We start from the raw sequence: 72089 nt of genomic DNA on the forward strand, positions 1-72089 counted from the left end.
TCTCAAATCTTCTCATCGGTATTGGCATAAATTGAACACCCATATCCATCAATACTGATGCAGCTCTATGCCTTTCAACAAACCTCTCCGCAATATGTTTGAATGTTATCCGGACCATGGCAGTGACAGGCAATCCATGTGCAGACTTCAACAAGTCGTTGAATGACTCCGACATATTTGTAGTCAGGGCTCCCATCATCTTCCACCATCAGCATGCAATATCCACATGTGAAGCTCATGTCCCATCAGCCAAGTATCGGGCAAAGAGGGGCAGCTGTAAGCACGTGATTTTTGCCCAATATGATAATTACTCCCAAAAATTCAAAAATAAAATAATTTTCCTTGGTGTGGAATTTCTGTGATATTTTGTGATATTTTGAATAATTATTTGTATTTGTCTGTGTGTGTTTATTTGCTAAATTAATAAAAAATACAAAAATATGTCGCATTTTGCATGTAAGATTTAATTCTACAATTGTTAGTAATTAAATTTGTTTTACAAAAATTAAAAAATTATAAAAATAGGCATCGTTTGCATTTTTAGCATTTAATGTCCAAATATACAATTTTATGCTTAATTATTACTTAATTGTGCGTTAATTGTTATTGGAAGTTAATTTGCACTTTTATAACTTAATTTAGTTCTTAATAATAGTTTAAGTATTTTTATAATTTAGTTTTAGAGAAATAACGGAAGAAAAGAGAGCGAAAATATAAAGAAAGTCAGAATTGGGCCTCTTCTTCGATTTCAAGCCACAGGCCCAAAAAATGGCCCAATCTTCCCTACGACCCAGTCCATTTCGAACTGGGTCGACCCAGTCCATAACCCAAAAGACCCAAACCCCTTTGTCTTACATTTTACAAAACAAAACAAAACAAAAAGAAGACAAAAACCCTAAAAGTCTAAACCATCCCCCCCTCCTATCTTCTTCTTCTTCCTCAAGCTCACCTCCCTCCCAACCATGGCTGCCCGGCAACCATCCTCCAAATGATCAGTCCAAGCGCCGGAAAACCAGACCCCTCCACCGTCCGCCATTGACGAGCAACGTTGTTGCTGCGTTTTGCTCGTCGACCAGCTCAAACCTTACGTCCAAACACCCCTCGACGGATAGCTGCTTCATCGTCAACCTCCCCATCGCTGTTCTGCCGATGTTGCTTCTTCTCCCCGTCGTCCCCGTCGTCGGACAGCTGCTGCCATGGTCGCCGCTGTTGCTGCCGCGATGTTGATGCTGCCGCGACGCTGCTTCTTCCCCTCCATCTTCACGTCGAGCTGCTCGTCACCGCTGCTCACGTTTCTGCCATGGACGAGCAAGCTTGATGCTGCCATGGCCAGCTGCGGGCTGCTGCTCCTTTCCCTCCGTCTTCTTCGTTTGGTCGAGGGTTTTTCGTCGAGTCAAGATCCTGTACGTCGTGAGTTCATCGTCAAGTTCGTTGTTTGTTTGGTCGTTATTCGTCGTTTCAATCCGGTTAGTAGTTTTTTGAATTTTACTTTGTCCGTATTTTGTTTTGATATTTTTTCGAATCTAAAATCGGCGAATGTTTGTTTTGTTCATGTCTATGGTTAGATATTTGATTTTTGGTTTTGTTCATGTTCATGTTGTTTGTTAAATTAATTTTCAGATTTCAAAATAGAAGTTTAATTAGTTGTTTTCATATTCATTTCATGTTTGTATTATTGTTTAAGTGAATATTTGTTAGTTTGATGTTTGTTAGATTCAAATTGAAATTTAATTAACTATTTCTTCAATTTGTTTCATGAGTTTATGTATTGTTAGAAATTGTTAATATTGTTAAGTTCAAGCTTAAGTTCATAATTGTTTATTCGTCGATCTTGTTATTTGTCTAAAAAGAATTTAGTTGTGTTAAAGGAATATATTGATTTAATCGTTTAATCTGTCATGTTTGTTGTGTTAAAATAGATTCATTCATGTTCATACTTTATTTGGATGATCTTGAATCCGAATTTTGTATAGTTTGATTTCTTGTTTACCATTTATGATTATTTCTTGAATTGTTCTCGTAATCTTGTTTAAAGTTTAATATAAGAATTGTTTGTTGTAATGTTGTTAGAATTGATTTTAAGTTCAATATGATTGAATTTAGAAATCTTCATACTTTGTTTGTTGTTGTTGTTGAATCCGAAAATAGGATTGTTTGTTGCTAAAATATTGTTCAATCAAATTTTAGTTGTTCTTTGTTGTTCAATTTGTGTTCATGTGATTTGTTGTTGAAATGTTGTTGAAATCATGTTCATGTGCTTTGTTGTTGAAATGTTGAAGAATTCATGTTCATGAAATTTGTTGTTTGAACAGAAATTAATCATATTGTCTATATTTTGGTTAAGTTTGATTAATTGATGTGTTATAGCTGATGGGTAGTTTGGTAATTTATAGTACTTTCGGGGGTAAAATAGTAATTTGTAATAGGGTCGGAGGGGTAGTTTAGGAATTGTACATTTTGTAATTATTTATTTGAAGCATGGGGGGACAAAATGAAATGGGGTGGGTTGTGATATGGTTATTTAATATAAAGGGGGGACAAGACAAAATTTAGTGTGGGGAATCTTGCATTATTTTATGTTAGGCATGGGGGACAAAATATAATGGGGTGGTGTGATATGTTTATTTAATGTAATGGGGATGAGTGGGAAGATAATGGGTTTGGTAGAGAAAATGGGTTGATTTTAATTGATTAAAAGATTTATGGGATGAGATATAAATAGAAGTCTTGAATACAGATAAAGGAGAGGAGACAAGAAAAAATACACAGACAGATACGAAAAAACGGGAGAGAGAAACAAATCTGAAAATAAGAGAGAGAAAAGGGCTGAACATTTAAGAGATAGAAAATTCCGAAAATTATTGAAGCTTTCAAATAAAAAAAAACTAAAAAAAATATTCTGTTTTCTTTTGTTGTTTGAAATCAGAATTGATTGTTGTTTCATAAAAGCTGAAGCTTTTGTTTTTTGGATTACTACTCCACCGGTCTGTTACTGGGTTGTTACTGTTGCTGGGCTATTGTTGCTGTGTTGTACTGATTTTAGTGCTGCTGCTGATTCTCATCTTCATTTTCTTTTGCTTCCAATATCAGGTACACAACTGAAAATCTGGTTATTGTAATCCGAATATGAAGCATGAATACAAAAATGAAGAGTTGAAATTCTGAATTAGCTTTAATTATATTCTGATTTTTATTTGTATGTACAAATTATTTAGTTTGCAAAAAATCAGAATCATGTAGCTATTTAATACACATAGTGGAACATTTGACGATAGCTTAACAGTTGAACTATCTGCATATATTGCCTAAATAAATAAATGGTGTATTAACTTCGTCGAGTCAAAAATCAAACGAATAGGCCATCTAGTAGGAACTTGGTAAAAATATTGTTTAGAGTAAATATTATTGGTTAATTTCAGCATGTAAATAAATTAAGATTTTTTATTTTATTTTATTTTGTAGAGACAGATTTAATAGAAAATAATGTAGGCATTTTAGGATTGTCTTTTAAAAATAAATGAGATGAGCCTCGCGTAATAAAATGTATAGATTGCGGGGCCCTCAATAAATGTACATTTAATTGCTTAGAATTCGGGATGAGTCGTTTAGTAAATTTCTCGGCCCTACCCAAAATAATGATACGCTAGTCGCTTTAGGCGCGTATTTAATAATATTATCTTCTTAAACTCGGGTGTGTATTTCATACGATCCAAATCCCAAAACATTGAATAAAATGTGTTCCGGATTGCGGGTGCATTTCATGTGACGTAATCCAAAGACATGTTTTAAACAATGTTCACACTTTTGTAAAAATAAAAATAAATAATGATAAAAGCGGTAAAAAGATAAAACTTGCACATAAGTTCATATTTGTATAAAAATCAGATAATCAAGCCGAATATAACAGTTGAGCGACCGTGCTAGAACCACGGAACTCGGGAATGCCTAACACCTTCTCCCGGGTTAACAGAATTCCTTATCCGAATTTCTGGTGCGCAGACTGTTAAACAGAGTCATTCTCTTCCTCGATTCGGGATTAATATTGGTGACTTGGGACACCCTAAATCTCCCAAGTGGCGACTCTGAAATAAATAAACAAATCCCGTTTCGATTGTCCTTTAATTGGAAAAAACTCCTTTGCACCCTCGCGGGGGCGGAAAAAGGAGGTGTGACAGCTCTGGCGACTCTGCTGGGGACAAACACCCAGAACCACTGGTTCAGGGTTAGAAATTCGAGCTTAGATAAATTGTTATATTTGGCTTTATCTGATTTTTACATGTGTTTGAGCCTAATGTGCTAAATGATGCTTTTACCGCTTTGATATTATGTGAACTGTATATAAATTGTGCCGAAACCCATCTTCTCTCTGAGTCTTCTGAATCATGAAGAAGGGTGTACTTCGTACGACTTCTTTTCTGTATAGTGTCAAGTCCCAATTTAGAACGAGGTTTGGATAAGTCGCAAAGCCGGTGAAGCTTCTGTATTCCCGGACTGCCGCCTCCTCCTCGGCTCGAGCTGTCCGCTTGGGTAAGCCAGGTCTAGAACAAACACCCAGGTTCTGAACCTAGTATAACAAAGCCACATGTCGGATCCCTAGTAGGAACGTTTGTTTGCATCACGTGCTTTTGACTTTGGAGGCCCAACACAGGGGTTGGGTCTGCCTAGGACAGGTGTACCAAAACTGAAAATGATCATCCTGATGCATCTTACTTGCTACTACTTGCGCATTTATTTGATTCGGACTTGTGTGCTGACTGACTTGTGAATATCAGGAATATTATTTTGAAATTGAAAAAAAAACGAAATAGCGGTTAGGGAATTGATTGTTTATTTTTGAAAAGAAACAAATGCCCAAATATTGTCAAAACTCTACCGAAATTTTAAGAAAATGAAAAAAATGTCTTATTAGTTTGTTTTATTAAAAGCTAAGAAAAGAAAAAAAAAGTCGTTGTTCTGTTTTTGTTTTTCAAAAATAAAAAATAGAAAAAATATATAGTTTGTCTTGCCATGAAAATGAAAATAAAAAAGAGTCTTATTTTTAAAATGGTTTTTTTTAATTATTTATTTGCTTATGAAAATGCAAAAAATAAAAAAAAATAAAAAAAAGTCTTTCATTATTTGTCGCAAATATATATATATAAATTCGAAAAGTTTTTTTTATTTCCAAAAGATATATATATCTTTATTTGTTGCAAAGAGTATTTGTCTTGTATTTCCAAAAGATATATATATCTTTATTTGTTGCAAAGAGTATTTGTCTTGCCAAGAAAATTCAAAATAAAATTCCAAAAAGATATGTCTTGCAAAAAATAATATAAATATCTTTATTTTTCATTGTTGATAAAACAAAAATAATAAAAATGTTTTCTTTTAAAAAAAAAATATTAGTTCATTTACTTATTCACGAGGCTCGAACTACACGGGTTTGATTCTCACCGGATGTGAGATACGTAGGCAACCCTCATCGGGTCCAACCCCACATTTTGCTAAAAAAGCCAAAAACGAATAAGTAATAAAAAAAATATGTCATAAATAAGTCGGGTGATGTCCAACCCACCTTTTGCTAAAATAGCCAAAAACAAATAATAATAATAAAAAATGTGTGTCAAAGTTTAATTTTATCATAAAGAAGTCAGGTGATGCTGTTTTGTCATAAATAGCCGAATGTTTCCGAAGGGAACGCCGGAAGGCTGACTTTGTGTAAACAGCCACCTTCGGGTCATTTTTAAGATTTGATCCAGTTGAACCACACAGCCTTAAAAATCCTCGTCCCCGAGACAAGGAGAGGCCGTGTTTGAAATATTGACTTTTCTAAATTCGAAAAATGATAAAAAGAGTCATAAAGAAGTCGGGTGATGATGTTTTGTCATAAATAGCCGAATGTCCCCAAAAGGGACGCTGGAAGGCTGACTTTGCATAAATAGCCACCATCGGGTCATTTTTTAAGATTTGGTCCAGTTGACCCTCACAGCCTTAAAAATCTTCGTCCCCGAGGCGCTGAAGGGCCGTGTTTGCAACGCCAGGTTTTTATTGTAATTTGGAAAAAAAAAAAAAGGAGTCAGCGGTCAGGTGAATACCGTCTTTTGTCATAATAAGCCGAGCCAGCTTCGGCCGCGTCTTAAAACCGTTCTTGCCGAAATAGCCTTAGAGTATCTTTCAGTTGTCGAAAGGTTATTTTCGTAAAAGAGCGGACAAGTTTGTAAAGTGTCATAAAATAATCATCCCCAGCCTCAAAATTCATGGGGGCTACATTTGCAAAAATAGCCGTTTGGTTGCATTTGTCAAACGGGGAAAGGAAGCTGGCCTTTTTGTTTTTGAGTTTGTAAAACTTTTGATTAGAATATGTGGGTCGTTTGATTTTCAAGTTTGTAGGTCATCTTTAAACTTTTGAAACCCAGTTGTTTTTATTATGAAAATTGATAATTCAAAAAAAAATGTTTCATTGTTGTTACCTTTCATTGGTCCGAACTACGCAAGGTCTGATTCATGCGGGGTCATGATACGTAGGCAATCTCCATAAGATTCGACCACAACAAAAAAAAAATGAAAAAAAAGAAAAATGAAAAAAAGATAGAAAAATGAAAAAAGAGATAAGAAAAAATCGGAAAAAAGAAAGAAAAAAAAGAAAATCGAAAAAAAGATGTTGTTAATAATGAGGACCGACTGAGTCCATTCTAACCTGTTTGTTTCGCAAAGAATGTTAAGGTGGTTGGTTTGTGGTAAGCCGGATAAGACACCCAGAACATCGCGCAGAATCTTATTGGGAACTTGTTGACGGAGGTTGATGATATTGAAGTTGGTAATGGTCTTGGCAGTATTGATGCAAAGCTCAGTGGCTAAGATGCCAGTTTTTGATGAAATGGGAGGCCGCTCCGTTCCTTGGTTAGCAAGAAAGAAACTGTTGGTGGCTTATTTTGTTGCCATTTCTGTTGTCCGGATTATTCTTAGGGTTGTAATCCGAATATTGTCTTGTGTCAAATGCAAAATCTGGTCCCTTTTATTTCCAGTTTTCTTTTGTTTAGTCCTTTTATCATTTTATTCAATGCCGATTCTAGTGATATGACATGCGCACACAGTTTGGGCCTAATCTTAAAAGTTAATCATAAAACTCTGGAAAGGCGAACAGACCATTTAAAGGAAATAAGGACGGTTGAGATTATTCAGAGCTCGAGTCATATGGAACTGGGGCAAGTAAAACCGTTAAAAGTAAGATTCGCCAAATTGGCATGAGGGTCGGTCATGATAATGAGAGTGTCGCCCAACGGTGCTTTAGAAATGACAAAGGAAAAATAAAACGTTTAACATAATTGTCAAGTCCAGCACCATCAGAAGAGACTACAAGTTTAAATTGTGTTGTTTGCACTTGGCATGTTTTGAAGACTGGAATGACGAAGGCATTTTGTTCTGCTACCCAAACACTTTATCCTCCGTTACCCCTTTTGAGCCTTATTTATTTTCTTTCATACCCCTCGTTCGGAATTAGTAGCAACGAATAGAATACGCAAGCATGGCAAGTAAGAGAAAAGAAAGAAAAGAAAACAACAAAACGGAAAAAGAAGAATAAAAGAAAAAAAAAGAGAAAGAAAAAAAAACGACAAAAAGAAAGGAGAAATGAGAAAAGAAAAAGAGAAAAGAAAACTGATAACAAAGAAAAAAAAAGAAAGTCAAATGAAACAGAGGAATTGGGAACTACGTTTGACCTGATTCCTCAAAGAGGATACGTAGGCGCTTCACGGCTCGGTCATAGTTTTGAAAAAATATAAATCAATCAAGTACAATATCCCCAAGCAAGAAACTGGGGCAAAAGTTGCGTTTGTGGTAAATAAATCTAGTTCCGAAAGTTGTAACTAATAACCCAGAATTAATGCATTTTTGAGCCTTTAATACCCTTTTTTTCTAGCCCTATCCAAAACCCACATTACGGTCCAAAGAAAGACCTTCTGACCAGTCTTCAAAAGATGCCAAGTCAGACAAATGAGAGTCTTACCGGCGAACATAACATTCTGTTCCACAGCAGAAAAGACTCTAATCTCCAGCCGAGAGAGTCATACCGGCAACACTCCAAATCCCCAGCTGGAAAGTGATACAAATGAGAGAGTCTTATCGGTGAAAACCTTCACAGGCACCATAAGGCGATGAAAGCTGAGAGAAGAACCCAAAAATGAGAGAGACTTGATAGTGAAATCCCTTCGGGCACTACAAGTCGAATAAGATTCAGAATTAGATGGGGAATCGCCAATTGAAGATCTTGAAAGATGATTGACGGTAGAGGATAGGCCACATACGCATGTCATGGCCATTAGAGTCGGTATCTGAGTTTGATAGATTTTTATTTATAGTTTCTTTTGTAAAAGAGTCATCGTTTCCTTTGTCTTTTATTCTGTTTCTTTTATCTTTCTCCTTTCATAGAAAAATTCCCCAATAGAGTCTGTCGGGCCAGAACAAGTATGAAATGACTTCAAATATGCCATCAGCTTTTCAAGATAAGATCTGACTAGTACATCCAAATGGTATAGTCAGCAAGGAACAAGCGCGAGGCCAGTGTCAATAAAGATATCCCCAGCAAAAGGGGATTGACAAAAGGATTGACGAGCGTTAGGAGGGATATCCTTGCCAAAACCAAGGTTATAAACCTAGGCCCGTGAACAAAGCAAGGAGAGCAGTGAGCATGATTTGGCGAAATCCATACTAGACTAAAAGATCGGGGAAATGCCAGTTTCCAAGCTATGCCACAAAAGAAGAAGGATATCCCCAGCAGGAAGGGATTATCCCCAGCACATAATATCATCCCCAACAAGTCGTGGAACACAGCGCAATGAAGGAGAAAGGGAAAGCCATCCCAATAGGAGTATCACAGCCAACCACCATGTTTTAAACTAACAAATTTTGTTTGATTTGAAACAGGTAAAGGAAATGACATTGATGCAGAAACGCATGCCACAAGGGATATTATCAAACTGGGGCAGAAAATTTTCCTTCCATTTAGAAAATTTTCTGGAAGTCAGGTACCCCCAGCTGATAACATTTTACCCCCCAACAGGTAAGTAAATAATCCCCACCAAGTTTTCCAGGTAAGACATTTTCAAGTCTTAAGGATATTTTGGGTTCAGCCGCCCTCGAATAGGATATTTTGGGTTCATCCGCCCTCGAATAGGATATTTTGGGTTCATCTGCCCTCGAATAGGATATTTTGGGTTCATCCGCCCTCGAATAGGATATTTTGGGTTCATCCACCCTCGAATAGGATATTTTGGGTTCATCCGCCCTCGAATAGGATATTTTGGGTTCATCCGCCCTCAAATAGGATATGTTGGGTTCATCCGCCCTCAAATAGGATATGTTGGGTTCATCCGCCCTCGAATAGGATATTTTGGGTTCATCCGCCCTCGAATAGGATTTTATTTTCTAAGTTGTTGTTAAAACCAGACACCCACCTGAATAACGAGAGGAATACTTTCCAGTCTTAGTTGAGACAGGCGCCCACCTGAATAACGAGAGGAATACTTTTTGTCTGTTCATTTCACATTTCAGGCACCCACCTGTATAACAAGGGAATACATCTCATGTTTTTACCATCAGGCGCCCACCTGTATAACAAGGGAATACATTCCATGCCTTTGCCAATAGGAGATACACTTCCTAGGTCTAGTTTTGCCAATAGGAGACGCACTTCCTAAGTTTTTAACCATAGGAGAGGCATTTCCTCCTAAGTTTAGTTTTATCCATAGGAGACGCATTTCCTCCTAAGTCTAGTTCTACCCATAGGAGATGCATTTCCTCCTAAGTTTGTTTTAGTTTTACCCATAGGAGAGGCATTTCCTCCTAAGTTGTTGTTAAAATCAGGAGCCCGCCTGAAGAGAGGAATGGTGTTTATTTTAAAAGTTGTTGTTGAAGTTGGGAGCCCGCCCATAATAACGAGAGGAATACATTCAGTCTTTACTTTTCAAGTGTTGAAGTTGGGAGCCCGCCCAGATAACAGAGGCATACATTCAGTCTTTACTTTTCAAGTGTTGAAGTTGGGAGCCCGCCCAGATAACAGAGGCATACATTCAGTCTTTTACTTTCAAGTGTTGAAGTTGGGAGCCCGCCCATAATAACAGAGGAATACATTCAGTCTTTACTTTCAAGTGTTGAAATTGGGAGCCCGCCCATAATAACAGAGGCATACATTTCAGTCTTTACATTTCAAGCATTGAAGTTGGGAGCCCGCCCAGATAACAGAGGCATACATTTCAGTCTTTATATTTCGAGCATTGAAGTTGGGAGCCCGCCCAGATAACAGAGGCATACATTTCAGTCTTTATATTTCGAGCATTGAAGTTGGGATCCCGCCCATATAACAGAGGAATACATTCAGTCTTTATTTTTCAAATGTTGAAGTTGGGAGCCCGCCCATAATAACAGAGGCATACATTTCAGTCTTGAATTTTCAAGTATTGAAGTTGGGAGCCCGCCCATACAACAGAGGCATACATTTCAAGATCAAGGCAGAGGACAATAAAACAAAGGGTTACAATAGAAATCTCCAGCAGGAAACAATAAAAATCTCCAGCACCGGAAAGCAGAAGGTTGCAACAAGAGGTCTCAGCACAAACTCAAGTGCATGTGTCAAAAGGAAGAAAAGCACCGAAAAAAATGCAAGCAGACAAGAAAGCAAGGCAACAAGAACAAATTGCAGTCTAGCCTAGCTTCTTGTTTTCTTTTAAGCACGGTGTAACAAGGAGATCGGTAAGCAGTAGTAATAGCATGCAACAACAGTAACATTGCAGTCCCACGGTAGTCCCAGCTACCAAAACTTCCCGAACTACATTGACCTGATTCCTGTTTAGCCCAGGATATGTAGGAAACTTTTGAAGCAAAGGTTCGGTCAAATCTTTTTCAAAAAATGCTTCATACGGAGTACTCGGATGGGCAAAAATCGCTCGCTTTATCTTTGCACGAAAACCCTTCGTGTCTTCGGGCAAAGAGGGGCAGCTGTAAGCACGTGATTTTTGCCCAATATGATAATTACTCCCAAAAATTCAAAAATAAAATAATTTTCCTTGGTGTGGAATTTCTGTGATATTTTGTGATATTTTGAATAATTATTTGTATTTGTCTGTGTGTGTTTATTTGCTAAATTAATAAAAAATACAAAAATATGTCGCATTTTGCATGTAGGATTAAATTCTACAATTGTTAGTAATGAAATTTGTTTTACAAAAATTAAAAAATTACAAAAATAGGCATCGTTTGCATTTTTAGCATTTAATGTCCAAATATACAATTTTATGCTTAATTATTACTTAATTGTGCGTTAATTGTTATTGGAAGTTAATTTGCACTTTTATAACTTAATTTAGTTCTTAATAATAGTTTAAGTATTTTTATAATTTAGTTTTAGAGAAATAACGGAAGAAAAGAGAGCGAAAATATAAAGAAAGTCAGAATTGGGCCTCTTCTTCGATTTCAAGCCACAGGCCCAAAAAATGGCCCAATCTTCCCTACGACCCAGTCCATTTCGAACTGGGTCGACCCAGTCCATAACCCAAAAGACCCAAACCCCTTTGTCTTACATTTTACAAAACAAAACAAAACAAAAAGAAGACAAAAACCCTAAAAGACCTAAACCATTCTAATCCGCCCCCCCCTCTCCTATCTTCTTCTTCTTCCTCAAGCTCACCTCCCTCCCAACCATGGCTGCCCGGCAACCATCCTCCAAATGATCAGTCCAAGCGCCGGAAAACCAGACCCCTCCACCGTCCGCCATTGACGAGCAACGTTGTTGCTGCGTTTTGCTCGTCGACCAGCTCAAACCTTACGTCCAAACACCCCTCGACGGATAGCTGCTTCATCTTCAACCTCCCCATCGCTGTTCTGCCGATGTTGCTTCTTTTCCCCGTCGTCCCCGTCGTCGGACAGCTGCTGCCATGGTCGCCGTTGTTGCTGCCGCGATGTTGATGCTGCCGCGACGCTGCTTCTTCCCCTCCATCTTCACGTCATCGCTGCTCGTCATCGCTGCTCACGTTTCTGCCATGGACGAGCAAGCTTGATGCTGCCATGGCCAGCTGCGGGCTACTGCTCCTTTCCCTCCGTCTTCTTCGTTTGGTCGAGGGTTTTTCGTCGAGTCAAGATCCTGTACGTCGTGAGTTCATCGTCAAGTTCGTTGTTTGTTTGGTCGTTATTCGTCGTTTCAATCCGGTTAGTAGTTTTTTGAATTTTACTTTGTCCGTATTTTGTTTTGATATTTTTTCGAATCTAAAATCGGCGAATGTTTGTTTTGTTCATGTCTATAGTTAGATATTTGATTTTTGGTTTTGTTCATGTTCATGTTGTTTGTTAAATTAATTTTCAGATTTCAAAATAGAAGTTTAATTAGTTGTTTTCATATTCATTTCATGTTTGTATTATTGTTTAAGTGAATATTTGTTAGTTTGATGTTTGTTAGATTCAAATTGAAATTTAATTAACTATTTCTTCAATTTGTTTCATGAGTTTATGTATTGTTAGAAATTGTTAATATTGTTAAGTTCAAGCTTAAGTTCATAATTGTTTATTCGTCGATCTTGTTATTTGTCTAAAAAGAATTTAGTTGTGTTAAAGGAATATATTGATTTAATCGTTTAATCCGTCATGTTTGTTGTGTTAAAATAGATTCATTCATGTTCATACTTTATTTGGATGATCTTGAATCCGAATTTTGTATAGTTTGATTTCTTGTTTACCATTTATGATTATTTCTTGAATTGTTCTCGTAATCTTGTTTAAAGTTTAATATAAGAATTGTTTGTTGTAATGTTGTTAGAATTGATTTTAAGTTCAATATGATTGAATTTAGAAATCTTCATACTTTGTTTGTTGTTGTTGTTGAATCCGAAAATAGGATTGTTTGTTGCTAAAATATTGTTCAATCAAATTTTAGTTGTTCTTTGTTGTTCAATTTGTGTTCATGTGATTTGTTGTTGAAATGTTGTTGAAATCATGTTCATGTGCTTTGTTGTTGAAATGTTGAAGAATTCATGTTCATGAAATTTGTTGTTTGAACAGAAATTAATCATATTGTCTATATTTTGGTTAAGTTTGATTAATTGATGTGTTATAGCTGATGGGTAGTTTGGTAATTTATAGTACTTTCGGGGGTAAAATAGTAATTTGTAATAGGGTCGGAGGGGTAGTTTAGGAATTGTACATTTTGTAATTATTTATTTGAAGCATGGGGGGACAAAATGAAATGGGGTGGGTTGTGATATGGTTATTTAATATAAAGGGGGGACAAGACAAAATTTAGTGGGGGGAATCTTGCATTATTTTATGTTAGGCATGGAGGACAAAATATAATGGGGTGGTGTGATATGTTTATTTAATGTAATGGGGATGAGTGAGAAGATAATGGGTTTGGTAGAGAAAATGGGTTGATTTTAATTGATTAAAAGATTTATGGGATGGGATATAAATAGAAGTCTTGAATACAGATAAAGGAGAGGAGACAAGAAAAAATACACAGACAGATACGAAAAAACGGGAGAGAGAAACAAATCTGAAAATAAGAGAGAGAAAAGGGCTGAACATTTAAGAGATAGAAAATTCCGAAAATTATTGAAGCTTTCAAATAAAAAAAAACTAAAAAAAAATATTATGTTTTCTTTTGTTGTTTGAAATCAGAATTGATTGTTGTTTCATAAAAGCTGAAGCTTTTGTTTTTTGGATTACTACTCCACCGGTCTGTTACTGGGTTGTTACTGTTGCTGGGCTATTGTTGCTGTGTTGTACTGATTTTAGTGCTGCTGCTGATTCTCATCTTCATTTTCTTTTGCTTCCAATATCAGGTACACAACTGAAAAGTTGGTTATTGTAATCCGAATATGAAGCATGAATACAAAAATGAAGAGTTGAAATTCTGAATTAGCTTTAATTATATTCAGATTTTTATTTGTATGTACAAATTATTTAGTTTGCAAAAAATCAGAATCATGTAGCTATTTAATACACATAGTGGAACATTCGACGATAGCTTAACAGTTGAACTATCTGCATATATTGCCTAAATAAATAAATGGTGTAGTAACTTCGTCGAGTCAAAAATCAAACGAATAGGCCATCTAGTAGGAACTTGGTAGAAATATTGTTTAGAGTAAATATTATTGGTTAATTTCAGCATGTAAATAAATTAAGATTTTTTATTTTATTTTATTTTGTAGAGACAGATTTAATAGAAAATAATGTAGGCATTTTAGGATTGTCTTTTAAAAATAAATGAGATGAGCCTCGCGTAATAAAATGTATAGATTGCGGGGCCCTCAATAAATGTACATTTAATTGCTTAGAATTCGGGAGGAGTCGTTTAGTAAATTTCTCGGCCCTACCCAAAATAATGATACGCTAGTCGCTTTAGGCGCGTATTTAATAATATTATCTTCTTAAACTCGGGTGCGTATTTCATACGACCCAAATCCAAATCCCAAAACATTGAATAAAATGTGTTCCGGATTGCGGGTGCATTTCATGTGACGTAATCCAAAGACATGTTTTAAACAATGTTCACATTCTTGTAAAAATAATAATAAATAATGATAAAAGCGGTAAAAAGATAAAACTTGCACATAAGTTCATATTTGTATAAAAATCAGATAATCAAGCCGAATATAACAGTTGAGCGACCGTGCTAGAACCACGGAACTCGGGAATGCCTAACACCTTCTCCCGGGTTAACAGAATTCCTTATCCGGATTTCTGGTGCGCAGGCTGTTATACAGAGTCATTCTTTTCCTCGATTCGGGATTAAAATTGGTGACTTGGGACACCCTAAATCTCCCAAGTGGCGACTCTGAAATAAATAAATCCCGTTTCGATTGTCCTTTAATTGGAAAAAAACTCCTTTGCACCCTCGTGGGGGCGGAAAAAGGAGGTGTGACAACTGCCGGATCGCTTTCATGCGCCTCGTGAATTTGCACTGCTGGTGCCCAATTGCAACCATCCATATTAAATCATGCAAGGCCTTGTCGTGATATTTCTTCTAGAAATTGGCCTTCAGGTGCCTCACACAATAACGGTGGTATGCATAGGGTTCCTGTCATTCAGGCAAATGCCGTACAGAACTTAAAATACCACCATGTGGATCAGATATTAGACAAATACCTGAACGCTGTTTGACAACGTGTTGCTTCAAGTGGTTCAAAAAAACGTCCATGTCTCTTCGCTTTCATTGGCACAAAGGGCAAAAGCTAGCGGAAATATTTGTCCGTTGGCATCTACTGCAACTGCAACCAAAAGCTTAATATCATACTTTCCATAGACATGAGTACCGTCTATGGAAATTACAGGACAGCAATGCACAAAACCATCAATTGCTGGTTTAAATGACCAGAACACATAGTTAAAAATATATTCGGGTCTGTCCGAACTCCGCTCACGCCTTCATTCAACAACAATCCCGGGGTTAAAGTGTTGCAGTGCGGCCATGTACCTGGGTAGAGATGAAAATGACATATCCCAGTCACCATAAATAATTTCCAATACACGTTTTTGCCCGAGATATGCTTTTCTTTTTATTATAGTGCATCCATACTCCTGGTGGACGGCTGTAATACACTCTTTAATCTTAAACCTAATGGACACTTCCAAGTATGGAATCAAGACAAGAGAAATCAAGTCTACATCCAGGTTGAAGTGATTCTCATTGAATGTATCCATTTTACATCTGTGGGTGCTAATATATTTACCCACTTTCCACAACCCTGATTTCTTCTTGTTGGCACGCAACATCCAGTGACAACCCATAAAGTCTCTACGGCATACAACCTTGTATACCTTTGTAGTTGACTCCCTTACCGTCATCTCACGGCACTTTCTTACGCTGTAGATTTTTAGAACCCTGATTAGATGAGCTTTATCGGAGAAATACATGCCCTTTGCCAGCACCGTTGGTCTAGACTCATCTCACATTGCTGACCGAAATTCGTCAGCATCCCTTGTGAGGGCATCCACGTCCGGCATACTTGGCAAATTATCAAGGTAGGGAATATTTCGCTCATGAAACGGCATGTGGGACTCGCACGCTCTTGATCTATCGGGAGGTGGAGGAGCATGCTCCCTCATCAGCTCAGGTTCGACATTCACTTCCTCCTCCTCATCACCCTCATCAGGGAAGGGTGTGTCATCTCCAGACTCATCGACATTGTTGTCATAATCACTATCATCTTCCTGACTCTGCGCATCTACCAAATCACGAGTCAATACGTCGTCTATGGGAAACTGTGTGAGGTCAGGAACATCAAGTTGCTCGTTTTCACTGTACAAAAAGAACAAAATAATAAGCTACTCAGCTAGATACATACTTTACATATAGCTATATCACTTTACTTACAAGTCGTACTGTGTTGATGTTCCATGATGGATATTTTCTTGTTGGTGATGACTCCCGAATGGACCAGCGTGGTCCAACACGCCAGAACTACGCATATTCCAACTAGGAGCGGGGTCATAACTTGTAAAATCCATATCCGGACGGTACCCCCTATGAAAAATATGAGTATTAATACAAATTCAATTCAAACATAAAATGAATGTCGCTAAAGCATAGAAAATTAAAGTTTACCAGTCGTCTTGTAGATTATATAAAGTCGAAAAATTATTTCCTCGATGCTCATTCGCCGGTGGTGACAAGTTTAAATCAAGGCAAGCTCTTTCATCAGGAATCTGTCCGGCAAAAACTGCTCCAGAATAACCACCCGATGACTGGGGGTTATCCCTACTATGCACACCCTCATTATTGGGAACGTCTTCAACCTTGACGTATTTTTCCAACAATTTTATTACAATCAATTCCCTGTATTCATCCGGCATCTGCAAAAAAATTCTAAGAGTTTCATCATCTTCGATGTTAAACTCAGTAATAAGCAAACCCCTGCGAAGTCACAAAATACGGAAATCTACCGGTTATTTTAAGGTTCACCGAACGTTTCCTCACACTCTTTTTTTTACGTAACAACGATACCAATTTATCGTACTCCATTGTAAGCGGTAATTTAACATGACACTGTGGAAGTGAACTATACCTCACAGAGTTATTCTCCATTACAACCTCACCCCCCAATATAATGAAACCCTTATTTTTGGCTCTTCACACATTATAAAAAAATGATTGATAACAAGAAGAGAAGTATGAACGGAAGTTTGAAGGTAAGTTTTCAATGGATTTTCATAAAATCCTAACGCCTTTAAATAAGGCAAATCCTAGCTCGGGATGCAGAATTTGTTTTTTGTAAAATGCAATATAATACCGCGCTTTATGTATTTGAATTATTGTTATGTCAGTTATTCGCAGAACACTATAAAGGGCAGGTTTGTTACCTCTCAATCAACAATAGTTTTATGCCATGGTACCATAGTTAAGCTTCTATATATTGTTGAGGATTGCCAAAACTAGTCATGCTAATTGACTAAGGCCGAGTGCGATCTCATTTACATATACCTAAGCATAACATGATTTTGACAAATGACTTTAATGTACTTTTTGTTGAGACAAAGGAAGTTCTAAGCACGTGATTACCTTGAGCATACCATGGTTTTGTCAAATGACTTTATTGTACTTTTTGCTGTGATAAAAGAAGTCCTAAGCACATGGAAAAGAATTTCCCACAAGAACTCTTATTAGTCATGGAAAGTTCAAAGTGTAGTGTTACAAGCTTGTGGATCTCAAGAGAACTTCCAAAGCCTTTTGTCATCAACCTAAACATTAGAAGCGGATCCAAGACTTATTTTCTATGGGTTCAACCTTTAAAATTTTTAGTAATGAATCCATTATACTCAGGGGTGACTCTTCCATAAAGCAAGTAAAGCAACCGTTTTAGGCCCCATATTTGTGGATGCCTCATTTTTTGTTACATCTAATAAACTATGTATAGGTTTAAAAAAAGTTCTGTAAAGTGAAAAAGTTTGATTTCTTTCTTTAACAAATATAGAGAAGAAGGATTTGCAACTGCTATGATTTCTACCAAGGAAATTGCACTTGAAATGAATATCGAACCCGAGTTTCGTAAGAAACATGTGATAAATAGGAAGTAACAATATGATGCGAATGTTAATAATGAAATCTCAAAATCTTTCGAAGTGTCCTTTAGAGTTGATTACTTTTAGACATAATAGACAATGCTATTTTTTCACTTCAAAATAGATTTGAACAATTCAAAGCATATGAAAATATTTTTGGTTTTCTATTTGGCAGTAAAAACTAAGATCCCTAAATGTTGTAAATTTGAAAAAATATTGCTTTAATCTTCAATGTTCCTAAAGCATAATAATCAATTCGATATTGATGGTTTAAATTTAGTTTCTGAATTAAAAGTATTAAGGAAAACAATACAATTAGAAGATAACAGTTTAATTGATACATTTAATCAAATAAAAAGATTTAATTCTTTTTCAAATGCTTAAATTTCTTATGAAATAATGTTAATAACTCATGTTACCGTTGCTTCAACGGAAAGGAGTTTTCAAAATTTAAATCGATAAAATCTTACCTAAGAACAACAATGTAACAAGAAAGGCGGTTAAATGGATTAGCTATATTGTTAGTTGAGAAATATTTATTAGGAGTTATTGACTATAAGAAAATCATTAATAACTTTGTATCTAAGAAAAGCTATAAAAAAAAATTAGACTTCAAATAAATAAAAAAAATTAAAAAGTTAAGGCCCCTCATAAAGTTTGGTTTTAGGTCATAAAATTCGCCGGGCAGCCCCTGATTATACTTTTAAAATTATGGGTTGATATCTACTATTTGTTGTAGTTTTAATCAATTTTTACATATAAATTCATACTTCGCGTCAAAAGTTTTGGGTACTATTGAACCCGGCATCATTGCGTTGGATCCGCCCCCGATTACAACATAACCAGAATGATCCCACAAGTGGGGTCTGGGGAAATAAGGTGTATGTAGACCTTATACTTTATGTAAGGTAGAGAAATTATTTTCGATAGACTCTTGACTCAAGAAAAAATTTCTAAAATAGGTTTAAAAGAAATAAGAGTAAGATTAAGATTGCAAATTTGATCTCCACAACAAATAAATAGACAAGGATGACATTTGAGAAGAAAAACATGATAGGAAAAATATTTGAAGTTTACCGATCATTACAATGTTTTTCATAAACTCATTTTCTGGTTGTTGTTGTAAAAACCAGCATAATATGAGTAAACTCTGAAAATTGATTAAGCGAAATTCTGAAGAAGTGAAAGAGGATATTGGAATCCGTTTGATAACTTTCACCATTTACAAAAGAAATGGGAAAGGAGAAATACAACTGATTGCATAAAATAAGAAACAATAAAAAAGTTAAGGGCCCAACCGGGTTCGAACCGGTGACCTCTTGATCTGCAGTCAAATGCTCTACCACTGAGCTATGGACCCTTGATGCAGGAAGAGTTCAAATATAAATATATAATTGTAATTTCCTATTGCAAAAACTTGCGTTACTAGATACGGCCCATATCAATTGTAAAGATTTAAAAGTAGGGTCATTTTTATGATATGCTGTTTAAAGTAGTTACATAGACATTTCCTATAAAAGAAGATTAACATATTTTATTGAATATAAATTTTATATAAAAGAATATTTACATGTTTTAACCACCTATTTTCTTTTATTAAATATTTCTAATCATTTCGTAGGAAAAGAAACTAACACTTAGTAGTAAACCCATGAGTCACAATATGATATGGTCTATAAAATCCCTGTAGTTGATACTAAAGATTTACATTTTTTTAATATATTGACTAATAGTAGCACTTTTATGTAATTAATATATAAATTTTATTTCAAAAATATCATTAATCTATAAATCACAATAATTAGTAACTCAAAGTATTTAAAACTTAAAACAATTGTGATTAAAAAAATCATCTTTGACTCTTCAAATATAAATAATCGCATAGAATTGGACAGAGAGTATATAATATGTGTAAATATATTATACACGCAACTTTCATGTCTAAGAGAGGAAAAATAGCTTCCCTCATTTTGTGATGGAAGTCAGTACTCTAACCAACGCTTACACATTAATTTATAATACTCAAAAAAATTATTAAAATACTCTTCGATTTGGCAAATATATACATGTTTTTGACTTTCCAACAGAACTACGTATTTTTCAAGAAAATATTTCCAAGAAATAAGTCCTTTTTGAAAAATATTTTTAGAAAAGTACAACAACATACCCAGTATTATCCCACATTGTGAGATCTGAGGAGGATAGTGTGTACGTAAACCTTATCCCTAGCTTGTGAAGATAGAGATGTTGTTTTCAATAAACTCTCGGCTCGTTAATTTTTTGAAAAATAATAATTTCTAATTCTTCCTATTTGACTTTAACTCAAAATATTCAATTGAGAGGGACCTAAGATCCTAGATTTTAGATTTAGGACCACTTCTTTAATGGCCTAATGTTGCCATCAAATAGTGGGTTCGAATATAACCATAGCTAACTTTACTCCATTGAAAATGATTGAACAAAACCAATATTCCCTCCTTTTACCACATATGCAATTTGGGCCGCTCAAAATGATAGGATTCACTTCCCTTGATTTAAACTTTTTGAAAATTAACTAAAATAGTCGTTCACCCAATTATATAATTTATAGCCGCCGGATGTATATGTATATAATAGTATATAATCCGTGTTTAATTTATAATATCAACTAGAAAAAACAAACAATTATTTGTGTGATGATCCCTTACTTTTTCTTAGAAAAAAGGGCAAAAAAGAATTCAATGTTTCCATTTTTATTTGCTGCTTGATTAAAAGGAAACAATTATTTGTGTAATGATTCCCTTACTTTATACATCAAATTTAATTAATCTAATTTTAGAAATACAATGACATACATTACGATGAGTATAGATTCAATCTTATCTTTCTACGCTTGATTATGAATCTTGCATGAAGTTTAACATATATTTAAATTCTCATATTTTATATTTATGATTACGTGATCCAAGTTTTAGAAAAAATTGACACTTGAGTGTTTATTGGCTTGAATTTGCAGCTAGATAAAGCTAATTTTCCTGATTAAAGTTCAATCTCATGGGTAGCAAAAAGAATCAGATTGAAGGTTTGCATTATATCTTTTTATAGTTCTTCAACCAATCCCCAAGTGGAAAGGGCAATTATCTTTTTGATAAGATTCCAAAATGGAAAGAACTTGTTATTGGGGTTTTTAAGCTTATTTTAATGTAAACCAGGGTGAATGGGAAATGAAGGCAAAATGAAATATGTGAGTTTTCCTTTTTGATAAAGGGACATTGTCTGATATTGGAATAGGAAAAGAGTACTTGTAATGGGTATATATATACAATTGCTTTTCTTTTAGCTCTTAAAGAGTTAAGAAGAAGGCAAGCCTCGCGTCATCGTTGTCGCTCGACTCTGACTCCGAATTTGATCAAACGATTGATTGATTAATTTTTTGAACCAAATTTATTTGTTAATATTAAAGATTAATATAATATTATTTAATCCAAATTATCCGTTTTTTGTAACGGAAAATTAATCTTCCTCCATGTTTTGAATTCTCGTTTTATTTTGTGTAAATAGCTATTTATGTTATGGCCGTTTTACATGAACAATCATGACAGACCCTCTGAAGAGTTGTACCACCTCGTTTAAACTTAACATGTTGGCTATAAATAGCACACTATTTGAAGTACCACTACACCAGTGTGTAATACATTATATCCTGGGAAGAAATAATCCACAACCTCGAGTACTAGGAAGGGATTAAGTTCCCTAAGAAAACACTGTGAATTCAGTGGGCTAGGGTTAAATTCTGTTTCTTCTACATTTCTGTTTATACATTATTATTATTTTCCAAAATTATTTTACAAATACATTATATTAACACTTGTACCAAAAAAATGTACAAAACAATGGAGGGCTGTATCCTACATTTATGGAGAAGGATTTCTTTTAAACCATTTCATTAAATCCAAAATGGTTTCTTCTTACATATTTAATTGATGGAAAAACATATTAGCAATCTCCTCCAGGTTAGTCAAAATTCTTCAATTTGTAAAATTAAAAAAAAAATTCTATTCAACAGAGAATAGGAAGGAAAATATCATTTAAACAGTGAAAGGAAAAGAATAGTGGGAGTATTAACAAATTAAAAATAAAACAAGTAACTAGGGTTAATGCCGTGATGGATAGGATAATTATGTTTATAATAGAGATTTTCGAGTTCGAACCCGAGAATAATTTGAAGAGCTCTTTCCCTTTTAAGGGACCACTCGGTTAGAAGTCAAATTAATTGAAGACATATATCTATATACCGAACATCAAGTAAGCAATAATAATAATAACAATAACAATAATAAATTTCGGTATTGCTAGAAGTAGGATCTAGGGAGGAATGTACTCTGCCTTACTCATAGCCTGAAGATCAAAGAGGCTATTTTCGATACTCTCGATTAAAGAAAAAATGAAAAGATAGCAACAAAATAACGATACAAGATAAATAGAAGACCGAAGTCGAGATTGTAGTTAAAACACCAAGTAGTAATAGCAATCTAAAAAAAAATACTAACACTTATGTTATGTTATCAAACTAAGGAACACAAACGAAAACGCTCGACTACCGAATATCAAGTAAGAAACTAAATAAACAAAGAAGTGTTTTCCTTCATTTCTCTCTTTCTCAAATGTAATGCATAGATTTTTTCTTCACATATTTAACTCACAAGACAAAAGATATAAATATCAATCTAGCATTAAGTTGAAGTTAAACTAGAAATAGATAGAAAAATATACAAAACACTTCCTTAACTTGACTTCCTTACAACACTCAAAATCTAAGAGAGCAGAGAATTAAACTAGTCAGCTAGTCATCTAAAAGAAACTCAAGAAAGGGGTTTGGGGGGGTGTAAGTTGATAGTACAATTTACAAGCAAAAGAAACCAAAGTTGCCATTGTCAAAGTTGAGAGCATAGCTTAAAGGATCATAATGGAAAGTACTAAACTTGTTACTCTTCTTCTTCTGGTTCAAGAATTGAGTTCTGAGTTTCAAGAAAATTCTCTTGAGTTTCCTCTTCCTATACAAAAACACCAATCTTGAATTACAACACACCTCAACTACTAATCCCATCTCTATATCAAAGCTCTGAAATTCCACACTCAACATATATAGAATCTCTATTGCTAAGGTCAAAAACCAAAGCCAAGAAAATGAAGGGTGGTGTGAGTGATGGATACAGAAGAGATAAAGGGGGTTAAGAAAGATTTGAGGAGAATTTGGTTTTGGTTTGTTGTGTGTGTTTTATTAGTCTGAGAAATAAGGGGGGTTTGGCTTTGTAGCAGTGCAGAGTAACAGACTGAGAGAGCAGCAGCTGCTGCTGCTTTGTGCTGTCGCTAGCTGCTGATGCTGAGTGACTGAGTGCTGTCTATCAAATGGTATACTAGGAAAAGTGATGTTGTTTTGTTTTGGACTGGGGTTATTTGGCTTTTAAGAAGGTTCCTTCTTATCTTTAATGCCTTCTCAAATTAAAATTTTGGATATTATATAGAGGAGTAAAGGTTAGAGATTTTAGGTTTGAATCTTCGAAATAAGGGCAATTTATTGCACTAAACTCTTGTTACGTACGAAATTTGGGAAGTGTTGGATCATAGGGGTCTATCGTACGTAGCATTATTTTGCAATTCTGTAACAGTCTATTTTTACGGCTCGAACTCGTGACCCCTAGTCATACGGCAGCAACTTTACCAGTTACGCCTAGACTCCCCTTAAAAAAAAAATTGTTTTGTAAGAAGCACATTCCCCTTTACCGCCTGTTTGGATGTCGCTTCATAATTTATTATATTGTAATGTTTTACATATTGTATTATGAGCATTACATGGCACATGACATCAGTACTATAAGCTTCAATTTAGATTAGGTAGTCTGACTCGGCACGGAGTTTAAGAAAAAGAAATACTAAGACTTTTGAAACTTGTGATTTTAAAAGCTTAGAGGTAAAAGTTTTGTGGAACTATGATATTTGTGTGGCTATAAAAACTTCTCATTACTATAAAATGGATAAAATCAAGAGTTCAAAATTAAATTATTTTCAGTTATAAAAATGTTAAAACGGACTAATAAGAAAAATATGTCATCTAAATTGAAAACAAAAAGAGAAGGAATATAAGCTTAAAACAAACTCAATAACAATAGGAAACATCTGTATAGTTGTTAGTATAACTCTTGAGGCTCCCAATAAATGTACTAAACTAATTCCTATTGTAAGATTTTTTAAAACTTTCAATACAATAAAAAATTACTCTGGAAAATTAGTCGAAATATGTATAAGTTGATTTGACACACAATTATAAAAAAATTATTTTCTAAAACCTCTAATCTATTATCGGTCATTTTCAATACTAGGGGACGGGGGAGGGGGGGGTTGTGGTAACATGGTCTTTGGTCAAGATTACAATAATATGGCAAAACGTACAAGCAGATATAGAGGTTGATTGGATTTGGAGATGTGGATTCTGTTTCGGTTTACTGTGTTGACATCTCTATAGATTCGTTGTCTGTTCCTTTACACATTTTTATGGTTTCTTAAAAAAATAGGAGCAATTTAGATTACATTGTTTGTACTTTTATCTCGGGGTTGTTCAAGTCGAACCGAAAAATCGAACCAAACTAAAAAATCGAACCAAATCGATTAAAAAACTCGACTAGGTTTGGTTTGACTTGGTTTGGTATTGAGTAAAAAATCTGAACCAAATCGACATATAAATATATAAATTTTTTATTTATATTTTTAAGACTTTATAGTGAATTTTCTTTAGAAAATGTAGAAATATTTGGGATTCTCTCATGTATTGACCTTGAAAGCGTAAATTAACGAAAAATTATTGTTAGACGACTAAGAAAATAACTATCATGTGTTACTAAAAAATTCTCCCATTAGAATATTTTAATAGATCATATGTTTGTCAATTTTTTCCCATATTTACTAAACATATATTCATTTATCAAAGTTTTATCTATAATTTTAACAAAGTAAGATTGGAATAATATTCATATAACAAAAAATCCGAAAAACCCGACAAAACCGAACCAATCCAAACCGATATAATTGATTTGGTTTAGTTTTGATAAAAACCGAACCAACCCGGTCCATGTACACCCCTACTTTTACCCTTGAGATTTCTCAAACTTGACACAAAGGTCTCTTAAGATATTAGAATTGCATAAACTACGTACCTCAAACGAAAACCAAAATGAAGGAAAAGTGTTTTCCTAGATAGTGTTTAATCCCTTCCATAAATTTATCAATTATCTTTTTCTATTCCCTTATCGGACTTTCAAAATATTAAAAATTCACTTTTGTGACCATTGTATTTTTCACAAACTTGTTCTTTATTTTGGAAAGCTTATGTATTCAATAAGAGCCCGTTTGGACATAAAATTTTTTTCGTTTTTTCGAAAAAAATTCAATTCTTTCGAAATTAATGTTTGGCTATAAAAATTTTAATTTCCACTTGAAAATGAATTTTGGAATTTTTCGAAAATTTGAAAAACTCCAAACTGTTTTCAAAATATTTTCACTCATATCACTCACAAAAATTAAAAACAACCCAAAATTATATGCATGTTCAAACACACTCTAATTTTCAAATACCAATTTTACTTGAAAAAAAAATCACTTTTTTTTTTTTGAAATTTTACAATTCTTATGTCCGCCCACTAAAATTCACTTGTCTCCCTTAAACTTTTATAGTTAGTGGGAGAAGCAATTGCACTTAAATTTTGTTCTAGTATGAAATGGGTTGAAGAAATACTAATACTTTCTTCTCTTGTTCATCTTTTACTTTATCTGTAAATAGAATTTATCTTTTGGGTAAAAGTATTTTTGCTTTTATCAGTTGGTCTTGTTGAAAAATATTAGTAGAAAGTTTAGTCATTTGCGCCCACAAGTAAACATACAGGAGATCAAAATACACAAATCTCCATAGCTAGGAGCAGTGGCGTAGGCAAAAAATTTTATAAGTGATGTCAATTTTTGAAGAAATAAACAAAAGAATAAATCACTATAATAATAAGCGGTATCATTTTCTATATTTATACCCAATAATTTTATCTTTCCATGTGAATATTTAGTAAAATTCTGGACCAAGCGGTGTCACGTGATACCGTTTGAGAAAGGGTGTGTCCACCCATGGCCGGGAGGTCAAGTTTGGGAATTGTCACGAGGGTTTTGGTTCAAATTTTAACCGAAATAAAAAATAGTAGATTTTTTTTTAATTTTTCTAATTTTTGATGGATAGAACTAGTCGATGTTGGTGGGAGATAATAAATGCATGATAAAATAATTAAATACGTGCAAATTAACCTGAATATCGCTATCGAATACTCCACCCATTTCAATTTATGTGAACTTACTTCTTTTTTTGTTCATGCTAAAAAGAATGACCTTTTTTCCTTATTTGAAAATAATTTACTTGTATACGATAGAAATCGGGGCTACCCAATTTCGTGGGCTCGAGGGCAACTTCAAGACCGAGATCGAAATAGACCAGGAGCAAGCCCGATGGGAGGCTTCGTAGATCAAAGTGTCCGATGAACATCGAGGTCGAACGTGACTGGCCTCGAGATAATGCTGTTATGAGTTTATTATAGAAGGATAAGATTCTCACCACGTCCCCAATATCGTGGCAAAAATTTCGGAATGTATTCGTACGACCTAGTAGGAAACTCCGTACTAGGCGATTAGACAACTGTCCTAATTAGATTCCTTACTGTAAATAGAAATGTACCTTATTTAGGGTTTTCCTATTATATAAAGGAGACCCCAATCATTTGTAAAAATGATTTAATCATTGGCAAATAATATACTATCTTACTTTTTCACTCATTGTTCATTAGAATTGTCCTTTAGCTTTATTATTCTTTCTTTATTGTTCTTACTCATCTCGAGGTCACCTGAGCTCGAGGTCGATACTGCCTGCTAACTTATCTATTGGTTTGGTCTTGCTTATTTCCTTCATCCATACTTCATATTTCTTGATTATTAATTGATATTGAATTAAATCACGTATCTTTAAAACCACAAATCAAATTTAATTGTTACTCGTATTTTCGAGGTAAACTGTTTAGCGCCCACCGTGGGACTAAAGATTATAGTGGTTATTTCAGTACTAATTCTGATAACACACATTATTTTTACATTTGTTCTTGTCAAAGATTCTTTATTTTCAGGTTAAAATATGTCAAGCTCACAAAATGCGCCCGTGCACGGCGATGACGGTCTTGGATTTCATGGGGAAAACGAAAATGTAGCTGCTCCGGGAGCCGGTGTACCACCGATTAACCCTGGAGAAGTGCCAAATATGGAACCGGTCGCTGTTAGTTCACACATTACTTTAAATACGGATTTAGGCACAGATCCCGGGGGAAGTGTATGCAGGGAAGTCAGATCTGGTGGCCAAGAAACACAGGGTATAGGAGACGTAGGATCAGCCTCCAAGTAATATTCGAGATACTACAAGCTCAACAGATTGCCATCGCTCAACTTCAAAGTCAGAATAAAACTCCAAGTGTGGTCGAACTAGGGAATACTCGGCGTACTGAGCCGGTGCTGGAGACATCAAACGATAATGGCTCGGGAACTGACCCCACAATTATGAGGATGCTCAAGGAACTCACCAAGAGAATCGAGTCTGGGGAGAAGAAGATTGAGGATAATGACAAAAAAGTGGAGACTTATAACTCTCGTGTTGATCAAATACCGGGGCACCTCCGATCTTAGAAGGACTAGATTCTAAGAAGTTCGTGCAAAGACCCTTCCCCACTAGTGAGGCTTCGAAGCCAATCCCCAAGAAATTCTATATGCCCGAGATTCCCAAGTATAATGGGATGACCGATTCGAATGAACACGTCACCTCGTATATGTGCGCCATCAAAGGAAACGACCTGGAAGATGACGAAGTTGAATCCGTATTGCTAAAGAAGTTCGGGGAGCCTCTGTCCAAGGGTGCCTTGATATGGTATCACAACTTACCCCCTAATTCTATCGATTTGTTTGCTATACTTGCAGATTCTTTTTGTAAAAGCACACGCTGGAGCCATTAGAATTGCAACGAGGAAGTCGGACCTTTTCAAGGTAAGGCAGAAAGATAACGAGATGCACAGAGAATTCGTATCTCGGTTCCAAGCAGAGAGAATGGATTTGCCTCCGGTCACCGATAATGGGGTTGTTCAAGTTTTCACTCAAGGTCTCAACACTTGGAGTTCAATAGCTTCACATCAGTTGAAGCAAAGTTTACTCGAGTACCCGGTTGTCACTTGGGCCGACGTACATAATCGGTACCAGTCGAAGATTAGAGTCGAGGATGATCAACTGGGGACTCTTTCGGGGTCTGTTTATCCTAGCAGGCTCATGGGTAAGATCAAAGGAGACGTCGATCGAGAGTCGAGGTCGAATAGAGATCGATATCAACCATATAACGCAGACCGAAGAAGCAGCGGGTCTGGGCAAAGCTTTGCACGAAATGAGAGGAGAAATGATCAAGGTCAAAATTCACGGGGGCTTGATGCCGAGGAATATCACGTTAAATATCAAACATCCGAATGAAGGTACGACCCCAATCCAATCCTTTCTATTTTTTCGACTAACACTTGCAGGTTTTCGACAAGGATCGGCATGAAGCTTTGGACCTTAAATCACGCGTTGCACTCTTTTTTCCTTGGACCAATTTTTGTCCCAAATGAGTTTTTTCGGTGAGGTTTTTAACGAGGCAACCATTGTCGTATTAACTTAGAGCAATTCAACGGTATCTGAGGTTCCCTACAATAAGCCTCGAGTACTGAAGGGCATTGCCCATGAATGTATACTTTGTTGTAAGGAAATCACTTCAGGACATTGGGTCTCGATGAGAAAACTTTGTAATGGGACAAATGGTCAGATGAATCGTGTCCATATAGAATAGTCGAGGCCCCACGGCAAAATATGTACGCATGTATCAATTAGCCAAAGAAGCATTATTTCTATATCAAAACACTTTGTGCATCAAAGAAACTTGCTACTATATGAACATCATACTTGTGATTCAACGAGAAACGGCTCAAGGGGCAAAACGCATATACACCTCGAATACTCGGATACTATCATCGACAGTCAATGCATTTGAGTGTCTGAACTTGAAGTTATAAGACCTCAAAGAGGCATCCCTCGACGCAAAGGCCAAGGCCATCATACTCGGGGACTAACCTTTCGGAAAAGTTCGAAAGGTTTATCGGGAAACAAGTCCAAGAGACATACCCGAAGGCTATGGCCATATTAAAGACTATGGTCATATAAAAGGCTACGGCCAAAATAATACAGCTCGGAGACGTTCGACTTCCGCCATAAATGAAAGGCCTTCAAATACTTCAAAAAACCGGTTAACCTCGGCTACTCTCGAAAAAAGCAAAAAAGGCTTCGATAAAATCAACCTTCAAATAATTTAAAGGCTTCGATAACATCAGCCTTCGAAAAAGCCTCAATAGGTATTAACACGAACGGGTTATGATCGATTGAACCCTCGAAAAACCCAACGGGTACAAAAAATACATGCTAAGGCAGAAAGAAATTTTCACTAAGTCTTTTAGCCGAAAAGAGGGAAAAATTATAGTCGCCTTAGAGGCCGAATTGGCCAAACTTAAAGAGCCTAAGGGCCAATATAAAAAAGCCTAAGGGCTATTTTCATTTCGAGTTCAAGCAAGTATTCACTCAACTATTAAGCCAAAGGGCTACCCGAGTTCGAGAAAATTCTCACTCGGGGACTATCTATGAAGCCTAAGGGCTAACTCTATTTCGAGTTCGAGCAAGTCATCACTCGATCATAAAAACCCAAAGGCTATCTTAACCCTAGTTCGAGCAAACCCTCACTCGGGGACTATTAGTAAAGCCTATGGGCTAACTTTACTTCGAGTTCGAGCAAATCCTTACTCGGCTATAAAGCCTAAGGGCTATTTTCATTTCAAAATCGAATGTGCACTCACTCAACTATCAAGACCAAGGACTACCTTACCTCTTCGACTGTTGATACTAAGAGCTACTCAAACTCAAGTTTGAATGGTCATTCGGGGAATATTGATCAGAAACGTTCGAGGGCAGAATTTATTGCTGGTCGTTACCATCTCAAACTTTGGACATTCAAAGGAATTTTATGATAAGGCGCTTTGACCCGCACAAAAGGGTAATAGATTCAGAAGCCATGGAAGGAAAAAGGCTTTGTATAAACCCTTTTTACAAGAGCTATGGGTCACGATCAAGAATTCCTCGCAAGGGCCGATCAGCCTCAAAAGCAAAAAATTACTAAGAGCACGAAACCTAAGCAGCGCGATCCTTATCGGCAGAAGTGTCTTCGCCCTCAGAACCTTCCCACTGCCGAACTCGCTAAAAGTTCTCGGAGTTTTCCTCGAAAAATGCCAGTTTCCAAGCTTTCGTTTCCTCAGTCGCTTACGTCACGATGATGATGTCGTGGCAAATCGGGGTAAAGATCAAGGACTCAATTCGTTTCTTGTCGTTATACTCTAAGATATGCAGGGACTATCTATATACGGTAGAAGTTGGGGCTACCCGATTTCGTGAGCTCGAGGGTCACTTCAAGAGCGAGATCGAAATAGACTAGGAGCGAGCCCGATGGGAGGCTTCCTAGATCAAAGTGTTTGATGAACATCAAGGCCGAACGTGACCGGTCTCGAGATAATACCGTTATGAGTTTGATATAGAAGGACAAGATTCCTGCCACGTCCCCAAGATCGTGGCGTAAATTCCAAAATTTATTCGTACGACCTAGTACGAATCAGTACTAGGCGGTTAGACAGCTGTCCTAATTAAATTTCTTATTATAAATAGAAATGTACCTTATTTAGGGTTTTCCTATTATATAAAGGAGACCCAAATCATTTGTAAAGATGATCTAATCATTGGCAAGGAATATACTATCTTACTTTTTCGCTCATTATTCATAGGAATTGTCCTTTAACTTTATTATTCTTGCTTTATTGTTCTTGACTCATCTCGAGGTCACCTGAGCTCGAGGTCGATACTACCTACTAACTTATCTATTGGTTTGGTTTTGCTTATTTCCTTCATCCATACTTCATATTTCTTAATTATTAATTGGTATTGAATTAAATCATATATCTTTAAAACCACAAATCAAATTTAATTGTTACTCGTATTTTCGAGGTAAATATTACCTTTATGTAATGATTTATAGACATGTAAAATATATGTGCCTCATTTTATATCATAAGTTTAAATTTTTTTTTCTCTTTCCTTAAACTTCACGCCCAATTAAATAGATTCACAAAGGAATATAATAGAAAAAAAGGAGTTCAAGTTCATTAGATTCTATTGATTGTGACAAAATTGACAAAAGAAGTCTAAATATTGGGACCAATCTAAACAGAAGCAAAATACAAAAGGGGAGAGATGACTATTTGGCATTGGGGAGCTCAAATTCTATACTCCTATAATAAATGAGAACACAACTGTGTGAAAAAAGTAAGACGTAGCATAAATCCTCGAGCCACTCCTTTTCACAGTAGTTTTATGTAGAGAGAGAGATAGTTGCCGTGCGTGTGGGGGCAGAGATTATATATATATATATATATATATATATATATATATATATATATATATATATATATATATATATATATATATATATATATATATATATATATATATATATATATATATATATATATATATATATATATATATATATATATATATATATATATATATATATATATATATATATATATATATATATATATATATATATATATATATATATATATATATATATATATATATATATATATATATATATATATATATATATATATATATATATATATATATATATAAATGGAGAATTCATTTTTTTTTATTATATATGTAAGACTTTATGGGAAAAATTGTGCGGTTTTAATCTAAATCGGATAATATTATACCATATTAATAATATTTATGCACATATATAGCTCAACAACTAGAATCAAAACTTAGGTTCGGCAGGACGAGTATGATAATGGCAGGGTGATAGCATGGGGTTGGCAATGGGCAAGATCGTGATAATGAACCACATGAAACTTAATTCGGTGAGGAGATTGTTGGATGTACAAACAAAATATTATATTAATTTAAAAGTATCTTTAGGCTAGTTTAGCCCAACAAATTTAACCGGAAGTAAATCTAACCAATCCTAATTTATTTGAGATTGAGATGTAATAATTATTGTTGTGGTTATATACGATTTAAGGGGAGCTTTGGAGCAATAATAAAATTGTCTTCACATGTTTAAAATGTGAAAACAACTACTAATACTTGCATTAGTGTAGGTTGTCTGCGTGAACGCAAAATGATTTGCTCACTGGACTGCCCTTTTTATATAAACAATTTTTACTACAGTTTTCAAGAACAATTATAGCACTTGACCTATAAAATTTGTGATTCGTATTAGTTTGATATAGTGCTTGTAAAATTTCCATATTTCAAAATTAAGAAACCTATGTGTAAATTAACTTTAAAAATTAGATGCGTTTGGGAAAGTAGAGAAAAATAAAGGCAAAGAGAGAAAGAAAAAAGGAAAAATGACAATGTATAGACGTTATAAAAATAATAGCCGAAAAATGTATAAAATTTGTATATATATATAAACATTCTCTATGTTATATACAAAAATTAGTAAGTTCTATACACTTTTTCGACTACCAGATATAAATAATTTCTGACGCGGACTAAAAATAATATAGGCGAAATACATAGTTTACCCATCCAGCTTACATTCAAATCCCTGTTACACACCTGGTGACCACGGGTATAACTTTACATACCAAACCTTTCAAATATGTGTCAATTACACACTACTTTTGACCAGCCTCTGGGACGTGTGAAACACGACCAATGCGACTCGTGAAAAATTATTTCCTGCCTTACCTGACAAATTACAATGGCTAATTACTGGAATTGGGCTCATTTTCTTAACCCTAACGCCCAATTCTTCATCTCCTTCTTATTAAAAGCAACCATTTTCATCTTCTTCATATTAAAAGGAACCAATTTCAAAAAAAATCCAAATAAACCCTAACTATTTCGACCCACCCATCTAAATCAAAACGGTTGAACAACCTAAAATGAGAATACTAACCTGAAAATGAAGAAAGTAACAACAATAAAGAGCAGATGTGTTCTCGTCGGATTCGCTTCAAAGGTTAGGGCTGAAGAACAAGGATTTGAAAATGGAATTATGTTTGTTAATCTGGTTGCGGAGTTGTTTTTAATTAACAGGGTCGGATCTTTTTTGGGTCGGAATTAAGAAAAGGGTCGGTTTGTCCATTTTAATTAAAGAATCATTTGTTTTTAATTTAAATAAGCGCGTGTATACACAACATTGAATATTAACGGGGCTGGTCAAAAGTAGTGTGTAATTGACACACATTTAAAAAGTTTGGTGTGTAAATTTTGAAGGATTGCGTATAGGTGTTCGTAACATGCAGCGGAAGACAATAACAATCCTAGGTAGATCTTTTCGTGTTTAAAATTTATTTACATGTTAAAGATCGGATCTAAAACGTACCTGGTGAAGAGAGTCTCGTTTCAAAATTTCTTCGATAGTGCGAAGGCTCTGTGTGTATCCACACCGAGACCGATCCTTGCTATCAACTCTTTGATCAATGAAACCCGCGAACAAACTGAACGAAAAACTTGTGCTGAAATTTTTCTCAAAAATCTCAACTCAAATTAGAAGAACAAGAAACACTTTTCTTGTAATTGTATTTTCTCTCTTGGCTTTGTATTGCACTCTCACTTTCACAAAGTGTTTTTCTTCTCTAGAAAAATTACGGCAAATTTTCTCCATCACCCTTTATATAGCATCACATATAAACTCTTTTCATATTAGGTTGAGGTAATGATTTACTTAGGATAAAAGTTTATTCCAAAATAAACTTCATGGAATTTTTATGAAAAATTAGAAAATCACGTTACTAATGTAAACGTGATTGCCGAGTCCAACACGTATTCCTCCAACTCAAAGTTGGATTCTCTTATTTATGAACTTTTCATATTAATATAATATTTTCCTATTAAAAATATTAATCCCATTCCAATTGGGATGAAACTGCCGGCAAGTCCCTTTGTGGAATTTACACGTTACTTATCCAATTCAAATTTGGATTCTAACTTATAAACCTTTATATTATTATTATATATATACTATTATATAAATAAATATTAATTAAATATATCACATATATATATATATTTCAATCAAGAGATATAATTTAATTTTCTATTCCAAATAGAAAATTTCAATTCGTTCACAATATTAATTATAATCTCTGTGCTAGCAAGGAGTATAATAATATTTTATTTGGACTAACAATTTTATTTATTTGACTAATTAAATTCTTTAATTCAATTATCAAATAATAAGTTAATTAATCCTTTAGCAAAGATCAGAACACTTGTTAGTGTGCGACCCCATAAGTTCAATACTAAATCGGTAGTAAATTGATCACATCAATATACTAATCAAGGGTGGCGTCTAGCAACACTCCTTAACGACCGGATAGCATGAAGTATACAATTTACTCTCAAGAACCAGTAGAAGAATAATGTAGTAATTCCTTCTGTCCTTATAGCTCTGGATCACCCTAGGATATGGTTCAACTGTCAAATCCTAATAGGCGACCAACTATGTGTTCATGTCAAATATATTCGACCATTGAATGACCTAAGAAACTCTTTTCTTCTTTCATTCAATTGCCCTGACCAAGGTCTTAGTTTGGTCCTTTATAATTCATGACAACATGGAGCTTAAACTCATTACCAAGAGTTGACAGATTTCATCTTGATCAATCACTAATTCTACAAGTATTTAATCGTACCCAATATCATTTCAACTATCGCCCTAGGGCCATAGGTGTCTGGTAGTAAAGCACAACAAATAACTTGTCAATTACTATGACGATCTCAGGTCAAAGGAAATTCTTACATCACATTCTTCAAGAGAATATCCTATTGACAGTTTATGGTAATTCTAACCATTAGGAATTATCCAATGAGTCGGTTCAATGATCATATCTCTATATGCATCATCTTGTGATTTAGTTAATGAGATCAACTAATCTTTATCCCATAAAGACGATCACATAAATATTGATCTAACCGGATTACTAATGTCCAAATTAATAATCCTACGATCAAGAACAAATTTAGATTAAATTGTAAGAGACTTTGCTCTCATTATCATGATCTCTATCACGATGACAAATCTCAAAATTTAATCAAGGACCTTATCAAATTAATCAAACAATTAATAATAACTATTATAAAAGAATATCAAATGCCATATATTTTTATATCACATAACGTTCACAAAAATATGTTCAAATCATCAAATATGATATTGAATCTAAGACATATCTATTATATTCCTAACAAAGTTATACCCGTGATCAACAGATTTGTAATAGAGATTTGAGTGTAAGTTGGATGGGTAACTATGTATTTTCCCAATAATATATTACCCAAGAAAAAAGACCAATGATCTGACCATCATGTGATACATGATTAAGAATAAAGCTATTCTAGCAAAGGCCTATAAGGTTCTCATTTAATATCACCTCTTCAAGCTAAGAGTACTTCCAAAAAATTCAATTGAAAAGAAGAAAGGAAAAAAGTGATAATATAAATACTTCAGAGAATCTGTTTTTTGAAAATCGAGTTATTAACGGAAAAGGCAAAAAGTACTTCTAATTAGACTTTATGCAACTTATATTGAGTTATAAGCCTTTGCAGTTTTGTACAGAAAAATTGCAGGCTTTTGTAAGAATAGCCACATGAAAAGACATGACTTTTGCTTTGTTTTCTTTCTTTCTTTTTTACATTTTGTAAAGTAATACTATTGCAAATAGGCCAGGCATAAGAGAATAGCAGAGTCGTTGACAAACAGTTTATTTGAGCGATTCAAAAGGACAAAACACTGGAGAGGGACTAGCTAGTTCTCAACCAATAGAATGTGAATCATTTTGTTGGCCTTATAAACACAAATACAAGTCTAGTATCAAGTTCTACATTATTTAAAATTTCATAAAGTTTGGTTTTACTAATTTAGTTTTTTTTTTGCATATTTACAACATTTGGTTTCTTGTATGAAACTTTGCGTAACTAATCGTACAATGTTTGGTTTGCAACATTAAATTCGACATTGCTTATAGTTGCATAATGTTATTTGTGGTTTGAATTATTTACTTGTATTTTTAGGAAACCCATAATCTCTATAAGTTTAGGAAAACTCAATGTCCTAATAAATTTGGGAAAGGAAAAGTTATTGTCCTTATTAAATTGGGAAACCTTTCTCTTATATGTTTAGGACCTTTTATATATATATAGGGGTTGTAGTTGAGGATTCTATAGATTGTATTATGTTTTTCTTCTCATTCATATTGAAAAACTCTCTCTGCTTTTGCCCCGAGGATTAGGCTTAGCCGAACCTCGTTAAATCATTGTGTTGATTTTTCTTCTCTATTCGCTTTGTGTGTGATTATATGCTAGTTAACCCACGATATTCCGCAACAATTGGTATCAGAACAAGGTTCGGGTTTATAGATATAATCTAGGGTTAAGATGTCTTCATCATCTTCAACAAAGTACAAAGTAGAGAAATTTGACGGGGGTTCTAGTTTCAGTCTATGGAAGATTAGGATGAAACCGTCTCTGGTGTTACAAGAGTTATGGAAGGTAATTGATGAGGATTTTCCTAAAGAGATGAAAGAGACAGAGAAGGCAAGCCTGAAGGAGAGGGCTTTGAGTGCGATCTTCATGAGCGTTACAAATAGCGTTCTTCAGGAAATTGCTGAAGAAACTTCTGCAACAACGTCATGGAAGAAGCTGGAAGATCTGTATTCTAAGAAATCGCTAATAAACCGCCTCTACCTGAAAAAAAGATTATAGAATCTCCGTATGAATGAAGGTACACCTGTTAAAACTTACATTGATAAGTTTAATTCAATTATAATGGACCTGGAGAATGTGGATATCAAAATTGAGAGTGAGGATCAGGCCTTGATTATGTTATGTTCTTTACTACCGTCTTATGATACTTTTGCTGATATGATACTATATGGGAAAGACAACATTTCACTGGAAGATGTTAGTAATGCACTAAAATCTAAAGAGTTGAAAAAGTGATTTTCACACAGCAGAATTGAGGGTGAGGGTCTTGTGATTAGAGGAAGAACACAACAAAAGGACTTTAACAGGAAAAGTCAACCGCTAGATCAAAGTCTAGAGTAAGGAAGCAACACAGTTATGAGTGCGGGGAGCAAGGTCATTACAAGAGAGATTGTACTAAGCTGAAGGAGAAAAAAGGGAAGCAGAAAATAGATAATTCGGCAAATATTGCTGACACTAGCAATAATTCTGATGATAGCGACTATATAGGGAAAGTTTGTGTTGTGAGTTCTAGTCATGTGTAGAATTCTTGGGTTCTTAATTCTAGTGCTTCTTTCCACACGTGTCCACACAAGAATTGGTTTGCAACTTAAAAGCAAATAAATGAGACTGTTCATATGGGAGATGATAATCTTTACCAGTAGAGAAGGTTGGTAACATCAAATTGAGAATGTTTGACAGAATTATCAGAAATATTGAGTGTTGGCATATTCTTCGGATAAAGAGAAATTTGATTTCTCTTTCGACTTTGGATGATCAAGGGTATAAATTTCACTCCGAGAATGGAATACTTAAAGTGTGTAAAGGCTCCATGGTACTCATGAAGGGTAAACTACATTCTAAATTGTATCATCTTCAGGCTAGTGTAGTTGAAGGGGAAGCTACTGTAGCTTCTGGGAAAAGTGATATGAATCAGTCTCAGTTGTGGCACTTGCGACTTGGCCATATGAGTGATAATGAATAGTCTTTTTTGATTAAGCAAAATTTGCTGAATGGGTACAAAATCAAAATTTGAATTTTTGTGAGCATTATGTGTTTGGTAAACAGACAAGGGTAAAGTTCAGCAAGAAGGCCGAGCACAAGACCAGAGACAAGTTAGATTATATACACTCTGACTTGTGGAGTCCAAATAGAGTTCCCTCCAAGAGTGGTGCCAGGTATTCTGTGACTTTGATTGATAATTACTCAAGAATGGTGTGGGTGTATTTTCTGAAAGTAAAAGTTGAGGCATTTTCGACATTTGTTAAATGGAAGACGATGGTTGAGAGGCATACGAGAAAAAGAGTTAAGCGTCTTCGAACTGATAATGGGTTGGAATTTTGCAATTCTGAGTTTGATAATTTCTGCAGCAGAGAGGACATAGTGAGACATCGCACTTGTGTCGGAACACCACAACAAAATGGTGTTGTAGAACGTATGAACAGAAAGCTTTGTGATAGGGCACGAAACATGCTTTCAAACTCATGTGTTGGCAAAGATTTTTAGGCTGAAGCAATCAGTACAACTTGTTATTTGTTCAATAGATCTCCATCCACATCTATTGAGTTCAAAACTCCTTTTGAGGTATGGTTTGGTTCGCTTGCTGATTATTCAAATTTAAGGATATTTGGTTGTCGTGCTTATGCTCATGTGAGGGATGGAAAACTTAAGATGAGGGCAAAGAAATGCATATTTCTAGGGTATGCAACTGGAGTGAAAGGTTATAGGTTGTGGTGCACAGATCAAAAGATTTCAGTGCTAATTATCAGTAGGGATGTAACATTTAATGAATCTGTCTCACTGGACAATCAGAGGGAGAAGGAAATTGCATAAACAGATCGTGATATCAGTGACTACAGAGAGTTAGAAATTGAATCTCCCCTAGCTCAGCCCAGTAGTTCTAAAGTAGAGAAAGTGGAAGAGGTACAAAATATTTATCAAAATGATAATGTTGGTGCATTTGCGCAACAACAACCATATAGCATTGCAACAGGTAGAGAGAAGAGAGTGATCAACCGACCGCAAAAGTTTGCAAATGTAATTGATGGGAATCTTCTCGGATAAACGAATCCAGTGGGATTTGCTTTGGCACGTGCAGAGACCGTTGATGCATTTGAGTGTTATACTACTCAGAAGCTATTCAGAGTACAAAACCAAATCGACGGATTAGTGCTATGGCTAAAGAGATTGAGTCTCTTAATAAGTTTAGGCGTTGCCTAGACTTGGTTGATGTGTGCGATAATGGATAGAGACCTTGCGAGAGTTGAGGGCAAGGTAGAGAAACGTTGTTTCTGTTGATGAAGAGAATTCACACCAAGGGGAAGATTTGTTATTTGCGGCTTGAATTATTTTTTTGTATTTTTAGGAAACCCATAATTCCTATAGGTTTAGGAAAACTCATTGTCCTAATATATTTGGGAAAGGAAAAGCTATTGTTCTTGTCATATTGGGAAACCTTTCTCTTGTATGTTTGGGACCTTTTGGGATCTATCTATAGGGGTCGTAGTTGAGGATTCTATAGATTGTACTGTATTTTTCTTCTCATTTATAATGGAAAACTCTCTCTGCTTTTGCCCCGAGGATTAGGCTTAGCCAAACCTCGTTAAATCCTTGCATTGATCTTTCTTCTCTATTTGCTTTGTGTGTGATTGTGTGCTACTGAACCCACGATATTCCGCAACACATAAATTATATATAAGAATTTATGTACTTCTTTGAACTTGCTTATGTTAGCGATTAAAAATCAGACTCCCTTTATTCCAGTGTATGTGTCATACTTTCATCTTTAGTCTATTTAAAAGAAAATGTTATAAATATTTCCTTATTTGGAAATAACTTAACTCTTGACTTTCAGTTTTACTCTTAATGAGATGATTTAGAAAGGGCAGCCCGATGCACTAGGTATCCAGCGTTCATGCAGGGTCCAGGAAAAGACTGCACCCAAAAGAGTATGATGTAGACAACCTACCCTAATGCAAGAATCAGTGGCTGTTTCCATTGCTTGAACCCGTGATTTATTGATCAAACAAAGACATCTTTACCGTTGCTCCAAGACACATATTCAAATTTATACATAGTAACACAAATTTAAATGACTTGTTTTAGACCGAAGTTTCAAATGTCTTTCTTCTTTCTTAAGATTATACCCAGTCAAACACCGCTACATAAATTAGGACAAAGGGGATAAGAATTGTGTTTTGAATAAAAATACTAAAACTAATAATAAATGGATAATTTGTTTGGTATGCACACTTTTACCCGGCTGGCATATACATAGAATGTCTACTCTAACAGTCACGGTAGGGAAAACGATTTGTACACAGTATCAAGCGTTACAAACTAAACAAAGCTTAAATGCAATGTATTGCTCAAACTGAAAACAGATGAATGTGAAAGTGAGACAATCTCATATCGTTGAACTTAGAGACAATGCCCAAGAACCTTTCCTTTGACCAATAGGTCTTCAAACCTATTCAATGAATTCTGTTTATTGGACCCCTAAAACTACTGTTTATTCTGATATTTATCTTTATTTTCTTGGACCATTACCTTACATACTGTTAATTTACCTATAAGTAGGTACTTAATTTTGTTGTAAGACCATCTTTGGATTCAACTTGAAAGAGTGAACCAACATACAACTGCATCTGACCTGATATAAACATAATTTCATCTAAAGATGACATGGAGGAGGGGGGGGGGGTGCCACTATTAGGAATTTCTAAACCATCAAATTGCTAATTTTCAATGGCAAACACCACTTAACCACTTCTACTAATGAACTAAAGTTTATGTAGAAACTTAAGTTGAGGTTGTCCCTACAATCTACATAATGCACTTCTAGGATAAACAGTTTAAGGATCACAGATGATGAAATATTGGTGACAGACACGCGCTTACTCAAGCCAAAAGTGTTATCATGGAAAGCAAATTATCAGGATAGTCACTCCCTGTTACTACAAATAAAAGCTCAGTACTACTCCTTCGGCACGTAGGATTGATGTGTTGTTGGCACATAATTGCCATAGCTAGATGCCAGAAGATCTGTTGTATAAGAATTTGCAGTAATTCTCTCATCTGCTACTGGCATTCCGCTGCCTGCGTAATTGCCATAACTATATGGCAGAGAAGGTGTATAAGAAGTTGCAGTAGTTCCGTCATCAGCTGGATAGTAATATGATCTCTGCTCATAGGATTGCTGGGGATATGCAGCCTGACTTGGAGCTTGATAATCATAAGATGCACTAAGATGAGTGTACTTATCGGACAATCCTGCATAAGTTGCTCTCTCAACTAAACCAGAGGGGACTGGTCTGCTTGGATTATAAGCGGCCACTCTTTCTACTAAAACAGAGGGGGGCTGTCTGCTAGGAACGTTAGCAGGTCTGGTAGATCCATGTGTTCCTCCACTTGGTCGTGGTTTCTTGAATTGCTGGTGTCTAGCTGATCCAGAATGTCTTCTCTTATCACTAGACTTAGATCTGTCATTAGAAATGGCTTTTTCCAGCTGACCAACCCTTCTTTGTAGTGGATCAAGTGGATACTCTGCTTCAAGCTTGTAATCTCGAATACACCGTACCACTGCCCTAACAGCTGCAAGTTCCTGCGCAATTGTACTATTCTGTAAGAGAGTTTGCCTATATTAAGAGATAAAAAATGCCAACCTCCCCTCGTCTTTTGGCTCTCTTTTTGCTTCTGATAGACAAGTAGGAACAAGTTTGCCACGGTGATATTTAATTGTCAAACCTCGAAAAGAAGTAAATTCATATCAGTAAACTCAAGCATTAAGCCCCACTAAATTAATTTGAAAGTAGAAAGGCCTCAAGCTGGTTATTATTGTGTCAGCCATGACCACTATGCTTCAGTTTGCAGGCAATTTTCTACTTATTTACAACTTGTTTATTTCTAGATAATCTAATTCATTCCCTGACAAGAATTAAACGTGCATATCTACACTAAACTTTAAAATCCTAGGGCAAGCTGCTGCATATAGCTGTTCTACAGTCTTCTTTGACCCAGGCTTGCTACTTCATCAAAACTCTTAACTAAAATCTGAAAAGAGCTTAAATTAACTCTAGCGTTTCTTTCTGAAAAAGGATTCACATTGCATCCTCCTTTTTACCTCTAGATTAAGGAATCAAGGACTAGGAGGAAATTTGGCTTCACCTTAACTGTTTATATGTAAAACTCTCCCACTCTCCAAGAAGAAAAAACCATGGTTTTAATCAAACGAAACACTTGGGATAACCCAAGTTCCATATCTCTTCACATTCACAATTTACTTGTACATTTTTATAAAAAATTATGGTTCGGTTATTTTGTCCTTCTTTATAAATCAGTGAACTAAGGTTTCACTCCCTGGGGAGGTCATACAACATCGACCACCAACCAGGATCTTTGTCTTTCCCAATATCTAGTACATCCAGTAGAGACCAAAATATTCGTTTCCTCGTCCGTTCACACGGTGAAATCATTTTATGGAAATTTGATGAAGCGGGGATAGGAGAGTGGTGGGGAGGAAAGGCGACGGAGAGGCACCAAAAAACCAGCTTTCTTCACATGGTGTGCAGTACGGATGCCATAACGATTGATAAATTGAGGAAAAAGGGGCCAACAATGTAAAGCCAGTTTTGTTTATAAGCAGTTCAGAGAAGACCAAGACCCAAATCATACAATTGTTACATGTTACATGTGTCACACAACTCTGAACTTTTTTGGGTTCAAGAAAGAAATGGTGTTACCTAGGACTATGAGAGAGACCATATCATGAGTTAGATGAAGATAGGGAGAAAATAGGAAGTTTTCGATAAGAAGGGTAGAGGGGCTGGCCCATTATCCACTGTTCCAAAACAATGAAATCAATATAACTACTATTAAAAAGTCTTCTTTTGTTTCATTTACTTTTTTGGTGTAAAGAGAAAATACACATTTGTATAAATGATTTGGCCAACACGATAGATGTATGTGGATACGATTTACATGTTTTTTTGACATGGATTTTGGTGTTTAATTTCAAGAAATTTCCATTGAATAACCAGAGAGTATGAAAGGTAATATACAGCAAGTTCATGGCAAATTAAGATTACTATTTTCTTCACTTTCTCATATTAGATTACTTTTTGCATTCTAAGGACTAAAATCGTGTTGAATATGCATGTCATATGTATATAATAAAGCACAAGTGGATTAATACTTGTAAAAACCAATGACTTCATCTACCAATATAGATCATTGGAAATTAACTGTGCATGCATGCAACTGTATTGACAGATATTTGAGCTACCAATGAAATTAGAATTTCCTAAATGGTCAAATTTAACAAATGCATGACCGCCAAAGGAATAATTTGGCTAGTAGTACCTCCCTGTTTCCCGAGTTACCTCCCTTCCCTTGTGCGTTACGTCTCAAGTCCCTCAAATAGCCTTTCAGGAGCGGGACAAGGGGAAATCTTTCAGTCAGCTTGAAGGAATGAATAAAACGAGCAGCATCAATTTGCTTCTCATTATGAATCAATGCTTCAATGATACCTGCAAAGATAATAATAATAATAATAATAATAATAATAATAATAATAATAATAATAATAATAGAATTAAACACCATAAATGATTGCATAATTTTTTTGATGAAGTAATATGGTTGCATATTTGGAGAGGCAGCAGCTATTAGATGCGCCATTTGAACAATTCCTAGCAGAGTATACTATAAAGGTCCAAGATTTCCAGTGAAAAGAGCGTCTCAAAGAAGAGATGGTCTGGTCTCCAGACCACATCAGGTCAGTTAAAAGAACACCAACCTGGCATTTTGTCTGCTAAGCCAAGAGAACGGCAGAGCTCAGGCCCCTGCCTATTGTGAGCCACTGCAAGAACAAACTTGCAGAGCTCTTCTTCATCAAACTCTGAAGCAATCCTAAAAGTTGCAAGGAGCTGCAAAAATGCCTCGGTTTCCAATGGAGCTTGATTGGCAGCATCAGTGCCTGCAGTAGCCAACTTAGGCTTCCATTCATCAGCAATGACCTTGGCTTGCTGCTTAATTTCTGGGTACAGAAGGTGATCAGCACCTGGTTTAGCTTTCGCCAACAAGGTGGCCATGGCTTCCATGCAAACAAGGCAGGCTTGACGCAAGCTATGGTTAGCATTTCTGCTTTCCTCAGCTTTAGAGTTAGATTCATCATTAGAGTAGAAGAACTCAAGTGAAGCCAGTACCAAACGGCCTGGTTCACTTGCACCTTCAAGGGCAACGGAGAGTTCCTCAGAAATTGAGGTCATATTCTTTTTACTCTCCATAATATAATGCAGAAGTCCTTCTGCATCCATCTTCTCACATAATTCTGTCAGTTCTGGTCGAGGTTTGACCTTGTCAGAAACACCATCAGCATTTTCACCAGCTCTACCAGAGGATTTTACCTCTGAGCCAGTATGAAGTTCATTTGTTCCACCAAGAGAGCTGCTTACCTCAATGTCTTTGCTGTCCTCTACATCTGTATGCTCTAAAGATGCCAATTGATGATCTCCCCGTGCTGCAGCAATTGCAGAAACTGCAGCATCTTTAAGTTCCTGCAACTGATCCCACAAATTTTGCTCCCTAGCAGCTATATCTGCCTCTCGTGAAGCAATCAGCAGATGTGCATCAGATTCTTGTTCCTTAAAGGCTTTCTCTCTACTTTCAAGTTCCAAAGACTTGTTCACTGCTGAGGCCTCCAGATCCCGGAAATGTCTTTCAATATCCTCGAGTAAACCCTTATCTATGGAGGTATCTTCGTGAGATTCAAGATCTTTTAATGCCTTCCCCAATTCTTCGATCAGGAATGGTACGCTTTTGATTATCGTAAGAAGATCCATCTCAGCCATGGTACCTCAAATATCTGCAAATATCTGGAGATCAGAGGATGCATGAAAGAAATGCACGCAAAACTTAGTATACAGTAAAATATCACCTCAAGATCTGGGCGCTAACATGCAAACTACCCACCCCATTCCCAAGAAAATAAAGAGAGAGCATCATCTGTCCAGTGTCCACTAGACAAATTGTGCCACAATTGAGACAAGATAGACTCGCTCATTGGGCAACCAATATAGAGAAGAAAAAATGGCTGAAGTATCATAAGGTTCTTTTGGCAAGTGTTATAACAATATTGCGCGAATTGAGATGATGATATTTATTATAAACCAAGAAATAAAGGGAAATCTAGTTTTGTAGTGTGAAGAAAACATTTAAGAACTCACACAGAATGTACTGTTTCCACAGGGTGTACCAGCTGGGAGCCTGGTGATAGTCAACTAAACAGGCTTTTCTCTTACTACCAAAAATGAAAAAAATTTCTTTTGACGCATATCTTTTGTATAGCAATTCCTAGAACCTTTCATGATAACCATGGTGTGACCTAATTGAATGCTTTTTATTTTCGTTCAATCAAACATAAGAAGCATCGTTCACCAAAAGGTACATGATGTCTCCTTTGAGATAAAATGTACATCTTTTATAGTCTCTCACTTTCATTTTGAGTTCATTCTTTTCAATATATATTTTGGTTTTTAAAATACTATGATAGAAATTTTTCACCACCAACTAGTCACATAGCAGCAGAGAACGCTAACAGATGAAACCATATGACAACTAATCTATTATGCCTTAATCCCAACACAGTTGTGGCCCGCTGTAAAAGTCCACTTTATCCATTCCACTCTATCCAGATCTGTTTCTTTCCAATATCAAAATCAATGAACTATACCTCAATTCCTAATTAAATGGGGTTAGCTGTAAGAATCTTCTATATTCCTTTATCTCTAGTTGAACCTGTTTCATTCAAATACTAAACAGTTTGCCTCATAAGGCAATTCAGAGGTTTTCGAAAGTTAGATGTTCTGTTAATTTCACAGTTACCCCAACACTGATATACAAGTCTCTAGTCAGATTAAAACTTTAATATTGGCAAATACTGGACAACAACAACAACAAACCCAGTGGAATCCTACAAGTGGAGTTTGGGGAGGGTAATGTGTATGTAGACCTTACCTCTACCTTATGAAGGTGGAAAGGATGTTCCCGATAGACCCTCGGCTCAAGAACAGTGAAAGGAAGCAATAACCAATTAATAGCAACAACAAGGTAAAAGGCAGCGGAAAAATGGCATTTGGAAAATACTGGACCTAACGTAAAATAAAACAACAATTGGTTGAGCCTTAATCTCGACTACTTAGGGTTGCCTAGATCTTTTTACTTATGTGATATTAAATTATAGTGTGTTGGATGGCATACCAACCTATTTGATGTCTTTATTTCCTATACCCTCGGCAATTGAGAAAAAATCAATTCCATTAGGAGCCAGTTTCTATGGGAAGGCAATGCAGAAAAAAGGAGAATGCATTTGGTCAATTGGCAGAAAGTAATGAGAAACAAGGAAGCTGGAGGGCTTGGAGTGCGAAATTTGAAGCTTCACAACAAAAGTCTATCGTGCAAATGGTTATGGAGATTTAATGAAGAAGGTGAGGAATCATGGAAAAAGATGATTACCATTAAATATGGTAAAAAAGACTTTTGGGATCCTAGTCCGGTGGTTACATATACAGGTGCCAGTCTGTGGAAGTATATAAGTAGTTTATGGCCTTTACTACAAGGAAACATAATGGTGAAGATTGAAAAGGGGAACAAAGCTAGGTTCTGGACAGATGTCTGGGCCGGAGAAGAAAAATTGATGGAAAAATTTCCCCATCTTTATAGCTTTACTACTAACAAACTTTGCACTGTTGCAGAATGCACTCAGGAACAGGATGGCAACCAATTTTCAGAAGACACTTCAATGATTGGGAAGTGGAAGATATCTGTCAACTACTCAAAATTTTAGAGCCTATAGCCTTGGATGATAGTAGAGAGGATGCCCAGATTTGGATGGCCAGTAGAGATAAGAAGTACTCCGTTAAAAGCTGCTATAATCTTCTTCAAAAACAAACTGGGCAGCGGGAGGAATCATGGCCATGGAAGATGCTTTGGAAGACCAAAGCACCAACAAAAGTTGCTGGATTAGGATGGACTGTAGCCTGGAATAGATGTCTTACCCAAGATATGCTATACACCTACAGCGGGTGCATCGGGAGGTCAACATAGGATAATGCAAAACCATCAGTAATGACCATGTCATTTATTTTTTTGTGACGATGGTGCCCTGCTCAGCTTGTGCGCACATCTAGTATTCCACCACGTACCTGCTACCTCTCAGGTATCGGCAACTCTAATAACCATGTCATTTTATCCTTTATAGGTCCATTTTATTCCAATACTAGATAACTTTTCTTTTAAGGCAATGTTAGGTTTCATCTAAAACTAGATATCCTCATTTATCCCTACATAAGTCTAGATTAAAAACTAATCTTAGTCCTTTTACAACTAAACCCAAAAACATTTTTCAAATACCGTCTAAATTTTTTGATAATCGAGAAATCCCTCAAAGCCAGTGGGGCATCATTTTTGGATCCCACACATCATGTGTTGTGCTCTTACCATTAGACCTAATCCCGTGAGGCTTCTCAAATACCATCTAATGACATGATATACATATAGATTACCTCGAATTTCTACAGAAAGTACATTAAATTGAAAGAATACCCTTTAGCAGATATTCATGGAACCTTAAAAAACCTAACTATATCCCCAATTTTTCGGAAAACAGACATATAAACAAGTACAGAGAAAATTATCGAGCCCATTATTTAACATAGAACATGAATTATAAATATCATATCAATAAAAAGAATGCAAAATAGAAATCTTACAGTTCCGTTTTCGAAGAAACCCGCTATTTAAGAGGGTCGAACCCGAAAGGTCGCCGGAGCTCCGATTTGGAATCTTTGGGGGTTTTCTCTGTTGCAAATTTCAGGAGATGAAACGAATCATAAGTGAAAGAAGAAGGATTTTCTGGAAAGGATTGAAAGGTTTGGTCGCTCTGAAGAAGAGAGTGATTCTATAGAGACGGAGATTGCTTTGTTATCTTGTTGCCCGATTTCTACTAAATATTTGGGCCTAGTTTTCATCTTTAATTCTTTATGGGCTTTCATAAGCTATCTGGGCTTTTTTCACTTTTAGTCCGTGCAAGAAACTATTTACATTCTATAGCCGAAAAGTATATAAAACTTATATAATTTTTATATATAACATACAGTATATATGTGTGTATATATATATATTCAGCTATTATTTATAAAGTAGTTATACAGTTTCATTTTTCCTTATTCATTTTATTCTAGCCCAATATGAATAAGCCTTTTTCACATTCTACTTTTCTTGTATTTAAGTTTTGTTTGATTATTGGGCGAACCGCGAAGTGGACAATAGTCGATTTTAGGACCGTTATTTAAAAGTAGCTGAAAAATATAAAGTATTTAAAGTTTAGCCGCTTCAACAGGCTGCAATTTAAAGCTTCAGGCCAAAGTTTCAAAATTTAGACCTTCAGGTTTGAAGTTTAGGACTTGGTAGTTCAAAACTTCAAACCTTCAAGCCGTTTGAAGTTCGTCGAATTTGGCTAAGCTTTAAATAGTTTTTAAAAATTGTGTATGTTTTGGACGGTGTCCTTAAAGTTGGCTACTTAGTGCATTTCTACTTGATTTTGTAAGCTCGGTTTGGTTATTTTTTAAATCAAATTCGACTTAACTTGAGATCCAAACCTGCGCCAAATGCAGGTTCTACTCATTGATATTACCTTTTCATAATTTGGAATATGTTGGTACTATTGAAGTGGGTACACCTCAAGAAGAAATCTACAGAACTTCATAAAAAAATCCGACAACAACAACAACAAAAAACCCATAATAATCCCATAAATGGAGTCTAAGAGAGTAGTGTTTATGCAGACCTTACCCTTACGTTATAAAGATAGAGAGACTGTTTTCGATAGACCATCGGCTCAAGGAACATAACTTCATAACAAATCCCAAGTGCTATTAAAATTAGTTTTGATCTCATTTAATTTCTCGATTCCTCTAATCGGGTGGGCGTCGACTGACTTTTCGACCAAATCTCCAAATGTATGTGTGTCTCTCCCCGCATGCAAATCAAAATATTCTATGTGTCCTAACCCAACATTCATTCACAAATCTTATAGTGAAATTGAGATTGCTCAACCTCGAGAGATAATTATTCGTGTGTAGGCAACACTGATCGTATCAAGAAATTTTCTTTATTTTATTTCTAAGTTTTGTAGTAAATTTAGAACGAAATGGAAAATAAAGTACTCCATTATGGTCTATATGTATATAAAATGTTCCTATCAATTACAAACATAAAAGTAATACTATCAAATAATTGTTACATAATGAAGTGATAATAAATAAGAGAGGAGAAATTAATTCGACTCGATGGAATTAGGATGGTGAAAAGTGAAAACCATTTAACAAATAGTTTCCACAAAATATATATTTGATGCATATGCAGTAGTACCATGGAAAACAAATATAATTTATAATTTGCTTTTTTCTAAAATTTGTCAAGAATAATTTAAATTGAGCAATATATAATTATCAAACTTTAGTTTTTCAAATCTACATATATCTGCTGCAGATTAACTTATCAATTACCTCTCACTAGTTCACTGATATTATATTCCACTTTTATTTTTAGTCTTGAAGGGTACAACAGTCAGAAACTTTACTATAAATTAGGAAAGAAATAAAGTATATTTTTAAAAACAAAGGAAAAAAGTAAAAGAAGAGAAATAAAGCTGCTCTTAATACATTCTTTGCATTTCGTCCTTCACTTTGCCTTTTTGCAATTCTTGAAAAAATTGTTCTTTACATAAGTAATCGTTCGAATAATTTCCAAACAAATTAAGGTCCGGTAGTACAGAAATATATTCTCACTTTCGTTGTAGTAAAGTGCATGTATATCCTCTCATCGATCCTAATCTCCGAGCAAAGACAGGCTTTGCCTTTATTTGATTCCTTTCCTTTCACCAATTTCATGAACAAACTATGTTGAGTTTTGTGGGGTAGCATCAAAGCTTAATTTCAAAATCCTTTTCTAGGTAGGGTTCATGTGATCCAACAGTTCAATTGACCTTATATATGTAATCCTCATGTATCTCATCTATTTTGTCACTTGCTTACTATTTTTCATTAATACAAGTATCGGTAATTTGACCATCAAAGTAAATATATAGAAAAAAATCACAAGCGAGTTTGTCTCTACAAAAATGTCGTCGTTTTGCAAATCTTTATCTCATTTCATGAATCACTAGGCTACACCCACCAACGGAACTAAGTGGAGGAAGGGGGAATTAAATTGAATTCACTTTATTGAAAAATTATATAGTGCAAATAATACAATAGTGATTATTTTTTGTATATATTAACCAATTGGATCCCATTTATATAAGGAAAATGTTAAGCATTGCAATCTGAATTAATGAAAAGAGTGAAAAAGCAATTAAACACCTTTACAAAAAGTGAGTGGTTGAATAAATTTCCACTTCGGCTGTACCAAAGGTAGACCAAAACTCATAGTGATCATTTCACATGTCCACCAAAGGTGGTGGCTCCCCTCTTCTTCATTATATATATACACACTTGAAAATAATAAGCAAATATATATATAATTATATATAATTGTTCGACAAAAAAAATTTAGACTTTAGGTTGATCTAATTAAATAAGAAGGTATTGGGTAAATCCTGGCCAAAGATAATTTACCCTAGATCTAAGATAGAAGATATGAATAAGCAAATAAAGCAAGAATAAGATTTAACTGTAATATTGATTAAATCCCATTATATAAGAAAAGGATAGCGATTTTCATAACATTGAACAACAATGAAGAATACATGGATGGAAAAAGTCACCCATCTTTAACAAGGTGCAATCCCATACATTTGGTGTGATGAGACTAACTATATATATTGAGGATCTGAGCTTCCTTGCTTCTTTCTTCTTCATAGAGAGAGAGATGAAGATCCCTCCTCTTTTCGGAAAACATGTCTGTGTGTGGATTTGTTTCAGCCCCCTTTTCTTCTTCTCACTTAGTTTATATACTAGGTCTTCTCCTTTACCCATCGGTCATTAACCATAGTACTTAAGTCGTTTGACTATATTACGGACCGACCCCTTGAAATGCTGTAATATCCAGTTCATCTCTCAAGCGTTTTGAATACATGACATCGGTCGTGGCCGAGGTGCGTGTCGTTACAGCGTGGTATGGATACGACAGTCCCAAGTAACTTTTTGCCGTCCCTTCCTACGTCGATTCTTTTCTGGTCAGATTTTGACCCATACAGTTAGTCCTTACACCCGCTGGGGTCACCTCTTGGAGAGCTCGATGGGAGGACTTTGTTGATTCGAAAATTGGGAGGAATCTGAATGCTTTATGCGAGAGACGAGCACCTCATGGCGAGATAGCGACGTGATGTTTCGAGAGCTGTGTCAGACTGTCACGTCAGTTCAGAATGTCATTAATACTTCTCATGCATCATTATGACACACGTTTTCTATGCATTGCATCGTTTTCCATGCCCTTTCCATTTTCAAAATGGTGGCATTTGGTTTTCCTGCTTAGGGCATTTATATCCCTATAAATAGGGGTGAATCTTTCATTTGAATGTTACGCTTCTTAATCGCTCAAGAGAGATTTTTGCAACTCTTCTTCTTCTCCTTCAGTTTCTCATATTTCTGCTTCTGTTAGGATTTGCTGAGATCACTACCTTTTTCCCTTATCATTCTAGTTTCTTTTAATCAAAGAAAAGATGGCTAGTGCTTCTTCTAACTCTGATAGAGATGTTGGTGCTCCGTTGCCGAAAAATGATATACCCCCAATCGAAGAGGGAGTGGAGATGGCGGAGGACGAGAGTTTTTTGACGGTAGATGAGGTGGTTCCTTGCATAGGGAAGGTGAGGACTGACTTCAATAGACCTGTCGGGGACGAGTCAGAACCCATTTTTTCTACGATATATGATGTGGCACTTACGGCGTTCAAAGCCAAATGGGGGATCCCTGATTATTTTAAACTGGTTCCGACGGATCAGGACATAGTGCATATACATCGTCCAGGCTATTACGCATTTTATGCGTATCCCTTTGTCATCGGATACACGTTTCCTTTTCCTTCATGGTGGTAGACTTCAGCCGCTTCTATGAGGTGTGCGCGGCTCAACTCTCTCCATACGTGTACATGTTTTTCCTTATGCTCATCAAGTACGCGGAGCTGGCCGATCGAGGAATTTCTCTACAACAATGCTTCACCTCTTCGCCCCCATTTCTTTAGAGGTACGATGATTCACATGCGTCACCGAGGAGCCAAGGGTTTGATGGTAAAGATGGATGACAAGGCAAATCGCCGATTTTGGGAGAATTTCTTCTACGTCCGAACAGAGCACATGGTGTCGAACCCGACGGGGTTTCCTGAGACGTGGAATTTTGCCCGTAGGTCTTCCTTTCTTTATACTTTATGCATTTTTTCTTAATATATTTGTCGGTCGTTTCCCTTTAATGACCTTGTTGAGGGTTTATTTTTGTTTTTGTAGCCAAGAGAGTACCTCCTCCGCTAGTTGCTGATATTCGTGAGTGGGCGAGCACGATTCTCCCCCATACGATGGGGATTCGCGAATGGGCGCCTTTCTATGAGAAGTTTGGGCGCAAGCCTCTTGTTGTTGAGTCGGCTTGTTATGCATGTTGCTTTGTTCTTTGCTCCATAGTTTCTTTTACCCTATCTTTGTTTGGTCGAATCTTTTCTCATTGGCAGGTCAGAGAGGAGTGAGAAGGGTGAGGGCTCCTGCACTTGCTTTCTGCTCGCCGGCTTTCTCTACCCAGCCCATTCCAAGGACAACTGCGGATAAGGGAACCCAAAGTTTGGTTGCTCGGTAGACCACGTCCGCGATTGGACCTGTTCGTTTGGAGGTTACTCCCCGGCGGACACTCTGGTTTTCACATTCAGTTCAACGGACAAACCTTCTCGCAACAGTGGCAAAGAGGCGCTGTCAAAGAGGCGGAGGTTGTCAAAAGGGGCATCTTTAGTTGAGACGTCCTCAAGGGGCGGCCCTGTAAGCACGTGATTTTTGCCCTATATGAGAATTACTCCCAAAAAATACAAAAATAAAATGATTTTTCTTTGGTGTGCAATTTTGTGATATTTTGTGATATTTTGAATAATTATTTGTATTTGTCTGTGCGTGTTCATTTGATAAATTAATAAAAAATACAAAAATATGTCGCATTTTGCATGTAGGATTTAATTCTATAGTTGTTAGTAATTAAATTTGTTTTACAAAAATTAAAAAATTACAAAAATAAGCATCGTTTGCATTTTTAGCATTTAATGTCCAAATATACAATTTTATGCTTAATTAATACTTAATTGTGCGTTAATTGTTATTGGGAGTTAATTTGCACTTTTATAACTTAATTTAATTCTTAATAATAGTTTAAGTATTTTTATAATTTAGTTTTAGAGAAATAAAAGAAGAAAAGAAAGCGAAAATATAAAGAAAGTCGGAATTGAGCCTCTTCTTCAAATTTCAACCCCAAGCCCAAACAATTGTCCAATCTTCCCCATGACCCGGTCCATTTCGAACTGGGTCGACCCAGTCCATAACCCAAAAGACCCAAATCCCTTTGTCTTACATTTTACAACACAAAACAAAAAAAAAAACAAAGCCAAAAACCCTAAAACTAAGAAAGCATCCGCCCAACACCCATTTTGCTCTTTCTTCTCCAAAAGCTCAAAGACCCCATCCATGGCTGACCCTTTTGTTGCTGCTTCGTCTCCAAACGACCACCATCCACGTCGACCTCCCCATCTACTTCGCCGCTGCGTCGCCGGAAAACCCTCGGCCAAAATGGAAGGAAAACCCAATCGCTGCTTGTTTCATCTCCTTCCTCGACGAGCAGTTGTGATCCTTCTGCTTCTTATTGCTTCTGCTTCATCTTCCCCATCCGAACGACCTCTATTACTGCTTTGTCTTCAACTGCGAACAGCTCGAACAACCACGGCTTATTTCGCGAGCTGCTGCCCCACTGCGTCGTTTGCTCCGAGCTGCTGCTATTTCACTCCGTCTTCTTACTCAACGGACTGTTGTTGCTCACATTTTTGGGAGTTTCAGCTGCTGGCCATGGAAGCATCGTCGTCATTCAACGTCAAGCTCAAAGTCGAGCTCGACGTCCATGGATGACCCTCGACGTCCATGGCTCGACGAGTACTGCTTCTGCCGAACGCACCCTAGCTGCTGCCTCATCGACACAGGCAGCCATGGATGCCAGTGCGTCGACCTTCTCCATCTCCCAGTTCCTCCGAGCTGCTGCTGCCACTGGGTTCGTTTTTAAACGATGCCAAACGACCATCTTCTTTGGTCGTCTGCTCGTGTTCGTCATCGTTGGTTCGAGCTTTGGTCGAGGCTCGTCAAGTTCGTTGTTTGTTTGGTCGTTGTTCGTCGTTTCGATCCGGTTAGTATATTTTGAGTTTTATTTTTGTCCGTATTTTGTTTTGATATTTTCGAATCTAAAATCGGCAAATGTTTGTTTTGTTTATCGTTTGAATTAATTTTAGTTCATGTTCATGTGTTGTTTGTTAAAATTAATTTTCAGATTTCAAAATAGAAGTTTAATTAATTGTTTTCATATTCATTTCATGTTTGTATTATTGTTTAAGTGAATATTTGTTAGTTTGATGTTTGTTAGATACAAATTGAAAGTTAATTAAATATTTCTTCAATTTGTTTCATGTGTTTATGTATTGTTAGAAATTGTTAATATTGTTAAGTTCAAGTTTAAGTTCATAATTGTTTCTTCGTCAATCTTGTTATTTGTTTAAAGAATTTAGTTGCAATAAGGGAAGTATGTTGGTTTTAGTCATTTGAATCCGTCATTTTTATTTTTAGATTTAATTCATGTTCATATTATGTTTGTTTGATTTTGAATCCGAAATGTGTATAGTTTGATTTCTTGTTTACCATTTGTGATTATTTCTTGAATTGGTCTCATAATCTTGTTTAAAGTGTAATATAAGAATTGTTTGTTGTAATATTGTTAGAGTGGATTTTAAGTTCAATATGATTGAATTTAGAAATCTAAATATACTTGTTTGATTGTTATTGTTGTTTAAATCCGAAAAATGGATTTGTTGTTGCTAAAAATATTGTTCAATCAAATTTTAGTTGTTCTTGGTTGTTCAATTTGTGTTCATGTGATTTATTGTTGAAATGTTGTTAAAATCATGTTCATGTGATCTTGTTGTTATGATGTTCATCCGTGTTCATATTGTTGTTTGAACATTGTTAGAAATTGATCATATTGTCTATATTTTGGTTAAGTTTGATTAATTGATGTGTTATAGCTGATGGGTAGTTTGGTAAATTTGTAATACGTTCAGGGGTAGTTTGGTAATTTCAGTAATGTCGGAAGGGGTAGTTTAGGAATTGTACATTTTGTAATTGTTTATTTGAAGCATGGGAGACAAAATGAAATGAGGTGGGTTGTGATATGATTATTTAATATAAAGGGGGGACAAGATTTAAATTAAAGGGGAATCTTGTATTATTTTAAATAAAGCATGGGGGACAAAATGAAATGGGGTGGTGTGATATGTTTACTTAATATAATGGGGATGATTGGGAAGATAATGGGTTTGGTAGAGAAAATGGGTTGATTTTAATTAATGGAAAGATTTTATGAGAGGGGTTATAAGAAGTCTTGAAATCAGAAACACAGGAGGGGGGAGAAATACACAGACAGAAAAAAAACGGGAGAGAGAAACAAATCTGAAAATAAGAGAGAGAAAAGGGCTGAACATTTAAGAGATAGAAAATTCCGAAAAATATTTAAGCTTTCAAATATAAAAAAAAACTAAAAAAAAATATTCTGTTTTCTTTTGTTGTTTGAAATCAGAATTAATTGTTGTTTCATAAAAGCTGGAAGCTTTTGTTTTTTTTGGATTACTACTCCACCGGTCTGTTACTGGGTTGTTACTGTTGCTGGGCTATTGTTGTTGTGTTGTACTGATTTTACTGCTGTTGCTGATTCTCATATTCATTTTCTTTTGCTTCCAATATCAGGTACACAACTGAAAAGCTGTTTATTGTAATCCGAAATATGAAGCGTGAATACATATGAAGAATGAAAATTTAAAGTTTTAATTTCGTTTTTATTTCTTTGTTCCTTTTGTTGATTGTATTTAAGTTATTTCATGAATTACTAAATAATAACTGGAATAAGAAAATAATATCATAAGTTAGTCTGTAATAAATCAGTTCGGCAAAATAAGTTAATTCACTAGTTATGAAGGCTTCAAGATTATAGGTTGATCATGAACAAGTAGCTAAATTTAGCTAAGACACGAATTTAAATTAAACATCGTAAATTAGGCATTAAGGCATGACTTGAGCTTAAGCAAGATTAAGAGAACGTTTAAGTCTAATAAACTTTCTAATAAGCTTTAGTAATTATGGTTAAATCTAGTTTCAAATGATTGTGAATAATTAATCTCAATAATTTTTTTTTAAAAAAATAACAATGCTGAGTTTTAATCTAGCTATATTTGTTTATTTTGAATATTAGTTGTTGAATTTTTATTTTATTTATAATTTCGAAATTAAGAGTGAAATTCCTTTTTCATCAATATTTGTATTAATCAAGCAATTAACATGTCATGTCTTCTTAAAATAATAAAAGCTAGTAATAAATTAGGATTTTCTTTCTTTATTTTAGAGACTCGTTTTTATAGAAAAATGTAGTCGTTTTAAGATTTGTCCAAATAAATGAGATGAGCCTCGCTTAATGAAATGTATAGATTGCGGGGCCCTCAATAAATGTACATTTAATCGCTTAGAATTAGGGAGGATCCGTTTTAGCAAATTTCACGGCCCTACCCAAAATAATGATACGCTAGACTCTTTAGGCGCGATTTAATTAATTTTACCTTCTTAAACTCGGATGCGCATTTCATGCGACCCAAATCTAAATCCTAAAACATTGAATAAAAATGTGTTCCGGATTGCGGGTGCATTTCATGTGACGTAATCCAAAGACATGTTTTAAACGATGTTCACAATTTTTTTTTAAAAAAATAATAATAATAATAAAGTGGTAAAGAGTTAAAATTGGCACATCGGTTCATAATTGTATTAAAATCAGATAAATAAGCCAAATATGACAATTGAGCGACCATGCTAGAACCACGGAACTCGGGAATGCCTAACACCTTCTCCCGGGTTAACAGAATTCCTTATCCGGATTTCTGGTTCGCGGACTGTAATATGGAGTCATTCTTTTCCTCGATTCGGGATTAAACTGGTGACTTGGGACACCCTAAATCTCCCAAGTGGCGACTCTGAAATAAATAAACAAATCCCGTTTCGACTGTCCTTTAATTGGAAAAAAACTCCTTGTACCCTCGCGGGAGCGGAAAAAGGAGGTGTGACAGCTCTGGCGACTCTGCTGGGGATTTTTCCCAGAACCAGTGGTTCAGGGTTAGAAATTCGAGCTCATATAAATTGTTATATTTGGTTTTATCTGATTTTTACATGTTTGAGCCTAATGTGCTAAATGATGCTTTTACCGCTTTGATATTACGTGAACTGTGTATAAACTGTGCCGAAACCCATCTCCTCTCTGAGTCTTCTAAATCATGAAGAAGGGTGTACTTCGTACGACTTCTTTTCTGTATAGTGTAAAATCCCAATTTAGAACGAGGTTCGGACAAGTTGCTAAGCCGGTGAAGCTTCTGTATTCCCGGTACGCTACCCCCCTCGGCTCGAGCTGTCCGCTCGGGTAAGCCAGGTCTAGAACAAACACCCAGGTTCTGAACCTAGTATAACAAAGCCACATGCCGGATCCCTAGTAGGAACGTTTGTTTGCATCACGTGCATCTGACTTTGGAGGCTCAACACAGGGGTTGGGTCTGTCTAGGACAGGTGCACCAAAAATGAAAATGACCATCCTGATGCATCTTACTTGTTACTACTTGCGCATTAATTTGATACGGACTTGTGTGTTGACTGACTTGTGAATATCAGGAATAATATTTTGAAAAAAAAAAAGAAATAGCGGTTAGGGAATTGATTGTTTATTTTGAAAAGAAAACAAATGCCCAAATACTGTCACTCTGCCGAAATTTTGAGAAAATGAAAAAAAATGTCTTATTAGTTTGTTTTATTAAAAGCTAAGAAAAGAAAAAAAAAGAGTCGTTGTTCTGTTTTGTTTTTCAAAAAATAAAAATAGAAAAAATATATAGTTTGTCTTGCCATGAAAATGAAAATGAAAAAGAGTCTTATTTTTAAAATGGTTTTTATATTATTTATTTGCTTATGAAAATGCAAAAAAATAAAAATAAAAAAAAAATTAAAAAATCTTTCATTATTTGTCGCAAATATATATATAAATCTGAAAAGTTTTTTTTTATTTCCAAAAAATATATATATCTTTATTTGTTGCAAAGAGTATTTGTCTTGCCAAGAAAATTCAAAGTAAAATTCCAAAAAAGATATGTCTTGCAAAAAATAATATAAATATCTTTATTTTCCATTGTTGATAAAACAAAAATAATAAAAATGTTTTTTTTAAAAAAAAAAAATCCGAAAATATTTTGATACTTCTTTCAAAATTGAAAAGAAAATTCAAAATTCAAAAAATATTTTTTAGAAGCATTTCTTTTATCAAAAGTAAAATTCCAAAAATATTTTTTTTCTTTAGAATAAAAAAAAACAAATGGAAATTCGAAAAAAAAAAACTTCCTTTTACTTTTGAAATTCTCAAAGTTCAAATCAAAAGAAAAGGAATTTTTACAAGTTTTTCTTTCAAAAAGAAATCAATCAAAAAAAATATATTTACTTCCTTTGAGCAGTTCTTTCACAGTTCCAATAAAAAAAATATATTAGTTCATTTACTTATTCACGAGGCCCGAACTACGCGGGTTTGATTCTCACCGGATGTGAGATACGTAGGCAACCCTCATCGGGTCCAACCCCACCTTTTGCTAAAAAGCCAAAAACAAATAAATAATAATAAAAGAATAATATGTCAAATTTTAATTTTGTCATAAAGAAGTCGGGTGACGTTGTTTTATCAAGACATAGCCGAATGTTCCCGAGAGGGACGCCGGAAGGCTGACTTTGCATAAACAGCCACCTTTGGGTCATTTTTTTAAGATTTGGTCCAGTTGACCCACACAGCCTTAAAAATCTTCGTCCCCGAGGCGTTGAAAGGCCGTGTTTTCAATATTGACTTTTCTAATTCGAAAAACGATAAAAAGAGTCATAAATAAGTCGGGTGATGCTGTTTTGTCAGAAATAGCCGAATGTTCCCGAAAGGGACGCCGGAAGGCTGACTTTGCATAAACAGCCACTTTTGGGTCATATTTAAGATTTGGTCCAGTTGACCCACACAGCCTTAAAAATCTTCGTCCCTGAGACGTTGAAAAGCCGTGTTTGCAGTATTGAGTTTTCTAATTTGAAAATCGATAAAAAGAGTCATAAATAAGTCAGGTGATTCTGTTTTGTCATAAATAGCCTAATATTCCCGAAAGGGACGCCGGAAGGCTGACTTTGCATAAACAGCCACCTTTTGGGTCATGTTTAGGAGTTTGGTCCAGTTGACCCGCACAGCCTTAAAAATCTTCGTCCCCGAGGCGCTGAAGGGCCGTGTTTGCAACTCCACGTTTTCATTGTAATTTGAAAAAAAAAAGAGTCAGCAGTTAGGTGAATACCGTTCGGATTTTTGGTCAAAATAAGCCGACCCAGCTTCGGCCGCGTCTTAAACCGTTCTTGCCGAAATAGCCTTAGAGTATCTTTCAGTTGTCGAAAGGTTATTTTCGTAAAAGAACGGACAAGTTTTTAAAAGTGTCATAAAATAATCCTCTTCGGCCTCGAATTCATGTGGAATTTGGAAGGGGCCACACGTTTGCAAAAATAACCGTTCGGTTGCATTTGTCAAACAGAGAAAGGGGGTCAGCCTTTTGTTTTTGAGTTTGTAAATCTTTTGATTAGAATATGCGATTTGTTTGATTTTCAAGTTTGCAGGTCATCTTCAAACCTTTGAAACCTAGTTTGTTTTAAAATTGAAAAATATGTATTATTGTTTAGCTTTTATTGGTCCGAACTACGCTCGGTCTGATTCATGCGGGGTCATGATACGTAGGCAATCTCCATAAGATTCGACCACCACTAAAATAAAATAAAAAATATAATAATAAATAAATAAAAGAGAGCGTGGAAGATTTTCAAGGGGGCACAATTGTCTAACTGCTTAGGTACATTGTATCTCTGATACATGATTGTCTGTCCAATGCCCTAACACTAACGTGATGACTTCCCTTTGATGTGTCCATGTATAGAAAGTGGTTGGTTGTGGTAACTCCTCCCTGCAAAGCAAAATCAAAGGACAATGGCTCAGAACCGCAGAACCGAGTGGATCGGTACTGATGACCGACAACAATTGGTCGAACAGAACAACAGGTTGGTAGAAGAAGTGAAAATGCTGAGACAGCATGTGGCAGACATGTATCAGGCATGGATAACGGGAAAAGCACCACCCCCTCCACCGCCAAGCCTCTTGAACTCGGTTATTTCCCAAGCACCCAACACCATAATGGAAGATTCTCCATACTCTCCATCCCAACCCATTTATGGCAGCTTTCCCAGCTATCCGAGTAGCTCCATCACTCTTCAATGCTTCTCCGCTCCCCAACACCACTTCTTTCCCCGTGACCTCAAAAGCCATACCTCACTTCCTAGGTACCCGACTCCACGAAATGCTTACCCACCCATACAAGCCTACCAAAAGCCATCTGGATCAGGTTTCCGGCCCTGTCAACATGCAAGAATGAAGAGGTTGCTGAAACGAGAAAAGGCTCTCACCCCTATCGGGGTATCTTATGCCAGTCTGTTTGAAAGGCTAAGGCATGCTGGCTCGATTGAACCACTCCCCGCATGTACTCCAAATCCACTTGCAAGGAGCTTTGATTCGGCAGCGCGATGCGCCTACCACTCCAATGTCATAGGGCACAACATTGAGAGCTGTCATAGTTGGAGAAGGGAAGTAGAGAAAATGATCCGAGAAGGGCGGGTTGTGATTAATAACAGTGACATGGAGCACTCGAACCCCCTCGAGAACTTGCCGACGGAGGTTGATGAGATTGAAGCTGGTAATGGTCTCGGCAGTATTGATGCAAAGCTCAGTGGCTAAAATGCCAATTTTGATAAAGTGGGAGGACGTTTCGTTCCTTGGTCAGCAAGAGAGAAGCTTGTGGTGGCTCATTTTGTTGTCATTTCTGTTGTTCGGATTATTAGGGTTATAAGTCGGATGTTGTCTTGTCCAGTTTGTTTTAGGATTTTGTTCTGGATTGTTTTGTTTGTTTTGTTATTTAAACCATTTCACCGGTAGTCTAATACAAAATCCGGTCTTTTATTATTTCCAGTCATCTTTTTGTTTAGTCCTTTTATCATTTTTGTTCAATGCCGATTCTAGGGACATGACATGCGCACCCAGTTTGGGCCTAGTCTTAAAAGTTAATCATAAAACCCTGAGAAGGTGATCAAAGCATTTAAAGGAAATAAGAACGGTTTGAGATTATTTGGAGCCCGAGTCATGTGGAACTGGGGCAAACACAAAGAAAACCGTTAAATAAAGATTCGCCTAAATTGGCATGAGGGTCGTTCATAATAAAAGAGAATGAGAGTGTCGCCCAACGGTGCTTTAGAAGTGACAAATGAACAAACATATGTTTAACATAATTGTCAAGCCCAGCACCGTCGGAAGAGACTATAAATCTATTGTTTGTTGTGTTGTTTGCATTTGGCATGTTTTGAAGACTGGAATGATGAAGGCATTTTGTTCTGCTACCTAAACACTTTATCCTTCGTTACCCCTTTTGAGCCTTACTTATTTTTCTTTCATACCCCTCGTTCGGAATCAGTAAAAACGACTAGAAAACGCGAGCATGACATGAAAACATAAAAAAAAAAAGAAAAAAAAAAGAAAAGAAAACAACAAAACGAAAAAGAAAAGAAAAGAAAAATGATAACAAAAAAAACAAAAGAAAGTCAAATGAAAAAAGAGGAATTGGGAACTACGTTTGACCTGATTCCTCAAAGAGGATACGTAGGCGCTTCACGGCTCGATCATAGTTTTGAAAAAATATAAATCAATCAAGTAAAATATCCCCAAGCAAGAAACTGGGGCAAAAGTTGCGTTTGTGGTAAATAAATCTAGTTCCGAAAGTTGTAACTAATAACCCAGAATTAATGCATTTTTGAGCCTTTAATACCCTTTTTTTCTAGCCCTATCCAAAACCCACATTACGGTCCAAAGAAAGACCTTCTGACCAGTCTTCAAAAGATGCCAAGTCAGACAAATGAGAGTCTTACCGGCGAACATAACATTCTGTTCCACAGCAGAAAAGACTCTAATCTCCAGCCGAGAGAGTCATACCGGCAACACTCCAAATCCCCAGCTGGAAAGTGATACAAATGAGAGAGTCTTATCGGTGAAAACCTTCACAGGCACCATAAGGCGATGAAAGCTGAGAGAAGAACAAAAAATGAGAGAGACTTGATAGTGAAAACCCTTCGGGCACTACAAGTCGAATAAGATTAAGAATCCAATGGGGAATCGCCAATTGAAGATCTTGAAAGATGATTGACGGTAGATGATAGGCCACATACGCATGTCATGGCCATTAGAGTCGGTATCTGCGTTTGATAGGTTTTTATTTATAGTTTCTTTTGTAAAAGAGTCATCGTTTCCTTTGTCTTTTGTTTTGTATCTTTTATCTTTCTCCTTTCATAAAAAAATTTTCCCCAATAGAGTCTGTCCGGTCAGAACAAGTATGAAATGACTTCAAAATATGTCATCAGCTTCCCAATTATACAAAATGAGATCTGACTAGTGCATCCAAATGGTGTAGTCAGCGAGGAACAAGCGCGAGGCCAGTGTCAAGAAAATATCCCCAGCAAAAGGGAATTGACAAAAGGATTGACGAGTGTCAAAAGGGATATCCTTGCCAAAACCAAAGTTATAAACCTCAAGGCCAAAGCCCGTGGGCAAATCAAGGAGAGCAATGAGCATGATTTGGGAAATTCATACTAGGACTAAAAGGTCGGGGAAATGCCAGCTTCCGAGCTATGTCACAAAAGAAGACGGATATCCCCAGCAGGAAGGGATTATCCCCAGCACATAATATCATCCCCAACAAACTGTGGAACGCAGAGCAAGGAAGGAGAAAGGGAAAAACCATCCCAGTAGGGGTATCACAACCAACCACCATGTTTTAAACTAACAAATTTTGTTTGATTTGAAACAGGTAAAGGAAATGGCATTGATGCCAGAAATGCATGCCGCAAGGGATATTATCAAACTGGGGCAGAAAATTTTCCTTCCGCTTAGAAAATTTTCTGGAAGTCAGGTACCCATGCGGAAAAGAATAAAGATAACGCCAGTCTCAAGGGAAGTGGTCTTAGAACCAGTGTTGCCCCCAACATAATAAGTTCTATGGAGGAAGTTGTTCCCCAGCAAAGGGATGAAACTTGAGCTCAGTGAAGCACTAGTTCTGAAAGAATCAGAATCCCCCAACAGTGTTATCCTCGACAGCGTTATCCCCAGCTGATAACATTTTACCCCCCAACAGGTAAGTAAATAATTCCCCAACAGTGTTATCCCCAGCAAGTATTCGAGGTAAGACATTTTCAAATCTTAAGGATATTTTGGGTTCATCCGCCCTCAAATAGGATATTTTGGGTTCATCCGCCCTCGAATAGGATATTTTGGGTTCATCCGCCCTCGAATAGGATTTTATTTTCAAAGTTGTTGTTGAAGCCAGACGCCCACCTGAATAACGAGAGGAATACTTTTCTTGTCTGTCCATTGCATATTTTAGGCGCTCACCTGTATAACAAGGGAATACATTCCACGCCTTTGCCAATAGGAGACGCACTTCCTAAGTCTAGTTCTTCCAATAGGAGACGCACTTCCTAAGTTTAGTTTACCCATAGGAGATGCATTTCCTCCTAAGTTTAGTTTACCCATAGGAGACGCATTTCCTCCTAAGTTTAGTTTACCCATAGGAGACGCATTTCCTCCTAAGTTTACTTTTACCCATAGGAGACGCATTTCCTCCTAAGTTAGCATTGAAGTTGGGAGCCCGCCCATATAACAGAGGCATACATTTCTGTCCTTTTACTTTATGTTCTAGGTCGCCCACCAGTAGAATGCGGGAATACATTTCAGTTCTAGGTCGCCCACCAGTAGAATGCGGGAATACATTTCAGTTCTAGGTCGCCCACCAGTATAATGCGGGAATACATTTCAGTTCTAGGTCGCCCACCAGTAAAATGCGGGAATACATTTCAGTTCTAGGTCGCCCACCAGTAAAATGCGGGAATACTTTCTGTTCTAGGTCGCCCACCAGTAAAATGCGGGAATACTTTCTGTTCTAGGTCGCCCACCAGTAAAATGCGGGAATACATTTCAGTTCTAGGTCGCCCACCAGTAGAATGCGGGAATACATTTCAGTTCTAGGTCGCCCACCAGTAGAATGCGGGAATACATTTCAGTTCTAGGTCGCCCACCAGTAAAATGCGGGAATACATTTCAGTTCTAGGTCGCCCACCAGTAAAATGCGGGAATACTTTCTGTTCTAGGTCGCCCACCAGTAAAATGCGGGAATACATTTCAGTTCTAGGTCGCCCACCAGTAGAATGCGGGAATACTTTTAAGTTCTAGGTCGCCCACCAGTATAATGCGGGAATACATTTCAGTTCTAGGTCGCCCACCAGTAAAATGCGGGAATACATTTCAGTTCTAGGTCGCCCACCAGTAAAATGCGGGAATACTTTCTGTTCTAGGTCGCCCACCAGTAAAATGCGGGAATACATTTCAGTTCTAGGTCGCCCACCAGTAAAATGCGGGAATACTTTCTGTTCTAGGTCGCCCACCAGTAAAATGCTGGAATACATTTCAGTTCTAGGTCGCCCACCAGTAAAATGCGGGAATACTTTATGTTCTAGGTCGCCCACCAGTAAAATGCGGGAATACATTTCAGTTCTAGGTCGCCCACCAGTAAAATGCGGGAATACATTTCAGTTCTAGGTCGCCCACCAGTAAAATGCGGGAATACTTTCTGTTCTAGGTCGCCCACCAGTAAAATGCGGGAATACATTTCAGTTCTAGGTCGCCCACCAGTAAAATGCGGGAATACTTTCTGTTCTAGGTCGCCCACCAGTAAAATGCGGGAATACATTTCAGTTCTAGGTCGCCCACCAGTAAAATGCGGGAATACATTTCAGTTCTAGGTCGCCCACCAGTAAAATGCGGGAATACATTCATGTTCTAGGTCGCCCACCAGTAAAATGCGGGAATACTTTCAGCTCTAGGTCGCCCACCAGTATAATGCAGGCATACATTTCATAATTTTGCATTGAAGCAACTTTTTAGTCTTGTATTACAGATTTTGGAATCAGTAACCCCACCAGAAGGCGGAAGGTTACAACAGGAATCCCCAGCAGTAAACAATAAAATCCCCAGCACCGGGAATCGGAAGGTTGTAACAAGAGGTCCCAGCATAAACTCAAGTCCATGTGTCAAAAGGAAGAAAAGCATCGGAAGAAAAGCACCGGAGGAAACACAAGCCGACAAGAAAGCAAGGCAACAAGAACAAATTTTGGTCTAGCCTAGCTTCTTGTTTTCTTTTAAGCACGGTGTAACAAGGAGATCGGTAAGCAGTGATAACAACATGCAACAGCAGTAACATCGCAGTCCCACGGTAGTCCCAGCTACCAAAAACTTCCCGAACTACATTGACCTGATTCCTGTTTAGCCCAGGATATGTAGGAAACCTTTGAAGCAAAGGTTCGGTCAAATCTTTTTCAAAAAAATGCTTCACACGGAGTACTCGGATGGGCAAAAATCGCTCGCTTTATCTTTGCACGAAAACCCTTCGTGTATCCGGGCAAAGAGGGGCAGCTGTAAGCACTTGATTTTTGCCCTATATGAGAATTACTCCCAAAAAATCCAAAAATAAAATGATTTTTCTTTGGTGTGCAATTTTGTGATATTTTGTGATATTTTGAATAATTATTTGTATTTGTCTGTGCGTGTTCATTTGATAAATTAATAAAAAATACAAAAATATGTCGCATTTTGCATGTAGGATTTAATTCTATAGTTGTTAGTAATTAAATTTGTTTTACAAAAATTAAAAAATTACAAAAATAAGCATCGTTTGCATTTTTAGCATTTAATGTCCAAATATACAATTTTATGCTTAATTAATACTTAATTGTGCGTTAATTGTTATTGGGAGTTAATTTGCACTTTTATAACTTAATTTAATTCTTAATAATAGTTTAAGTATTTTTATAATTTAGTTTTAGAGAAATAAAAGAAGAAAAGAAAGCGAAAATATAAAGAAAGTCGGAATTGAGCCTCTTCTTCAAATTTCAACCCCAAGCCCAAACAATTGTCCAATCTTCCCCATGACCCGGTCCATTTCGAACTGGGTCGACCCAGTCCATAACCCAAAAGACCCAAACCCCTTTGTCTTACATTTTACAACACAAAACAAAAAAAATAAAAAATAAAAACAAAGCCAAAAACCCTAAAACTAAGAAAGCATCCGCCCAACACCCATTTTGCTCTTTCTTCTCCAAAAGCTCAAAGACCCCATCCATGGCTGACCCTTTTGTTGTTGCTTCGTCTCCAAACGACCACCATCCACGTCGACCTCCCCATCTACTTCGCCGCTGCGTCGCCGGAAAACCCTCGGCCAAAATGGAAGAAAAACCCAATCGCTGCTTGTTTCATCTCCTTCCTCGACGAGCAGCTGCGATCCTTCTGCTTCTTATTGCTTCTGCTTCATCTTCCCCATCCGAACGACCTCCATTACTGCTTCGTCTTCAACTGCGAACAGCTCGAACAACCACGGCTTATTTCGCGAGCTGCTGCCCCACTGCGTCGTTTGCTCCGAGCTGCTGCTATTTCACTCCGTCTTCTTACTCAACGGACTGTTGTTGCTCACATTTTTGGGAGTTTCAGCTGCTGGCCATGGAAGCATCGTCGTCATTCAACGTCAAGCTCAAAGTCGAGCTCGACGTCCATGGATGACCCTCGACGTCCATGGCTCGACGAGTACTGCTTCTGCCGAACGCACCCTAGCTGCTGCCTCATCGACACAGGGAGCCATGGATGCCAGTGCGTCGACCTTCTCCATCTCCCAGTTCCTCCGAGCTGCTGCTGCCACTGGGTTCGTTTTTAAACGATGCCAAACGACCATCTTCTTTGGTCGTCTGCTCGTGTTCGTCATCGTTGGTTCGAGCTTTGGTCGAGGCTCATCAAGTTCGTTGTTTGTTTGGTCGTTGTTCGTCGTTTCGATCCGGTTAGTATATTTTGAGTTTTATTTTTGTCCGTATTTTGTTTTGATATTTTCGAATCTAAAATCGGCAAATGTTTGTTTTGTTTATCGTTTGAATTAATTTTAGTTCATGTTCATGTGTTGTTTGTTAAAATTAATTTTCAGATTTCAAAATAGAAGTTTAATTAATTGTTTTCATATTCATTTCATGTTTGTATTATTGTTTAAGTGAATATTTGTTAGTTTGATGTTTGTTAGATACAAATTGAAAGTTAATTAAATATTTCTTCAATTTGTTTCATGTGTTTATGTATTGTTAGAAATTGTTAATATTGTTAAGTTCAAGTTTAAGTTCATAATTGTTTCTTCGTCGATCTTGTTATTTGTTTAAAGAATTTAGTTGTAATAAGGGAAGTATGTTGGTTTTAGTCATTTGAATCCGTCATTTTTATTTTTAGATTTAATTCATGTTCATATTATGTTTGTTTGATTTTGAATCCGAAATGTGTATAGTTTGATTTCTTGTTTACCATTTGTGATTATTTCTTGAATTGGTCTCATAATCTTGTTTAAAGTGTAATATAAGAATTGTTTGTTGTAATATTGTTAGAGTGGATTTTAAGTTCAATATGATTGAATTTAGAAATCTAAATATACTTGTTTGATTGTTATTGTTGTTTAAATCCGAAAAATGGATTTGTTGTTGCTAAAAATATTGTTCAATCAAATTTTAGTTGTTCTTGGTTGTTCAATTTGTGTTCATGTGATTTATTGTTGAAATGTTGTTAAAATCATGTTCATGTGATCTTGTTGTTATGATGTTCATCCGTGTTCATATTGTTGTTTGAACATTGTTAGAAATTGATCATATTGTCTATATTTTGGTTAAGTTTGATTAATTGATGTGTTATAGCTGATGGGTAGTTTGGTAAATTTGTAATACGTTCAGGGGTAGTTTGGTAATTTCAGTAAGGTCGGAAGGGGTAGTTTAGGAATTGTACATTTTGTAATTGTTTATTTGAAGCATGGGGGACAAAATGAAATGGGGTGGGTTGTGATATGATTATTTAATATAAAGGGGGGACAAGATTTAAATTAAAGGGGAATCTTGTATTATTTTAAATAAAGCATGGGGGACAAAATGAAATGGGGTGGTGTGATATGTTTATTTAATATAATGGGGATGAGTGGGAAGATAATGGGTTTGGTAGAGAAAATGGGTTGATTTTAATTAATGGAAAGATTTTATGAGGGGTTATAAGAAGTCTTGAAATCAGAAACACAGGAGGGGGGAGAAATACACAGACAGAAAAAAAACGGGAGAGAGAAACAAATCTGAAAATAAGAGAGAGAAAAGGGCTGAACATTTAAGAGATAGAAAATTCCGAAAAATATTTAAGCTTTCAAATATAAAAAAAAACTAAAAAAAATATTCTGTTTTCTTTTGTTGTTTGAAATCAGAATTAATTGTTGTTTCATAAAAGCTGGAAGCTTTTGTTTTTTTTTTGGATTACTACTCCACCGGTCTGTTACTGGGTTGTTACTGTTGCTGGGCTATTGTTGCTGTGTTGTACTGATTTTACTGTTGTTGCTGATTCTCATATTCATTTTCTTTTGCTTCCAATATCAGGTACACAACTGAAAAGCTGTTTATTGTAATCCGAAATATGAAGCGTGAATACATATGAAGAATGAAAATTTGAAGTTTTAATTTCGTTTTTATTTCTTTGTTCCTTTTGTTGATTGTATTTAAGTTATTTCATGAATTACTAAATAATAACTGGAATAAGAAAATAATATCATAAGTTAGTCTGTAATAAATCAGTTCGGCAAAATAAGTTAATTCACTAGTTATGAAGGCTTCAAGATTATAGGTTGATCATGAACAAGTAGCTAAATTTAGCTAAGACACGAATTTAAATTAAACATCGTAAATTAGGCATTAAGGCATGACTTGAGCTTAAGCAAGATTAAGAGAACGTTTAAGTCTAATAAACTTTCTAATAAGCTTTAGTAATTATGGTTAAATCTAGTTTCAAATGATTGTGAATAATTAATCTCAATAATTTTTTTTTAAAAAAAATAACAATGCTGAGTTTTAATCTAGCTATATTTGTTTATTTTGAATATTAGTTGTTGAATTTTTATTTTATTTATAATTTCGAAATTAAGAGTGAAATTCCTTTTTCATCAATATTTGTATTAATCAAGCAATTAACATGTCATGTCTTCTTAAAATAATAAAAGCTAGTAATAAATTAGGATTTTCTTTCTTTATTTTAGAGACTCGTTTTTATAGAAAAATGTAGTCGTTTTAAGATTTGTCCAAATAAATGAGATGAGCCTCGCTTAATGAAATGTATAGATTGCGGGGCCCTCAATAAATGTACATTTAATCGCTTAGAATTAGGGAGGATCCGTTTTAGCAAATTTCACGGCCCTACCCAAAATAATGATACGCTAGACTCTTTAGGCGCGATTTAATTAATTTTACCTTCTTAAACTCGGATGCGCATTTCATGCGACCCAAATCTAAATCCTAAAACATTGAATAAAAATGTGTTCCGGATTGCGGGTGCATTTCATGTGACGTAATCCAAAGACATGTTTTAAACGATGTTCACAATTTTTTTTTTAAAAAATAATAATAATAATAAAGTGGTAAAGAGTTAAAATTGGCACATCGGTTCATAATTGTATTAAAATCAGATAAATAAGCCAAATATGACAATTGAGCGACCGTGCTAGAACCACGGAACTCGGGAATGCCTAACACCTTCTCCCGGATTAACAGAATTCCTTATCCGGATTTCTGGTTCGCGGACTGTAATATGGAGTCATTCTTTTCCTCGATTCGGGATTAAACTGGTGACTTGGGACACCCTAAATCTCCCAAGTGGCGACTCTGAAATAAATAAACAAATCCCGTTTCGACTGTCCTTTAATTGGAAAAAAACTCCTTGTACCCTCGCGGGGGCGGAAAAAGGAGGTGTGACATGCCCTACTTTGGCGATATCTGAAGCTGGTGGTGAAACCGGCCTGTGTGGGAGGCGACACCTATTTTGGTCGTGAAAGAGACCACTGTGACAGGGGGATAGAGTTCGGGGGCCCGTAATTTTTCCGAGCGGTCCATCATCAATTTGGCTGGGCCGCGCTCCCTCTTCGGCTAATAAGAGGTTGAATGGCGTGGTGGTGGATGATTACGAATCTAATTCTGACATCGATCCTGAGGACATGAGGATGTTCAAGGAAGGCTTTACCAGGGTCAATGTGAGGGCGGAAGGTCCTTCTCGCGTACTCGAGATTTCATCGAATTTTAACCTGTTGGAGGACATGGTAGAGTTGGTGCCTCAATTTGACCTTCTGTGTTCCGCCACCGAAAGTGAGTCTCTTTGGTAGATCAACGATTCCACTTTGTCATGTGGTGTGGCTGGGATGGCCTTGAGGGTGAGTTTCCTTTCGCCATTTTTTTTTGTTTTGTGCTATTTTGCTTTCGCTGATTTCTCCCCTCTTTTTTTTAGACTTACATGCTGGAGATCGAGAGTGCTCGTAGGGCTGAGACTAGGGCCGAAGTCTTTTTGAAAATGGTCGCGAAGTATCGCCAGTATCGCAACAAGTGCCGTGAGATTCATGCGCAGCTGAGGGCGGGCAGTAATACTCAATCCGTTAGGGATGAGTTGGATAAAAGGGATGGGGAACTGATGCGGTCTATCCGCAAATGCAGTGAGCTCGAAGAGTTACTCAATAACAAAGACGAGGAGCTCAAAGTGGGCAAAGGGATTGCAGCGGAGTACGAAGACCTTCAGGTGAAGGTGCTATTTTTGCGAGCCGAGCTCGAATAAAACGCTACCAGAGTCATCGGCCTAAGTGCATAATGGATGGAGAAAGTGGCTGAGCTAGAAAAGAAGGTGGCCGAGTTGGAGAGAGCTGAGGGGGCTCGAGTGTCAGCTTTGGCAAGGGTGGTGGCGTTGGAAGACACTATCCGCATCCTTAGGTCTGAGCGGGAAGCTAATAGGGCGACAAGCACACTGAGGGAGGCACGACTCGAGGAGTGGATTGGTGAACTTGATGGGGATGCTTCGAGCCTGGGAGATGTTACGGCTCTCGAGGCTGAGAAGGTGCAGCTGTTGGCTCAGACCAGCCCTCAAGAATCTGCCCCTGTTGCTGGTCCCCGCCACTTGTATGAGCTATGGGTTCATGCTGAGGCCCAACGAGATATATATATATATATATATATATAGGGGCTTGTGGGAGGCAGTGAGCGTTCCTGAGGCCGCTTTTGAAGATGCTCGGGTGAAGGAACGTGAGGCTCGTTTTGCCTGTGGTTATGACCCTACGACACCAGAGGCCGGTGAGGGTGCTGAGATTGAAGATGGGATCCCTTATGATTATGATGATGCTGGGGGAGTAAGGCGACGGAGATGATGCCGAGTGAATTTTTTTTCCAGCTTTTGTACTTAGTTTTTTTTGTTCTTTTGTTGTTTGTTTACATCTTTTTCTTGGGGGCCCCCTTTTGGCCTTTTGTAAGGCGCCAGCTGTTGTGCATGTACATTTTCTGAATAGAATAGTCGTTTTGCCTTTGGTTACATATCTTTTGACTTTCTTTCTCTCTTTTTTTTTGAAAAAGATCTTCGGATTTCATGAGTCCTTGATTTTTAATTGGGAATTTGAATGAGGTCGAATTTAGTTTGCTTGATCTGTGCGAGATCGGATTTTGTTTTGTTAGTTCAAATAAAGTCACTTTTGATCTGCAAATTCGAGCGAGGTTGAATTCTAACTTTCCAATTTGGGCGAAATCAATTTTGACTTGTAAATTCGAGCGAGGTCGAAAG

At 36.3% G+C, this 72089-nt stretch overlaps 1 protein-coding gene and 1 non-coding gene across 3 annotated transcripts; both read right to left on the reverse strand.

The window, feature by feature from the left end:
- Nucleotides 1–19315: 19315 nt before the first annotated feature.
- TRNAC-GCA (transfer RNA cysteine (anticodon GCA)) lies at nt 19316–19387 on the reverse strand. The gene has a single exon. It is a non-coding gene; the product is annotated as a tRNA-Cys (tRNA).
- A 21336-nt stretch (nt 19388–40723) lies between these two features.
- On the reverse strand, nt 40724–47952 carry LOC107805920 (uncharacterized). Of its 2 annotated transcripts, none has more exons than XM_016630023.2 (4): nt 47721–47952; nt 43748–44815; nt 43312–43478; nt 40724–41554 (listed from the first exon to the last, which is right to left on the reverse strand). In XM_016630023.2, exons 2-4 carry the CDS (start codon nt 44799–44801, stop codon nt 40928–40930), a joined length of 1848 nt encoding a protein of 615 aa, XP_016485509.1. In that variant the 5' UTR covers nt 44802–44815; nt 47721–47952; the 3' UTR covers nt 40724–40927. The 2 variants fall into 2 exon arrangements, with proteins under 2 accessions (XP_016485509.1, XP_016485510.1); XM_016630024.2 differs by having other exon boundaries at nt 43748–44825; nt 47721–47929.
- Between the last annotated feature and the right edge of the window lie 24137 nt (nt 47953–72089).

This window comes from Nicotiana tabacum, chromosome 16 (assembly GCF_000715075.1).
Source record: "Nicotiana tabacum cultivar K326 chromosome 16, ASM71507v2, whole genome shotgun sequence".
NCBI classification, from domain to species: Eukaryota; Viridiplantae; Streptophyta; class Magnoliopsida; order Solanales; family Solanaceae; genus Nicotiana; species Nicotiana tabacum.

What these genes read in the sequence shown, in the direction of transcription:
- LOC107805920 (XM_016630023.2), bottom strand. Translation starts at nt 44,801, where the DNA reads ATGGCTGAGATGGATCTTCTTACGATAATCAAAAGCGTACCATTCCTG. An exon ending in CTTAGCAGACAAAATGCCAG is followed by an intron (nt 43,479 to 43,747) that starts GTTGGTGTTCTT and finishes TTATCTTTGCAG; the next exon opens with GTATCATTGAAGCATTGATT. An exon ending in GTAACTCGGGAAACAGGGAG is followed by an intron (nt 41,555 to 43,311) that starts GTACTACTAGCC and finishes ACAATTGCGCAG; the next exon opens with GAACTTGCAGCTGTTAGGGC.